Source organism: Bufo bufo, chromosome 11 (genome assembly GCF_905171765.1).
Source record: "Bufo bufo chromosome 11, aBufBuf1.1, whole genome shotgun sequence".
In the NCBI taxonomy this organism is placed as follows: domain Eukaryota; kingdom Metazoa; phylum Chordata; class Amphibia; order Anura; family Bufonidae; genus Bufo; species Bufo bufo.
Genome location: NC_053399.1, coordinates 101,418,059 through 101,490,147, shown reverse-complemented (window position 1 = coordinate 101,490,147; position 72,089 = coordinate 101,418,059). Strand labels below are relative to the sequence as shown.

Below are 72,089 nucleotides of genomic sequence, written 5' to 3'. Positions count from 1 at the left end.
TGTTAGCACCACCGTGTGGTACATTTTGGGTGTTACTTTGTAACTTCATCATTTGTTTTGCAGTTGTATTGTTTTTATATTCTTTGTTTTTATAATAAACGATTATATATTTTGCATATACAATTGTCCCTTTGTTTTACTGCTTGCACAAATCAAATTAAGATACTTGATAAAGAACTTAGAGGCATTTTTTATGTCCGCCTGAAGGAGAATATAATTGTTATATTTTTATCCTCTCTTTTATATGAAGATTCTTTCATATAGAAGATATATGACAATTACTCTGTCCTCCTCCTTCTAGACCTGTCCTCTGCCTTCTACATTACTCTGTCCTCCTCCTTCTAGACCTGTCCTCTACCTTCTACATTACTCTGTCCTCCTCCTTCTAGACATGTCCTCTACCTTCTACATTACTCTGTCCTCCTCCTTCTAGACCTGTCCTCTGCCTTCTACATTACTGTGTCCTCCTCCGTCTAGACCTGTCCTCTGCCTTCTACATTACTCTGTCCTCCTCCTTCTAGACCTGTCCTCTGCCTTCTACATTACTCTGTCCTCCTCCTTCTAGACCTGTCCTCTGCCTTCTACATTACTCTGTCCTCCTCCTTCTGGACCTGTCCTCTACCTTCTACATTACTCTGTCCTCCTCCTTCTAGACCTGTCCTCTACCTTCTACATTACTCTGTCCTCCTCCTTCTAGACCTGTCCTCTGCCTTCTACATTACTCTGTCCTCCTCCTTCTAGACCTGTCCTCTGCATTATACATTACTCTGTCCTCCTCCTTCTAGACCTGTCCTCAGCTTTCTACATTACTCTGTCCTCCTCCTTCTAGACCTGTCCTCTGCCTTCTACATTACTCTGTCCTCCTCCTTCTAGACCTGTCCTCTGCCTTCTACATTACTCTGTCCTCCTCCTTCTAGACCTGTCCTCTACCTTCTACATTACTCTGTCCTCCTCCTTCTAGACCTGTCCTCTGCCTTCTACATTACTGTGTCCTCCTCCGTCTAGACCTGTCCTCTGCCTTCTACATTACTCTGTCCTCCTCCTTCTAGACCTGTCCTCTGCCTTCTACATTACTCTGTCCTCCTCCTTCTGGACCTGTCCTCTACCTTCTACATTACTCTGTCCTCCTCCTTCTAGACCTGTCCTCTGCATTATACATTACTCTGTCCTCCTCCTTCTAGACCTGTCCTCTGCCTTCTACAATACTCTGTCCTCCTCCTTCTAGACCTGTCCTCAGCTTTCTACATTACTCTGTCCTCCTCCTTCTAGACCTGTCCTCTGCCTTCTACATTACTCTGTCCTCCTCCTTCTAGACCTGTCCTCTGCCTTCTACATTACTCTGTCCTCCTCCTTCTAGACCTGTCCTCTACCTTCTACATTACTCTGTCCTCCTCTTTCTAGACCTGTCCTCTGCCTTCTACATTACTGTGTCCTCCTCCTTCTAGACCTGTCCTCTGCCTTCTACATTACTCTGTCCTCCTCCTTCTAGACCTGTCCTCTGCCTTCTACATTACTCTGTCCTCCTCCTTCTAGACCTGTCCTCTACCTTCTACATTACTCTGTCCTCCTCCTTCTAGACCTATCCTCTGCCTTCTACATTACTGTGTCCTCCTCCGTCTAGACCTGTCCTCTGCCTTCTACATTACTCTGTCCTCCTCCTTCTAGACCTGTCCTCTGCCTTCTACATTACTCTGTCCTCCTCCTTCTGGACCTGTCCTCTACCTTCTACATTACTCTGTCCTCCTCCTTCTAGACCTGTCCTCTGCATTATACATTACTCTGTCCTCCTCCTTCTAGACCTGTCCTCAGCTTTCTACATTACTCTGTCCTCCTCCTTCTAGACCTGTCCTCTGCCTTCTACATTACTCTGTCCTCCTCCTTCTAGACCTGTCCTCTGCCTTCTACATTACTCTGTCCTCCTCCTTCTAGACCTGTCCTCTACCTTCTACATTACTCTGTCCTCCTCCTTCTAGACCTGTCCTCTGCCTTCTACATTACTGTGTCCTCCTCCTTCTAGACCTGTCCTCTGCCTTCTACATTACTCTGTCCTCCTCCTTCTAGACCTGTCCTCTACCTTCTACATTACTCTGTCCTCCTCTTTCTAGACCTGTCCTCTACCTTCTACATTACTCTGTCCTCCTCCTTCTAGACCTGTCCTCTGCCTTCTACATTACTCTGTCCTCCTCCTTCTAGACCTGTCCTCTGCCTTCTACATTACTCTGTCCTGCTCCTTCTAGACCTGTCCTCTGCCTTCTACATTACTCTGTGCGCCTCCTCTTGGACCTGTCCTCTACCTTCTACATTACTCTGTTCTCCTCGTTATTGACCTGTCCTCTGCTATCTACATTACTCTGTCCTCCTCCTTCTAGACCTGTCCTCTGCCTTCTACATTACTCTGTTCTCCTCCTTCTAGACCTGTCCTCTGCCTTCTACATTACTCTGTTCTCCTCCTTCTAGACTTGTCCTCTACCTTCTACATTACTCTGTTCTCCTCCTACTAGACCTGTCCTCAGCTTTCTACATTACTCTGTCCTCCTCCTTCTAGACTTGTCCTCTACCTTCTACATTACTCTGTTCTCCTCCTTCTAGACTTGTCCTCTACCTTCTACATTACTCTGTTCTCCTCCTTCTAGACCTGTCCTCTGCTATCTACATTACTCTGTTCTCCTTGTTATTGACCTGTCCTCTGCTATCTACATTACTCTGTTCTCCTTGTTATTGACCTGTCCTCTGCCTCTGTCTACCATTCTCTCCTTTTGCCAACCCTCTCATCCCTCAGCAGTAGAGACCTGGTCCTCTCCTGGATCTTCTTGTATCTCACCAAACGAACCTCTAGCGTTTCCCACTTAGACATGTAGACCCAGACGTCTCTGGCCCGCTGCTCCCTGACAGAACAGCCTGCTGGAGATGTCTAACAACCTGGTATCAAGAAGAGCTGATTTGAGGTTCCCCATCCATGTAGACAGGAGACCCCAGGGGCCAGCGGGACCTCTCTGGCCTCATGAAGGCAGTGTGCTCAGTGACCCGGGCAGTCTCCATGCCGGCTCCACTGCCTCTCCTTATGAGGTTTCTGCTCCTGCCTCAGATCAGTGGTCGCTGGTAATAATCCCTGTCTTCCTCCTCCTCCTCCTCTTCCTCCTCTTCCTCCTCCTCCTCCTTCTCCTCCTCCTCCTGCCTTTTCCCCTATTTTTCTCTGAACAATAAAGAATAAAACAAGCTTAACTATTTTACGCCAAGATGGAATTACGCAAGATACGTGAAAGCTTTATTCCTATACTGCCCTGTAGTATTGCAATCAAATGTTTTAAAGGGCTTCTGTCACCCCCCATTTAGTAATTTTCAGTTTCGGACTTCAGCTATTTGCTAATGTCAGTTGAGTCCATATATACCCCTCTTACCTCTCTCTCTGCTGTAATTTCTTTAAAAATCGCACTTTTATAATGCGCTTATTACTTCACTACCAGCAGCTTGGGCGGTTACTTGCTGGTAGCCGCCGCCTCCTCGGACTATAAACACGCCCCCTCCTCCACTTGATAGACAGGGCCAGCGAGCGCTCTCCTCCTCCCGTTGGCCCTGTCTGCCCATGAAAACCCGCGCCTGTGCCGTACCGGTCCTCATTCGGCGCAGGTGCTCTGAGAGAAGGACGCTCGCTTGCCCGCTCCTTCCTCAGTGCGCCTGCGCCGATGACGTCAGCCTACACCCGGAAAAGCGTCCTTCTCTCAGAGCGCCTGCGCCGAATGAGGACCGGTACGGCGCAGGCGCGGGTTTTCATGGGCAGACAGGGCCAACGGGAGGAGGAGAGCGCTCGCTGGCCCTGTCTATCAAGTGGAGGAGGGGGCGTGTTTATAGTCCGAGGAGGCGGCGGCTACCAGCAAGTAACCGCCCAAGCTGCTGGTAGTGAAGTAATAAGCGCATTATAAAAGTGCGATTTTTAAAGAAATTACAGCAGAGAGAGAGGTAAGAGGGGTATATATGGACTCATCTGACATTAGCAAATAGCTGAAGTCCGAAACTGAAAATTACTAAATGGGGGGTGACAGAAGCCCTTTAAAGAACCCATAAAGATAATATATAGGGTGTGAACAGTATATATGGGGTATACATGTACTGTATAGATGGGGTGTATAGTATATATGGGGTATACATGTACTGTATATATGGGGTGTATAGTATATATGGGGTATACATGTACTGTATAGATAGGGTGTATAGTATATATGGGGTATACATGTACTGTATAGATGGGGTGTATAGTATATATGGGGTATACATGTACTGTATATATGGGGTGTATAGTATATATGGGGTGTACATGTACTGTATATATGGGGTGTATAGTATATATGGTGTATAGTATATATGGGGTATACATGTACTGTATATATGGGGTGTATAGTATATATGGGGTATACATGTACTGTATATATGATGTATAGTATATATGGGGTATACATGTACTGTATATATGGGGTGTGAACAGTATATATGGGGTATACATGTACTGTATTTATGGGGTGCAGTATATATGGGGTATACATGTACTGTGTATATTGGGTGTATAGTATATATGGGGTATACATGTACTGTATATATGGGGTGTATAGTATATATGGTGTATACATGTACTGTATATATGGTTGACAGTATATATGGTGTATACATGTATTGTACATACAGTCAGGTGCATAAATATTGGGACATGGACACAATTCTGACATTTTTGGCTCTATACACCACCACAATGGATGTGAGATGAAACGGACAAGATGTGCTTTACCTGCAGACTGTCAGCTGTAATCTGAGGGATTTACATCCAAATCAGGTGAACGGTGCAGGAATTACAGCAGTTTACATCTGGGCCTCCCACTTGTTAAGGGACCAGAAGTAATGGGACAATCGGCTTCTCCGCTGTTCCATGGCCGGTGTGTGTTATTCCCTCATTATCCCAATTACAATCAGCAGATAAAAGGTCAGAGGTCATTTCCAGTCGGCTATTTGCATTTGGATGAGATCCAAAGAGCGGTCACAATCAGTGAAGCCATCATTAGGCTGAAAAACACCACAAACCCATCAGAGAGATGGCAAAAACATTAGGCGCGGCCAAAACAACATTCTTAGGCCTCATGCACACGACCGTTGTGTGCACCCGTGGCCGTTGTGCCGTTTTCCGTTTTTTTTCGCGGACCCATTGACTTTCAATGGGTCCGTGGAAAAATCGGAAAATGCACCGTTTTGCAGCCGCATCCGTGATCCGTGTTTCCTGGCCGTGAAAAAAATATGACCTGTACTATTTTTTTCACGGCCAACGGTTCACGGACCCATTCAAGTCAATGGGTCCGTGAAAGAACACGGATGCACACAAGATGGGCATCCGTGTCCGTGGCCGTAGGTTAGTTTTTATACAGACGGATCCGAAGATCCGTCTGCATAAAAGCTTTTTCAAAGCTGAGTTTTCACTTCGTGAAAACTCAGAACCGACAGTATATTCTAACACAGAAGCGTTCCCATGGTGATGGGGACGCTTCTAGTTAGAATACACTACAAACTGTGTACAAAACTGCCCCCTGCTGCCTGGCAGCACCCGATCTCTTACAGGGGGCTGTGATCAGCACAATTAACCCCTTCAGGTGCGGCACCTGAAGGGGTTAATTGTGCTGATCACGGCCCCCTGTAAGAGATCAGGGCTGCCAGGCAGCAGGGGGCAGACCCTCCCCCCCCCCCCTCCCCAGTTTGAATATCATTGGTGGCCAGTGCGGCCCCCCCCCCCCCCTCTATTGTAATAATAGGTTGGTGGCCAGTGCGGCCCTCCCCCCTCCCTCTATTGTAATAATTCGTTGGTGGCACAGTGTGCGCCCCCCCCCCCCCCCCCCCCCTATTGTAATAATTCGTTGGTGGCACAGTGTGCGCCCCCCCCCCTCCCTCCCTCTATTGTAATAATTCGTTGGTGGCACAGTGTGCGCCCCCCCTCCTCCCTCCCTCTATTGTAATAATTTGTTGGTGGCACAGTGTGCGCCCCCCATCGGCCCCCCCTCCCTCTATAGCATTAACAACATTGGTGGCCAGTGTGCGGCCTCCCATCCCCCCCCCCCCCCATCATTGGTGGCAGCGGAGTTCCGATCGGAGTCCCAGTTTAATCGCTGGGGCTCCGATCGGTAACCATGGCAACCAGGACTGTAGTAGCCATGGCTACTTAGCAATAGTACAATAGTAGAAGATTCATACTTACCGGCTGCTGCGATGTTCGTGTCCGGCCGGGAGCTCCACCTACTGTTAAGTGACAGGTCTATGCGGCGCATTGCTAAATGAACTGTCACTTACCAGTAGGAGGAGCTCCCGGCCGGACACAGACATCGCAGCTCCCAGGTAAGTATGAATCTTTTACTATTGTACTATTGTTAGTAACCCGCTGCCACCAATGATCGGGAGGGGGGGGGGGGTAGATGGGAGGCCGCACACTGGCCACCAATGTTGTTAATGCTATAGAGGGAGGGGGGGCCAATGGGGGGCGCACACTGTGCCACCAACGATTTATTACAATAGAGGGAGGAAGGGGGGGGGGGCGCACACTGTGCCACCAACTAATTATTACAATAGAGGGAGGAAGGGAGGGGGGCCGCACTGGCCACCAATGATATTCAAACTGGGGAGGGGGGGGGGGGGGCTGCCCCCTGCTGCCTGGCAGCCCTGATCTCTTACAGGGGGATATGATAGTACAATTAACCCCTTCAGGTGCGGCACCTGAGGGGTTAATTGTGCTGATCACGGCCCCCTGTAAGAGATCGGATGCTGCTAGGCAGCAGGGGGCAGTCATGTACACAGTTTGTAGTATATTCTAACTAGAAGCGTCCCCATCACCATGGGAACGCCTCTGTGTTAGAATATACTGTCGGAAATGAGGTTTCACGATCTAACTCATATCCGACAGTATATTCTAACATAGAGGCGTTCCCATGGTGATGGGGACGCTTCAAGTTAAAATATACCATCGGATTGGAGAAAACTCCGATCCGATGGTATAAAAGGGACTCCAGACTTTACATTGAAAGTCAATGGGGACGGATCCGTTTGAAATGGCACCATATTGTGTCAACGTCAAACGGATCCGTCCCTATTGACTTGCATTGTAATTAAGGACGGATCCGTTTGGCTCCGCACGGCCAGGCGGACACCAAAACGACTTTTTTTTCATGTCCGTGGATCCTCCAAAAATCAAGGAAGACCCACGGACGAAAAAACGGTCACGGATCACGGGAAAACGGAACCCCGTTTTGCGGACCGCAAAAAAATACGGTCGTGTGCATGAGGCCTTAAAGAGAAGGAACGCACCGGTGAGCTCAGCAACACCAAAAGACCCGGAAGACCACGGAAAACAACTGTGGTGGATGACCGAAGAATTCTTTCCCTGGTGAAGAAAACACCCTTCACAACAGTTGGCCAGATCAAGAACACTCTCCAGGAGGTAGGTCTATGTGTGTCAAAGTCAACAATCAGGAGAAGACTTCACCAGAGTGAATACAGAGGGTTCACCACAAGATGGAAACCATTGGTGAGCCTCAAAAACAGGAAGGCCAGATTAGAAATGCTAAACGACATCTAAAAAAGCCTTCACAGTTCTGGAACAACATCCTATGGACCGAGGAGACCAAGATCAACTTGTACCAGAGTGATAGGAAGAGAAGAGTATGGAGAAGGAAAGGAACTGCTCATGATCCTAAGCATACCACCTCATCAGTGAAGCATGGTGGTGGTAGTGTCATGGCGTGGGCATGTATGGCTGCCAATGGAACTGCTTCTCTTGTATTTATTGATGATGTGTCACGGCCTCGGTGCGTGCCGCAACATTTTCGCCGCGCATGCTGGTTGCCGGTGGCAACTTGTTTTTATGCATGTGTGTGCGCTTTCCCTTTTAGGATGTTTCCTTTCCCTGCTTTGGTGTGCATGGGGTTAAGGTGTGTTTGGTAGGTGTGACCTCAGGCCTCCTATATGTTGGTGTGGTGGAGCCTGAGTGTCAGCTTGGTGTGGAGCTCTGCTCCTGGGCTGAATTATACTGTCTGTGTGAGCTATCCTTATTTGTTTTTATGTCACGGCGGGGAGTGGGGAAAACCCCCCACCGTGCAAAGGCAGAGACTGCAATGCCAGATAGGAAGGAACAGGGAGCAGGTCACCACCTAGCGCAATCCTGAACTCACCTTAGACTCCTACCGCATGAGCCGCCTCAGAAGGTAAGGGGGCTCATGCTCACCAACCTTTGACCCTACTATCCCTACAAAGCCCTAGGCCTAATGACACGGCAGAGACCACCCATTCATCCAACACCACAGATGAATGGTGTCTCAAACGGCCTAGTGGCAAGCAGGATAGAAGGCCATGGGCTAAACAGTACGGCAGGTAAGTTACACAGTAACATAACTATGCAATCCTCACTTACCTGCCATGGCCATGATGGAAGGTGGCTCCAATCTGGAAAAGCCCACAGGCGAGTTTTCGCTTAAACCCCTCCGGGAAAGCCAGCCCCTTTCGGAGCCTCATACACCAATCAAACCTCCAAGCAAAATCCGCACCATAACTACATACACCAGGTGGGGGGAGGAATGACAGAAACACACCGGAGGGGACAACAGACAAAGCAAGAAATAGAAAATAACAAATAAGGATAGCTCACACAGACAGTATAATTCAGCCCAGGAGCATAGCTCCACACCAAGCTGACAAACAAACCAAACTGACACTCAGGCTCCATCACACCAAAATAGCACACCTTAACCCCGTGCACACCAAAGCAGGGAAAAGAAACATCCTAAAAGGGAAAGCGCACACAATGCATAAAAACAAGTTGCCACCGGCAACCAGCATGCGCGGCGAGGCCTTGACAAAGACCCTGCACATGTTCGGTGAGGCTCTGTAGAGGGTCCATGCTGAATTTGGGCCTGTGATTCTGTCACGGGTAGAGTAACGGGAATCAAGATAGAGCGGAGGTGCACCCCCTGAGCTTCCACCCGGTCACCTGTCCCTGCCTACTTGCACCACCCACCCGAGGTGACGGAGCGCAACTGGGCGACAGTCCCTAACCTACTAAGTGCAAGCAGAGAGAAAGAGACAGCAGGGAAGAGGACAGCCACTGAGAAGTTACAATAAGCGGACAAGAGGTATAACAAAAACGGAAGGCGAGGCGGGTCAACTAGCCGAGGTCAGTCCAGGAGATCACATCAGAACAAGGGAAGAGGCAAAGACAAATCCGTAAACAAGCCGAGGTCAAAATCCGAGCGGTAGCGTCAAGGTCCAGGGAGCAGGCAGAAGAGGTGTCAAGAGGCGGATCGAGGTTCAATTCCAGAGGTAGCTAAATAACAAAAAAGTACACAGCCTATAGGACGAAAATCACAGGCAACCTGTAGCCAGCAGGTATTTATAGTGGGGACGTAGAAAGAAAAAAGGAGTAAGAGAAAAAATACTCAAAACAGAACCAAGGGCTATGGATTAGCCCTGATTCGTGAAGAAAGATTAGGTGGAAGAGCGCCAAGGGACAAGGTGCTATAGAGAGAATAGAGGGTTCCAGGTAGAAAGTTTGATAGGTTTTTAGGCAGCTCACACCATAGAAGAAGCTAGCCTCAGAGTCGAGGCTGCCCGCGATATCAAGTGTTGAGGAAAAAGCAATCAAGGGGTAAAAACTCGTTGGAGCGCCACAAACTATCAGTGCAGAAAAGGTTCATTCGAACCGATGAAACTGAGTTCTTTAACCACGTAGATGGTGACTAAGTAGATGCATCAAAGTAGAAAGTCAGAGTTATACTCAATGGTCTTATGTGTAGTAATAAAATAGAGCAGATAAAACTGGTAAAAAGGTATCAATGAATTCATAAAATCAAAATGACAACACTGACGGCTTTAAAGCCCCCCCTCGCTGAGGTCGCCTGTAGATAGTCAATCCACCGAATGGTCCCAAATGAAGAACCGGGGGCCTTCTTAAATAAATCAGGTGGTCTTTAATGCAAAAAGAAGAGCTTGACGCGTTTCGGGGGTTAAATATAGTCCCCCTTCCTCAGGAGCAAAATATAACATACAGATGCTGTTCCAAGTATATATAATGGTTTCAAAATATGGCGGCAGGGAGGGCTGTTGACCTGACAAACAGGAAGTCCTGCCCCCCCTCTCATCCCTTCACTCCCAAAGAACATATCTACATCAAAAAATATTATTTTCCCTGTCATCATTAACAGATACAAAATCCCGGACAAGACCTACATTTAGTACCTCCGTGATCTGGATACGGCTCATGAATGGTGTAGAGTGACGCATGTCCGGTGGGTATGTGGAACGCACCAGAACATATTTCCGGTGTTAAGAACATGTAGATGTCTGTTGCACATGCACGAAAAAAAAATCTATTGCGCCTGCGCGAATACGAAAATAGTATAGGTGGATGTACGCATGCGTGTGCACAAAGCGAGAGAAAAAAAATATATAGATATATGTATAATATGGAGATAAGTGAGTGGGTGGATGTGCGCATGCGCTGTGTGATTTTGGAGCACGCATGCGCTATGCGCCCACATTAACTATGCGTCCACATTTGCGACTAGACCAGCCGCCGCGGCTCTGCAGTTGAATACATCGGCGGGCACAGGAGCTGATCGTTCTCTGCCCGCCGCCGCCGATGTTCTTCTCAGCAGCGCAGTGGAGGAGGAGTCTCTCCCTCCCCCTGTGCTGCTGCCGCCAATAAGAAGAGAGACGGGAGGAGGAGGAGGAGGGGCTGTGGCCACTGCGCCACCAATGAGGATAACTGAGCTGTTAATACAAATACAGGGGGAAGGAGCCGGAATCAAATAGCGGCACCCGACCTCCATGACCGGGAGCGGCACCTGAGGGGTTAACTGCAGCTGATTACCCCTCCCCAGTATAATAAACATTGGTGGTGCAGTGTGCCCCCCCTCCCCCCAGTATAATAAACATTGAGTGCGGCCCCCCTCCCCCCAGTATAATAAACATTGGTGGCGCAGTGTGCTCCCCCTCCCCCCAGTATAATAAACATTGAGTGCGGCCCCCCTCCCCCCAGTATAATAAACATTGAGTGCGGCCCCCCTCCCCCCAGTATAATAAACATTGAGTGCGGCCCCCCCTCCCCCCAGTATAATAAACATTGAGTGCGGCCCCCCCTCCCCCCAGTATAATAAACATTAAGTGCGGCCCCCCCTCCCCCCAGTATAATAAACATTGAGTGCGGCCCCCCCTCCCCCCAGTATAATAAACATTGAGTGCGGCCCCCCCTCCCCCCAGTATAATAAACATTAAGTGCAGCCCCCCCTCCCCCCAGTATAATAAACATTGAGTGCGGCCCCCCCTCCCCCCAGTATAAAAACATTGAGTGCGGCCCCCCCTCCCCCCAGTATAATAAACATTGAGTGCGGCCCCCCCTCCCCCCAGTATAATAAACATTAAGTGCGGCCCCCCCTCCCCCCAGTATAATAAACATTGAGTGCGGCCCCCCCTCCCCCCAGTATAATAAACATTGAGTGCGGCCCCCCCTCCCCCCAGTATAATAAACATTGAGTGCGGCCCCCCCTCCCCCCAGTATAATAAACATTGAGTGCGGCCCCCCCTCCCCCCAGTATAATAAACATTGAGTGCGGCCCCCCTCCCCCCAGTATAATAAACATTGAGTGCGGCCCCCCTCCCCCCAGTATAATAAACATTGAGTGCGGCCCCCCCTCCCCCCAGTATAATAAACATTGGTGGCGCAGTGTGCTCCCCCTCCCCCCAGTATAATAAACATTGAGTGCGGCCCCCCTCCCCCCAGTATAATAAACATTGAGTGCGGCCCCCCTCCCCCCAGTATAATAAACATTGAGTGCGGCCCCCCCTCCCCCCAGTATAATAAACATTGGTGGCGCAGTGCGAATGAGGGTTAAAAAATAAAAATAATGATCGCGTAGCTGCTGGTCTCCTGTTCTTTCTTCAGGACCTGTGGTGACGTCACTGAGCTCATCACATGGTCCATTACCATGGTGATGGATCATGTGATGTACCATGTGATGAGCACAGTGATGTCACCACAGGTCCTTTGACAGGGCCTGAAGAAAGAACAGGAGACCGGCAGCTACGCGATCAATTGGAGGAGGCGAGTTCATTTTTATTTATTTTTTAACCCTCAATTGACCTTCTACTAAGCATTTTGTATTCAGAATGCTATTATTTCCCCTTAGAACCATGTGATAAGGGAAAATAACACAGTGAATAGACTGTCATCTTAGCAACCATGCGTGAAAATCGCTCCGCATCCGCACTTGCTTGCGATTTTCACGCAGCCCCATTAACTTCTATGGGGCCTGCGTTGTGTGAAAAACGCACAATATAGAGCATGCTGCGATTTTCACGCAATGCACAAGTGATGCGTGAAAATCACTGCTCATGTGAACAGCCCCATAGAAGTGAATGGGTCCGGATTCAGTGCGGGTTCAATGCGTTCACCTCACACATTGCACCCGCGCGGAAATCTCGCCCGTGTGAAAGGGGCCTAAGGGTGAATAGGACAAGGGTTCCAGCCCCTAAGGAGCTAATAGTAAGTAAAAATTTTAAAAAACACAAACACTAAGGCTCCTTTCACACTTGCGGCAGTGTGATCCGGCGGGCAGTTCCGTCGTCAGAACTGCCCGCCGAATCCGCCGATCTGGATGTGACTGAAAGCATTTGTGAGACGCATCCGGATGCGGATCCATCGGACAAATGCATTGCACGGACGGATCCGTCTCTCCGATTGTCATGCGGACCGACGGATCCGTCTTGTATCTTTTTACACATTTTTACTGGTCTGCGCATGACGGATCCGGCACTAATATATTCCTATGGGGAAAAATCCGGTATTGAGCCCCTGTGACGGAACTCAGTGCCGGAAAAGAAAAACGCTAGTGTGAAAGTGCCCTAAAATATTAAGTTTAATTCCCCCCTTTCCCAATTTTACATATAAAATATATAAACAATAAATAAACACATTACACAGCGCTGCGTCCGAAAAGTCCAAACTATTAAATTATTAAAAAATATCTCCTATGCGGTGAGCGCCGTAACAGAAATAAATAAATAAAAACCATGCGATTCGCCATTTTTTAGTCACCCAAAAAATAGGATCGGACGGTTCTATTATGGGCCGAGCGTTTCATAAAATGCAAAATGCACGCAGCTTTTTTTTGGTGTTTTCCTTATTTTTTGCGCGGTATGGAGTATCGCAATACTTTTTTATGGTGACGAAAGCTAATCAAAATTTTGGTATCGAAACAACCCTACACTGATCTGATCGGCGTAGCGTTGTCACGATACCAAAATTTTGATTCGGTTTTCGATTTGGCGACTAAAAATTTTATTTGGCTCCTAAATTTTTCAGTTCAGGAGCCAAAAATAGTTTAAAATCAAGCAGAATTTGGTTCCCAGCAGCACAGGAGTTGAGAGGTTTTTATAACGTTAATAATGGCTATATTCATGCCGAATGGCGCCAGCGTATTCAACCCGTAGATCCAGTACGTCTCACGTCTACAGAGTGGGAATAAGATTGTGGGACCATGTCAATTGGGGTTATTCTTAGGCCCGAAAAGTTCCCTGCATGTACTTCTGAGAACTAACTGGAGCCTCCATGTTTAAGGCATTGTCTGTCCCTCGGTGTTGTGTGGTGCGTCCCCCGTATTGCACTTTACAGCGGCGTTCAATCACGTAGGAACAATGTATATGGAGTTTCTACACGACCCTTTCTCCCGTATTGTTTGCTATGATGATGTTCAGCCATCCACTATACTACAGCCACGGAGACAACGTTGTATGCCGCATCTAAAGGAACCTGCTGCTGTTGGGGGTTTGCTCTCCGATTCTCCCTCGGGGCTAGTATATTCTTTAGGGTATGGGCCCGACGATAGGTGACCTTTGGTTTATCTGGGATCATTTTACTTAGAATGGGGTCCTCGTGTAGTATTGACCAGTGTCTCTGCAGGATGGTTTTGATGGAATTGGACTGGATATTGGTTATCGGACTCGTGGTTGTAAACATTCTATTTGGCTGTTTTTTAGTGCCCTAGATTTAGAGTCGAGAATGAGTTTTTTCGGATAGGCTTTGACAAAAAATCTGTCCTATAATGTAGGTAACTGTTTAACTAGGGTGTTGTCGTTAGAACAGTTTCTACGGACTCGCCGCATTTGTCCATATGGGATGTTCTTCTTCCATTGTGTATAATGACAACTTTTTAAATCCAGATAGCTATTAGCATCAACTTGCTTAAAGCGAGTGAATTTATCATTGGAAATCTGAATATGGAGGTCAAGAAAGACAATAGATACAAAAAGGTCAAAATGTGAAGTGAATGTCAGGTTCCAGTTATTGGACGTAGTAATGATGGACCCCTCTCCGATGAATCTTTTGTAGAACGCTATATGCTCATGTCCAAGGAGGCCCACATGCTGCTCAAAAGCCCCCATAAAGAAGTTTGCGTATGATGGGGCGAACTTAGTCCCCATGGCCGTGCCTCAATTTTGAAGGTAAAAAATGTTTCTACAGTCGTGGCCAAAAGTTTTGAGAATGACACAAATATTAGTTTTCACAAAGTTTGCTGCTAAACTGCTTTTAGATCTTTGTTTCAGTTGTTTCTGTGATGTAGTGAAATATAATTACACGCACTTCATACGTTTCAAAGGCTTTTATCGACAATTACATGACATTGATGCAAAGAGTCAGTATTTGCAGTGTTGGCCCTTCCTTTTCAGGACCTCTGCAATCCGACTGCTCATGCTCTCAATCATCTTCTGGGCCAATTCCTGACTGATACAACCCATTCTTTCATCATCACTTCTTGGAGTTTGTCAGAATTAGTGGGTTTTTGTTTGTCCACCCGCCTCTTGAGGATTGACCACAAGTTCTCAATGGGATTAAGATCTGGGGAGTTTCCAGGCCATGGACCCAAAATGTCAACGTTTTGGTCCCGGAGCCACTTAGTTATCACTTTTGCCTTATGGCACGGTGCTCCATCGTGCTGGAAAATGCATTGTTCTTCACCAAACTGTTGTTGGATTGTTGGAAGAAGTTGCTGTTGGAGGGTGTTTTGGTGCCATTCTTTATACATGGCTGTGTTTTTGGGCAAAATTGTGAGTGAGCCCACTCCCTTGGATGAGAAGCAACCCCACCCATGAATGGTCTCAGGATGCTTTACTGTTGGCATGACACAGGACTGATGGTAGCGCTCACCTTTTCTTCTCCGGACAAGCCTTTTTCCAGATGCCCCAAACAATCGGAAAGAGGCTTCATCGGAGAATATGACTTTGCCCCAGTCCTCAGCAGTCCATTCACCAGACTTTCTGCAGAAGATCAATCTGTCCCTGATGTTTTTTTGGAGAGAAGTGGCTTCTTTGCTGCTCTTCTTGACACCAGGCCATCTTCCAAAAGTCTTCGCCTCACTGTGCGTGCAGATGCGCTCACACCTGCCTGCTGCCATTCCTGAGCAAGCTCTGCACTGGTGGCACTCCGATCCCGCAGCTGAATCCTCTTTAGGAGACGATCCTGGCGCTTGCTGGACTTTCTTGGACGCCCTGAAGCCTTCTTAACAAGAATTGAACCTCTTTCCTTGAAGTTCTTGATGATCCTATAAATTGTTGATTGAGGTGCAATCTTAGTAGCCACAATATCCTTGCCTGTGAAGCCATTTTTATGCAACACAATGATGGCTACACGCGTTTCTTTGCAGGTCACCATGGTTAACAATGGAAGAACAAGGATTTCAAGCATCACCCTCCTTTTAACATGTCAAGTCTGCCATTTTAACCCAATCAGCCTGACATAATGATCTCCAGCCTTGTGCTCGTCAACATTCTCACCTGAGTTAACAAGACGATTACTGACATGATCTCAGCAGGTCCTTTAATGACAGCAATGAAATGCAGTGGAAAGGTTTTTTTGGGATTAAGTTAATTTTCATGGCAAAGAAGGACTATGCCATTCATCTGATCGCTCTTCATAACATTCTGGAGTATATGCAAATTGCTATTATAAAAACTTAAGCAGCAACTTTTCCAATTTCCAATATAAATATTGGTAAATATTCATCCTCTATTAACCACTTAAGGACCACAGGTTTATACCCCCCTAATGACCAGGCCCTTTTTTACAAATCAGCACTTCACAACTTTCACGGTTTATTGCTCGGTCATGCAACTTGGCACCCAAATGAATTTTACCTCCTTTTCTTCCCACAAATACAGCTTTCTTTTGGTGGTAATTGATTGCTGCTGACATTTTTCGTTTTTATGATATTAATCAAAATAGACAGCAATTTTCTCAAAAAATTTGTATTTTTAACTTTTTTCTGGTAAAATTGTTCAAATATAATTACATTTCTATACAAGTTTGTGTCAGAATTTATTGTGCTACATGTCTTTCAAGCAGCTCTGACTTTCTGAGCACCTGTCATGTTTCTTGAGGCGCTAGAATGCCAGGATAGTATAAATACCCTCCAAATGACCCCAATTTAGAAAGAGGACACCCCAAAGTATTCGCGGAGGGGCATGGTGAGTTTATGCATGATTTAATTTTTTTTCTCAAGTTAGCGGAAAATGAAACTTTCAGAGGGAAAAAAAATAATAATAAAGTTTCCATTTCTGCTAACTTCTGGCAAAATAAATAAAAAATCTCCCACGGACTCACTATGCCCCTCAGTGAATGCCTTGGGGTGTCTACTTTCGGAAATGGGGTCATTTGTGGGGTGTGTTTACTGTTCTGGCATTTTGGGCGGGGATAAATCGTGACCACCCCTGTAAAGCCTAAAGGTGCTCGTTGGACTTTCGGCCCCTTTGCGCATCTAGGCTGCAAAAAAGTGTCACACATGTGGTATCGCCGTACTCAGGAGAAGTTGGGCAATGTGTTTTGGGGTGTATTTTTACATATACCCATGCTGGGTGAGAGAAATATCTCTGTAAATTGACAACTTTTTCCATTTTTTTTATACAAAGTTGTCAATTTACAGAGATATTTCTCTCACCCAGCATGGGTATATGTAAAAATACACCCCAAAACACATTGCCCAACTTCTCCTGAGTACGGCGATACCACGTGTGACACTTTTTTGCAGCCTAGGTGCGTAAAGGGGCCGAAAGTCCAACGAGTACCTTTAGGCTTTACTGGGGTGGTTACAATTTAGCCCCGCCCAAAAGTTTGATGTGTCACATGACCCTCTTCCTATTGAAAAAACAAAAGTTGGATTCAAAATGGCCGACTTCAAAATGGCCGCCATGGTCACCACCCCTCTTGAAAAGTTTCCCCCCTCACATATACTAATGTGCCACAAACAGGAAGTTAATATCACCAACCATTCCCATTTTATTAAGGAGTATCCATATAAATGGCCCACCCTGTAGATCTGATTGCGATCAGTCTTGATCACTTACAGATACTATATAGTACTAGTGCTGATTAGCGACAGCGATGACGCCAATCAGCGACTAATCAGCGACTGCGGTGCGGTGGGCGCTAACTACCTAACAAGTGGCTAACTAACTGGCGGTGATAAGGGACCCTTAGGCCCCATTCACACGTCCACAATTCTGTTCCGCATTTTGCGGAACGTAATTGCGGACCCATTCATTTCTATGGGGACAGACTTTGTCCCGCTCGGATCCGGAATTGCGGATCTGCACTTTCGGGTCCGCACTTCCGTTCCGCAAAAATATAGAACATGTCATATTCTTATCTGCAATTGCGGACAAGAAAAGGCATTTTCTATGTAGTTCTGGCAATGTGCGGATCCGCAAAACACATACAGACGTCTGAATGGAGCCTTACAGGGGGGTGATCAATGACAGGGGGGTGATCAGGGAGTCTATATGGGGTGATCAGGGGTTAATAAGGGGTTAATAAGTGACGGGGGGGGGGAGTTTAACTTCAGAGCTGCGCGCCGCTGTTAACGCGAAATCTCGGGTCTCACGAGATGGCGCCAATAGGCGTCGCTGAGACCTGAGAGCGCTGCCGCCCGGACGCCTGTCGGCTCTTACACCTAACTGGTATACCGCTGACACGTCCAGCGTGACCCCAAGGAAACCTGCTTCCCAATGAAAGTTATGACTTGAGTCCCTGAGATACGCGGGGAGGTGTCGGACATAGCTTTGTAGTGTAGGACCGACATAGGCGATGGAGTCGATTCCTGAGATGATGGGACGTCCTGGGGGGTTAAACATAGATTTATGGATCTTCGGTAAAATGTAAAAATATGGGATGGATGGAAAGTTGACTTTTGTTTATGACCTTCTCTTCTTTACCTTTATCTAGAAGTGAGACGAGTACTTTTTTGCAGTCATCCGTTGGGTGGTATGTAAGGGGTGTGTAGTAATTAGGGTCCGACAATATCCGTATGGCGTCCTTGTTGTAGTCCTCGGAATTCATGATCACTATCTGCATTTTTGATGACTATTTTGTTGTTAGACTAATGGGTATCTCTCCGTGTGCTTGTCTGGGATTACACGCACACACAGACCCTCATACACACAGTGCAGTTAGATATTCTTTATTTCTACCTACGTTTTCCCTCCTCCAGATTGGGACCCTTTTAGATGTAAGACGAGTCGGCCCACCGCCTTCCATGCTCCACGTGGAACGCACGCTGCCTGCATCAAACGTGGGCGAGTGTTTCCTCCAGTCCTCCCCTTCAGACTGTCTGCGGAGCGCAGGGCACAGCCCCCGTACCTGTACCGCACTTTCCAGTTAATGAGGGCGCATAGCGCATGCGGGCTCCAAAATCACACAGCGCATGCGCGCGCATCCACCCACTCACTTATCTCCATATTATACATATATCTATTATTATTTTTTCTCTCGCTTTGTGCACGCGCATGTGTACATCCACCTATACTATTTTCGTATTCGCGCAGGCCCCCGAAACGCGTTGAGCTCTTCTTTTTGCATTAAAGACCACCCAATTTATTTAAGAAGGCCCCCGGTTCATCATTTGGGACCATTCGGTGGATTGACTACCTACAGGCGACCTCGGCGAGGGGGGGCTTTAACGCCGTCAGTGCTGTCATTTTGATTTTATGAATTCATTGATACCTTTTTATTGATCCAGTTTTATCTGCTCTATTTTATTACTACACATAAGACCATTGAGTAGAACTCTGACTTTCTACTTTGATACTTAGTTACCACCCTGGTTAAAGAACTCAATTTCATCGGTTCTAATTAACCTTTTCTGCACTGATAGTTTGTGGCGCTCCAACGGGTTTTTACCCCTTGATTGCTTTTTCCTCAAAACTTTATAGTGGGGAGTGAGGGTCATGTGACGTGGCCAGCGTCACATGACCGACAGACAGACAAGTCGAGCACCGAGTGATCAGCTCGGCGCTCAAGGCAGACCTAGGAGCAGGAAGCCTCCCAGCAGCAAAGCCGCCCAGGGAACGAGGCCGAACACAGATCCTCGCTCCCGAAGCTAAGCAGCAGGTCTGCGGCTGATGGAAGACCACCGAGTGCACCCTCGGACCCCCGTTATACAATGTCCGTTCATGTTCACAATTATTTTTATATAAACTGAACTTGCCATGAACTCATCTTGGCTTCCTCAGACACATAATAGAACTTTGGTTCAGGCTGATTTTATTCTTAAAGGCAATGAGCATTCATTTTGGTTATAATGTCATTAGATAATATTGTATACGTATGAAAATGCACAACATATATATGGGGTATACATGTACTGTATATATGATGTATAGTATATATGGGGTATACATGTACTGTATATATGATGTATAGTATATATGGGGTATACATGTACTGTATATATGGAGTATAGTATATATGGGGTATACATGTACTGTATATATGATGTATAGTATATATGGGGTATACATGTACTGTATATATGATGTATAGTATATATGGGGTATACATGTACTGTATATATGGAGTATAGTATATATGGGGTATACATGTACTGTATATATGGGGTATAGTATATATGGGGTATACATGTACTGTATATATGGGGTGTATAGTATATATGGGGTATACATGTACTGTATATGGGGTATAGTATATATGGGGTATACATGTACTGTATATGGGGTATAGTATATATGGGGTATACATGTACTGTATATATGGGGTATAGTATATATGGGGTATACATGTACTGTATATGGGGTATAGTATATATGGGGTATACATGTACTGTATATATGGGGTGTATAGTATATATGGGGTATACATGTACTGTATATGGGGTATAGTATATATGGGGTATACATGTACTGTATATATGGAGTATAGTATATATGGGGTATATATGTACTGTATATATGGGGTATAGTATATATGGGGTATACATGTACTGTATATGGGGTATAGTATATATGGGGTATACATGTACTGTATATATGGGGTATAGTATATATGGTGTATACATGTACTGTATATATGGGGTGTATAGTATATATGGGGTATACATGTACTGTATATATGGGGTATAGTATATATGGGGTATACATGTACTGTATATATGGAGTATAGTATATATGGGGTATACATGTACTGTATATATGGGGTGTATAGTATATATGGGGTATACATGTACTGTATATATGGAGTATAGTATATATGGGGTATACATGTACTGTATATATGGGGTATAGTTTATATGGGGTATACATGTACTGTATATGGGGTATAGTATATATGGTGTATACATGTACTGTATATATGGGGTGTATAGTATATATGGGGTATACATGTACTGTATATGGGGTATAGTATATATGGGGTATACATGTACTGTATATATGGGGTGTATAGTATATATGGGGTATACATGTACTGTATATGGGGTATAGTATATATGGGGTATACATGTACTGTATATATGGAGTATAGTATATATGGGGTATATATGTACTGTATATATGGGGTATAGTATATATGGGGTATACATGTACTGTATATGGGGTATAGTATATATGGGGTATACATGTACTGTATATATGGGGTATAGTATATATGGTGTATACATGTACTGTATATATGGGGTGTATAGTATATATGGGGTATACATGTACTGTATATATGGGGTATAGTATATATGGGGTATACATGTACTGTATATATGGAGTATAGTATATATGGGGTATACATGTACTGTATATATGGGGTGTATAGTATATATGGGGTATACATGTACTGTATATATGGAGTATAGTATATATGGGGTATACATGTACTGTATATATGGGGTATAGTTTATATGGGGTATACATGTACTGTATATGGGGTATAGTATATATGGTGTATACATGTACTGTATATATGGGGTGTATAGTATATATGGGGTATACATGTACTGTATATGGGGTATAGTATATATGGGGTATACATGTACTGTATATATGGGGTGTATAGTATATATGGGGTATACATGTACTGTATATGGGGTATAGTATATATGGGGTATACATGTACTGTATATATGGAGTATAGTATATATGGGGTATATATGTACTGTATATATGGGGTATAGTATATATGGGGTATACATGTACTGTATATGGGGTATAGTATATATGGGGTATACATGTACTGTATATATGGGGTATAGTATATATGGTGTATACATGTACTGTATATATGGGGTGTATAGTATATATGGGGTATACATGTACTGTATATATGGGGTATAGTATATATGGGGTATACATGTACTGTATATATGGAGTATAGTATATATGGGGTATACATGTACTGTATATATGGGGTGTATAGTATATATGGGGTATACATGTACTGTATATATGGAGTATAGTATATATGGGGTATACATGTACTGTATATATGGGGTATAGTTTATATGGGGTATACATGTACTGTATATGGGGTATAGTATATATGGTGTATACATGTACTGTATATATGGGGTGTATAGTATATATGGGGTATACATGTACTGTATATATGGGGTGTATAGTATATATGGGGTATACATGTACTGTATATGGGGTATAGTATATATGGGGTATACATGTACTGTATATATGGGGTGTATAGTATATATGGGGTATACATGTACTGTATATATGGGGTGTATAGTATATATGGGGTATACATGTACTGTATATGGGGTGTATAGTATATATGGGGTATACATGTACTGTATATATGGGGTGTATAGTATATATGGGGTGTATAGTATATATGGGGTGTATAGTATATATGAGGTGTATAGTATTTCCCTTATCGTCCTCGGCAGCACAGAATGGGTTAACGTTGACCTCTTTAGTTTCATAGGACCGCCCACCTAGATTTAAACAATCAAACAATTAGTCAATCACATAATTAGTACACCTATAAGGTCTGGTGAATGCAACTGCCCCTTGTATTTTTTTTATGTCCTCATTTCTGAGGAATCTGCCCACCTCTCTGGTGTGGTGAAGATCGGCCACCTATGCCGTGGGGTGTGTCCCAGGCTCCAGGCCAAGTGTCCAGCAGTGCCACGGGTGTGTCCTTGGCGCTGGCACTACGCCGCATCCACGATGTGCGCGCCGGCAGGAGGGATCCATTGCCGTCTGATAGCCGCTGCCCTGCCGATGATTCGCGCAGTGTGCGCCCGATGCCCCCGGCATTAACATCCCCAGCATGTCTAGGATCGGAGGTCGCCGCACTTCCGGGTTCGGGCAGCGTCTGACGTCATCAGTCAGCGCGCCCTCTGGGGCCAATGGGAAGCCGCAGGAGCGGCTGACGTCACCAGGCGGCGTCCAGGGCGCCAGATTCAAATATTTAAGGTGGATGCAGGCTGGAGCAAGCTGCCATAAGTGCCTGGCAGCCGAGCTCCTGTGAAGTTAAGGTATTGTGTCAGCTGGGGCTCCTTCTGACAGAGATCCTTGCTGGGTTTGCTCATTATATGTCTGTTTTCTCTGTTCCAGATGTCTGGGCTTCCTGGTTCTGTGAGAAAGAAGTCTAAGAAGCACAGATATTGCCTGTCATGTGAGCAGCCCCTACCTGATGAACAGCGAGAGGACTACTGTGACAACTGTATGGCGGCTGATTCTGTCCATTCTCATAGATCTTCTGCTGGTTCAAAAAAGTCTAGGAAGAAGCAATCCCGCTGCATCTCTTGCATTCATCCCTTACCGGAGGATTCACACTCCAATATCTGCGCTTCCTGCACTCAGCCTGAAGACGAGTCTGACGCAGAGTCCAGAAGACTAATGAGCCTCTTTAAGTCCTTTCTGACAAAGCAGAAACAGAAAGCCAAAAAGAGAAAGCGCGATCCTATCTCCTCATCCTCTGACGAGTCTCTGACGTCTGAGAGCGAAGACTCAGGCTCGGATTGGGAAGTCTCTAATATGAAGGAGAATTTCCTTTTTGATAGGAAGAATGCGAATCGCTTAATCAAAGATGTAAAGGGAATAATGGAGACTAAGGAAGACCCTGTTGCCGCACAGGACAAGGAGAGTCTCTTCTATTTCCCAAAGAAAAAAGCTTCGGTCCTTCCAAGCCATCCAGTTCTGGACTCCATATTCCAGAAGGAATGTAAATGTCCCCTGAGGAAAATAGATCCGGGCTCAAGATTCCGTTCCGTTTATAAGATCGACTCCGCTGAGTCCTCAAGCTGGGAAGTCCCCGCCAGAGTTGATCCTGCGGTAACAAGGCTGGCTAAAAGGTCCTTCTTTCCTGCAGATGACTCCGCGCTGCTGAGGGACCCGATGGACAGAAAGGCAGATAACTTGCTAAAGAGACTGCATTCTTACTTGGCCACGTTAAGTAAGGCAGCCATGGCCGCAGTACCCGTGGCTCGAGCCCTCAGAATCTGGCTAAGTCACCTAGGAAGGGACATCGAGGACGGAGTCTCCAGAGAAGACCTGCTCCTTCAACTGCCATCCCTTAAAATGGCCGCTGAGTTTTTGTGCGACTTTCCAGTGGATTCGCTGAGATTCCTGGCTAAAGATATGGCCCTCTCAAATTCAATAAGAAGGACCTTGTGGCTCAAGCTATGGGCAGGAGATGTTGCCTCAAAGACCAACCTCTGCGCTCTACCCTTTGAGCCTGGGAGACTGTTCGGCTCTCAGCTAGACAAGCTGTTAGAAGCCAATTCGGATGAAAAATCTCTGAAGTTCCCTCAGTTTAAAACCAAGATCCGTCCAAGGAATTTTCGTCCCTTTGGTAGGCAGCCTTACCGCAGAACAGGCTATCGTGGGCGATCTAGCAGAGGCCGGTCAGACAGAAGAGTCCTTCCCAGTTCTGCTGAAAAAGCAAGAGGAAAGGAAGACATCAGTAAAAACTCCAAGGCTGATTTCTGACGTCGAAAGCCAGTCTGTAGGAGGTCGCTTATCCCACTTCTACAACAACTGGGAGAGAATCACTACAGACAAATGGGTTCTGGATCTAATAAGGGACGGATACTCGCTAGAGTTTCTTCATCAGCCAAGAAGCAGATTTCTGTTTCAAAGAGAAGACCCTCGTATAGATCACCTGGTGGACCAATTTCTAAAGAAAGGAGCTTTAGAACGGGTACCAAGAGGTCAAGAAAAAAAGGGAGTCTACTCCAGGTTGTTTCTAGTCCCAAAAGCAAGCGGGGATTGGCGTCTCGTTATAGACCTCAGATACTTAAATCATTTTCTGAAAAAAATCCATTTCAAAATGGAAACATTAAGATCGGTGGTGTCCACTCTTCAGCGAGATCAGTTCATGGCCTCCCTGGACTTGGAGGACGCCTACCTGCATGTGCCCATAAGATCGTCCTCAAGGAAATTCCTAAGAGTGGCCGTCAGAAGAGCAGGAAGGATCCTGCACTTTCAATTCAGAGCATTGCCCTTCGGGCTGACGTCCGCACCCAGGATTTTTACCAAAATATCAGTGGTAGCAGCAGTGCATCTACGCTTACAGGCCATTCAAGTCTATCCTTACCTCGACGACTGGCTAGTGGCAGCAGCAACGGAGGAACAGTTACAACTTCATCTCCGTACAGTCATCTCACTTCTCCAGTCCCTCGGTTTCATAATGAGTTGGAAGAAATCTCAGCTCTCCCCAACGACGTCGAAAAGATTTTTGGGGATGGTGGTAGACACCCGCTGCATGAAAGTGTTCCTTCCTTCAGACAAGGGTCAGAAGATCAGAGAGGAAGTGAGAACCTTGAGATCCATTCACAAGCCATCCGTACGCAGAGTGATGAAGACCTTGGGTCATCTGACTTCTACCATAGATGCGGTCCCCTGGGCGAAGATCCATATGCGAGACCTTCAATGGAATATGATACAGGCAAGACGCACCAGTCATTGCGATTTGGAAAGAAGAATCAGCCTGAGGCCTTCCGTTATTCAGAGTCTGAACTGGTGGTTACAGACGGAGAAGCTCACAGTAGGGAAATCATTTCAGTATCTGTCACCGATAATAATGACCACGGATGCCTCAGCCAGAGGCTGGGGAGCTCACGTGCAGAACAGATGGATCCAAGGGAAATGGTCTCCCCAGGATATGCGACAGTCCTCGAACTTCAAGGAAATGAAGGCTGTTCTGGAATCACTAGTCCATTTTCAAACCCTCCTGGAAGGAAAATCGGTGCTGGTTCGCTCAGACAACCTCTCCACGGTGTTCTATCTGAACAAACAAGGAGGAACGAGGAGCCCGTCCTTAATGAAATTATGCAAACGGATTTTCATCTGGGCAGAATCACATCTTTTGCAATTAAGAGCGATTCATATAAGAGGCTGTTACAATATACAAGCAGATCGTCTGAGTCGGATGACAGTCAGTCCGAGCGAGTGGGGTTTGAATCCGATTTACTTCAAGCAAATCATAGCCAGATGGGGTTGTCCAACCTGGGATCTGATGGCCTCCAGACAAAATCGGAAACTCCAGAAGTTCTGTTCCCTGAGCAAACACGACGGGCCGACAGTGGTAGACGCCTTCTCGATGTCTTGGAGTCGCCTATTTGTCTACCTATTTCCACCAGTACCCCTCATACCGAGGGTTCTACAGAAGATTGCGGTAGAAAGACCCAAAGTAATACTAATAGCACCATTTTGGCCCCGGAGGTCATGGTTTCCTCTTCTTCTCCAACTGTCCGGAGGGAACTATTGGAAGCTTCCATGTGCCCCCGACCTTCTCCTCCAGCAGGGTCTATTCCATCAGAACCTAGACAGGTTGCACCTCACGGCCTGGATGTTGAGAGAAGCAGATTAGAGGAAGAGGGCCTACCAGCTTCGGTCATTGACACATTAATGAATTCCCGCAAGCGTTCTACCAATGTGAAATATGCCAAAGTATTAGGAAAATTCCGGTCTTGGTTGTCGGGAAAGGGATATACGGAAATAAACATCTCCAGTATTCTTCAGTTCCTTCAAGAAGGATTTGATATGGGCTTGAAGCCGAATACCTTAAAATCCCAGATGACTGCCATTAATATCTTGACAGAGAATAAATATCTGTTCCATCCTCTGATAGTCAGATTCTTCAAGGCCTTGAAAAGGCTAAGACCGGTGATTCACGAACCCTTTCCTGTGTGGGACTTATCCCTAGTACTAAGGGGACTCACAAGACCACCCTTTGAACCGCTGGAACAGGTGGACATCAGATATCTCTCCTTCAAAGTTCTGTTTCTTGTAGCCATTACTTCGGCGAAAAGATTGGGGGAACTACGAGCGTTATCTTCCAGACATCCATATATACGAATCCTTCCTGATGGGATATTGATTAGAACCATACCTTCCTTTCAACCAAAGGTTCCTTCCACTATGAATATTAATAGGGAAACCTTCTTGCCTACATTCTTCCCAAATCCGGCGGATGAAGAACAGGAGCAATTACATATGCTAGATGTGAAAAGAGCAGTAGAAATTTATTTGCGAAGAACGGAAGAGTTCCGTTTAGACGAAAGTCTTTTTCTGCTTTATTCTGGACCGAGAAGAGGGCGAACGCCATACAAGGATTCACTCGCCCGGTGGATAAAGAACACCATCACAGAAACCTACTTGTTAGAGGGGGAAACTCCACCACTTTCCATCAAGGCTCATTCCACAAGATCGACAGCAGCCTCTTGGGCGGAATATGGGCAGGTGTCTATACAAGAAATCTGCAGCGCAGCCTCCTGGTCCACTCCTTCCACCTTCGCAAAGCATTATCGCCTCGACATCGAGTCCAGGAGCTCAGCCTTTGGCACAGGCATTCTAAGTTCAGCTTCAGTATAATCCCCCCCTTTGGAATCTATAAAAATCCCATTCTGTGCTGCCGAGGACGATAAGGGAAAGTAGAAAATTGGTACCTGGAATTTTACTTTCCTTGAGTCCGAAGGCAGCACAGGCTTACCCTCCCTAAATAAATTATATTTTTTGTTCTGCAACTGTGTGGATCTATTTTTTAATACAAGGGGCAGTTGCAATTCACCAGACCTTATAGGTGTACTAATTATGTGATTGACTAATTGTTTGATTGTTTAAATCTAGGTGGGCGGTCCTATGAAACTAAAAGAGGTCAACGTTAACCCCATTCTGTGCTGCCTTCGGACTCAAGGAAAGTAAAATTCCAGGTACCAATTTTCTACTGTATAGTATATATGGTGTATACATGTACTGTATATATGGGGTGTATAGTATATATGGGGTATACATGTACTGTATATATGGGGTGTATAGTATATATGGGGTATACATGTACTGTATATATGGGGTGTATAGTATATATGGGGTATACATGTACTGTATATATGGGGTGTATAGTATATATGGTGTATACATGTACTGTATATATGGGGTGTATAGTATATATGGGGTATACATGTACTGTATATAAGATGTATAGTATATATGGGGTATACATGTACTGTATATATGGGGTGTATAGTATATATGGGGTATACATGTACTGTATATATGGGGTGTATAGTATATATGGGGTATACATGTACTGTATATGGGGTATAGTATATATGGGGTGTACATGTACTGTATATATGGGGTGTAGTATATATGGGGTATACATGTAGTATATATGGGGTGTATAGTATATATGGGGTGTAGTATATATGGGGTGTATAGTATATATGGGGTGTAGTATATATGGGGTGTAGTATATATGGGGTATACATGTAGTATATATGGGGTGTGTAGTATATATGGGGTGTAGTATATATGGGGTGTAGTATATATGGGGTGTAGTATATATGGGGTATACATGTAGTATATATGGGGTGTGTAGTATATATGGGGTGTAGTATATATGGGGTGTAGTATATATGGGGTGTAGTATATATGGGGTGTAGTATATATGGGGTATACATGTAGTATATATGGGGTGTATAGTATATATGGGGTGTAGTATATATGGGGTGTAGTATATATGGGGTATACATGTAGTATATATGGGGTGTATAGTATATATGGGGTGTAGTATATATGGGGTGTAGTATATATGGGGTATACATGTAGTATATATGGGGTGTATAGTATATATGGGGTGTAGTATATATGGGGTGTAGTATATATGGGGTGTACATGTACTGTATATATGGGGTGTAGTATATATGGGGTGTAGTATATATGGGGTATACATGTAGTATATATGGGGTGTAGTATATATGGGGTGTAGTATATATGGGGTATACATGTAGTATATATGGGGTGTAGTATATATGGGGTGTAGTATATATGGGGTATACATGTAGTATATATGGGGTGTAGTATATATGGGGTGTATAGTATATATGGGGTATACATGTAGTATATATGGTGTATAGTATATATGGGGTGTAGTATATATGGGGTGTACATGTACTGTATATATGGGGTGTAGTATATATGGGGTATACATGTACTGTATATATGGGGTGTATAGTATATATGGGGTGTAGTATATATGGGGTGTAGTATATATGGGGTATACATGTAGTATATATGGGGTGTATAGTATATATGGGGTGTAGTATATATGGGGTATACATGTAGTATATATGGGGTGTAGTATATATGGGGTATACATGTAGTATATATGGGGTGTAGTATATATGGGGTGTAGTATATATGGGGTATACATGTAGTATATATGGGGTGTAGTATATATGGGGTGTAGTATATATGGGGTATACATGTACTGTATATATGGGGTGTATAGTATATATGGGGTATACATGTACTGTATATATGATGTATAGTATATATGGGGTATACATGTACTGTATATATGGGGTGTAGTATATATGGGGTGTAGTATATATGGGGTATACATGTAGTATATATGGGGTGTAGTATATATGGGGTGTAGTATATATGGGGTATACATGTAGTATATATGGGGTGTAGTATATATGGGGTGTAGTATATATGGGGTATACATGTACTGTATATATGGGGTGTATAGTATATATGGTGTATAGTATATATGGGGTATACATGTACTGTATATATGGGGTGTATAGTATATATGGGGTATACATGTACTGTATATATGATGTATAGTATATATGGGGTATACATGTAGTATATATGGGGTGTAGTATATATGGGGTGTAGTATATATGGGGTATACATGTAGTATATATGGGGTGTAGTATATATGGGGTGTAGTATATATGGGGTGTAGTATATATGGGGTGTAGTATATATGGGGTATACATGTAGTATATATGGGGTGTATAGTATATATGGGGTGTAGTATATATGGGGTATACATGTACTGTATATATGGGGTGTATAGTATATATGGGGTATACATGTACTGTATATATGATGTATAGTATATATGGGGTATACATGTACTGTATATATGGGGTGTATAGTATATATGGGGTATACATGTACTGTGTATATGGGGTGTATAGTATATATGGGGTATACATGTACTGTATATATGATGTATAGTATATATGGGGTATACATGTAGTATATATGGGGTGTAGTATATATGGGGTGTAGTATATATGGGGTATACATGTAGTATATATGGGGTGTAGTATATATGGGGTGTAGTATATATGGGGTATACATGTACTGTATATATGGGGTGTATAGTATATATGGGGTATACATGTAGTATATATGGGGTGTAGTATATATGGGGTGTAGTATATATGGGGTGTATAGTATATATGGGGTATACATGTAGTATATATGGGGTGTAGTATATATGGGGTGTAGTATATATGGGGTGTAGTATATATGGGGTATACATGTAGTATATATGGGGTGTATAGTATATATGGGGTGTAGTATATATGGGGTGTACATGTACTGTATATATGGGGTGTATAGTATATATGGGGTGTAGTATATATGGGGTGTATAGTATATATGGGGTGTAGTATATATGGGGTGTACATGTACTGTATATATGGGGTGTATAGTATATATGGGGTGTAGTATATATGGGGTGTAGTATATATGGGGTGTAGTATATATGGGGTGTAGTATATATGGGGTATACATGTACTGTATATATGGGGTGTATAGTATATATGGGGTATACATGTAGTATATATGGGGTGTAGTATATATGGGGTGTAGTATATATGGGGTGTATAGTATATATGGGGTATACATGTAGTATATATGGGGTGTAGTATATATGGGGTGTAGTATATATGGGGTGTAGTATATATGGGGTATACATGTAGTATATATGGGGTGTATAGTATATATGGGGTGTAGTATATATGGGGTGTACATGTACTGTATATATGGGGTGTATAGTATATATGGGGTGTAGTATATATGGGGTGTATAGTATATATGGGGTGTAGTATATATGGGGTGTACATGTACTGTATATATGGGGTGTATAGTATATATGGGGTGTAGTATATATGGGGTGTATAGTATATATGGGGTATACATGTAGTATATATGGGGTGTAGTATATATGGGGTGTAGTATATATGGGGTGTATAGTATATATGGGGTATACATGTAGTATATATGGGGTGTAGTATATATGGGGTGTAGTATATATGGGGTATACATGTAGTATATATGGGGTGTATAGTATATATGGGGTGTAGTATATATGGGGTATACATGTAGTATATATGGGGTGTATAGTATATATGGGGTGTAGTATATATGGGGTATACATGTACTGTATATATGGGGTGTATAGTATATATGGGGTGTAGTATATATGGGGTATACATGTAGTATATATGGGGTGTATAGTATATATGGGGTGTAGTATATATGGGGTATACATGTAGTATATATGGGGTGTATAGTATATATGGGGTGTAGTATATATGGGGTATACATGTACTGTATATATGGGGTGTATAGTATATATGGGGTGTACATGTACTGTGTATATGGGGTGTATAGTATATATGGGGTATACATGTACTGTGTATATGGGGTGTATAGTATATATGGGGTGTAGTATATATGGGGTATACATGTACTGTATATATGGGGTGTATAGTATATATGGGGTGTACATGTACTGTGTATATGGGGTGTATAGTATATATGGGGTGTACATGTACTGTGTATATGGGGTGTATAGTATATATGGGGTATACATGTACTGTATATATGGGGTGTATAGTATATATGGGGTGTAGTATATATGGGGTATACATGTACTGTATATATGGGGTGTATAGTATATATGGGGTGTACATGTACTGTATATATGGGGTGTATAGTATATATGGGGTATACATGTACTGTATATATGGGGTGTATAGTATATATGGGGTGTAGTATATATGGGGTATACATGTACTGTATATATGGGGTGTATAGTATATATGGGGTGTACATGTACTGTATATATGGGGTGTATAGTATATATGGGGTATACATGTACTGTATATATGGGGTGTAGTATATATGGGGTATACATGTACTGTATATATGGGGTGTATAGTATATATGGGGTGTAGTATATATGGGGTATACATGTACTGTATATATGGGGTGTATAGTATATATGGGGTGTACATGTACTGTATATATGGGGTGTATAGTATATATGGGGTATACATGTACTGTATATATGGGGTGTATAGTATATATGGGGTGTAGTATATATGGGGTATACATGTACTGTATATATGGGGTGTATAGTATATATGGGGTGTACATGTACTGTATATATGGGGTGTATAGTATATATGGGGTATACATGTACTGTATATATGGGGTGTAGTATATATGGGGTATACATGTACTGTATATATGGGGTGTATAGTATATATGGGGTGTAGTATATATGGGGTGTACATGTACATTATATGTCGCGTACACATACTTTTACACGCAGTTCCCACACCGCAGCAGGTGAGGAGTACAACTCTCCACAAGCAGTACTATGCGGAAGGTGATACATGAGTGAGCGGAGGCCGCCCCTCTCCTCAGCACTGTACCTACCAGCCGCCTCCATCTTCCGGTTGGCGCCATCGCCGGCTCCGCCCCTAGTGCCAGCCCTTACATGGCGGCCGGGCGGAAGTCCTCTCAGTCACGTGGTTTCCGGCAGAGGCGCAGTGTCATTGTTGAGCAGGCATGATGATGATGAGCGGCGGGATGCGGCTGTTCCCCGGAGGACCGGCACCGGGAGAACTGCACTCCTTCCCGGGCGTGGGTCCCGTCAGACACACGGTGTAAGTAGTGGGGAGCAGTCCTATGTCTGGAGGAGTAGAGACCCCCCCTTCCCGACTACTACCGACCCCCTGGTATTGGGGGGAAGAGGTACAGCTGTGATAGCCGAGTCCTGTTACTGGGGCCCCTGTGTCCCTATAGTTATCAGCAGTGCTCCGCAGCCGCTACTTTCACTTTCGTTTTCTGATACTGCCAACAAAATGTATGTGTGTAATATATATATCTGTGTGTGTGTATACCCCTGTATGTGTATACCCTGTATGTATGTATGTGTATACCCTGTATGTATGTATGTGTATACCCTGTATGTGTGTATGTGTATACCCTGTATGTGTGTATGTGTATACCCTGTATGTGTGTGTGTATACCCCTGTATGTGTGTGTGTGTGTGTGTGTATACCCCTGTATGTGTATACCCCTGTATGTGTATACCCTGTATGTATGTATGTGTATACCCTGTATGTATGTATGTGTATACCCTGTATGTATGTATGTGTATACCCTGTATGTATGTATGTGTATACCCTGTATGTGTGTATGTGTATACCCTGTATGTGTGTATGTGTATACCCTGTATGTGTGTATGTGTATACCCTGTATGTGTGTATGTGTATACCCTGTATGTGTGTATGTGTATACCCTGTATGTGTGTGTGTATACCCCTGTATGTGTGTGTGTGTGTGTGTATACCCCTGTATGTGTATACCCCTGTATGTGTATACCCCTGTATGTGTATACCCCTGTATGTGTATACCCTGTATGTATGTATGTGTATACCCTGTATGTATGTATGTGTATACCCTGTATGTGTGTATGTGTATACCCTGTATGTGTGTGTGTATACCCCTGTATGTGTGTGTGTGTGTATACCCCTGTATGTGTATACCCCTGTATGTGTATACCCCTGTATGTGTATACCCCTGTATGTGTATACCCTGTATGTATGTATGTGTATACCCTGTATGTATGTATGTGTATACCCTGTATGTATGTATGTATGTATGTGTATACCCTGTATGTATGTATGTATGTATGTGTATACCCTGTATGTATGTATGTATGTGTATACCCTGTATGTGTATACCCCTGTATGTGTATACCCCTGTATGTGTATACCCTGTATGTGTATACCCTGTATGTATGTATGTATGTATGTGTATACCCTGTATGTATGTATGTATGTGTATACCCTGTATGTATGTATGTATGTATGTGTATACCCTGTATGTATGTATGTATGTGTATACCCTGTATGTATGTATGTATGTGTATACCCTGTATGTATGTATGTATGTGTATACCCTGTATGTATGTATGTATGTGTATACCCTGTATGTATGTATGTATGTGTATACCCTGTATGTATGTATGTATGTATGTGTATACCCTGTATGTATGTATGTATGTGTATACCCTGTATGTATGTATGTATGTGTATACCCTGTATGTATGTATGTATGTATGTATGTGTATACCCTGTATGTATGTATGTATGTATGTATGTGTATACCCTGTATGTATGTATGTATGTATGTGTATACCCTGTATGTATGTATGTATGTATGTGTATACCCTGTATGTATGTATGTATGTGTATACCCTGTATGTATGTATGTATGTATGTGTATACCCTGTATGTATGTATGTATGTGTATACCCTGTATGTATGTATGTATGTATGTGTATACCCTGTATGTATGTATGTATGTATGTGTATACCCTGTATGTATGTATGTATGTGTATACCCTGTATGTATGTATGTATGTATGTGTATACCCTGTATGTATGTATGTATGTATGTGTATACCCTGTATGTATGTATGTGTATACCCTGTATGTATGTATGTGTATACCCTGTATGTATGTATGTGTATACCCTGTATGTATGTATGTATGTGTATACCCTGTATGTGTGTATGTATGTATGTGTATACCCTGTATGTATGTATGTATGTATGTGTATACCCTGTATGTATGTATGTATGTATGTATGTGTATACCCTGTATGTATGTATGTATGTATGTATGTGTATACCCTGTATGTATGTATGTGTATACCCTGTATGTATGTATGTATGTATGTGTATACCCTGTATGTATGTATGTATGTATGTGTATACCCTGTATGTATGTATGTATGTATGTATGTATGTGTATACCCTGTATGTATGTATGTATGTATGTATGTGTATACCCTGTATGTATGTATGTATGTATGTATGTGTATACCCTGTATGTATGTATGTATGTGTATACCCTGTATGTATGTGTGTACCCTGTGTGTATGTATGTATGTGTATACCCTGTGTGTGTATACCCTGTATGTATGTGTGTAAGAGATATATATATACACACACACACACACACACACACACACACACACACACACACACACACACACACACACACACACGTGTGCGTGTACTAGGGCTTCAGTAAACAATTATTTCAGTACTCGAGTATTATATTGCTTATTTTTTACGATTAATCGAGTAATCTAATAGAAAATAAATGAATACAGTTTTCCTGTATAGATACTTGTGCACTCCCATATGTGCCCCTTATGCATACAATGTAATATATATTTTCATATGACAGGGTTGTAGTTATTTCGGGCTGACATAGTACTACCTGTGCCATGTCTGACCGCTACCCGTCACCGTCCTGTATGCTCTGTGAGGCGGTGGCGGTCCTGCCCATGTATCACACGGAAGCTCGTCTCTCTGCAGGAATCCCATGGTGACCGGGACGTCGGTGCTGGGTGTGAAGTTTGATGGCGGGGTGATGATCGCTGCAGACATGTTGGGTTCGTACGGCTCCCTGGCCAGATTCCGCAACATCTCCAGGATAATGAAGGTTAATTCCTGCACCATGCTGGGGGCATCCGGAGACTACGCCGACTACCAGTATCTGAAGCAGGTGCTCGACCAGATGGTGTAAGTGTGCCAGGGTCCCTACCGCTGTAATGAAGGCTGTATGTCTCCCAATATCCCACCGTATATGTGTGTGCTTAACTCAGCCCTGTCCTCCTGCCCATCACCCGCTCGGTGCCTATACTGAGTACTGGCCCTGTATTGTCATCCTGCCCATCACCCGCTCGGTGCCTATACTGAGTACTGGCCCTGTACTGTCATCCTGCCCATCACCCGCTCGGTGCCTATACTGAGTACTGGCCCTGTACTGTCATCCTGCCCATCACCCGCTCGGTGCCTATACTGAGTACTGGCCCTGTACTGTCATCCTGCCCATCACCCGCTCGGTGCCTATACTGAGTACCGAACCCAGCCCTGTCATCCTGCCCATCACCCGCTCGGTGCCTATACTGAGTACCAAACCCGGCCCCGTTCTGTCATCCTGCCCATCACCTGCTTAGTGCCTATACTGAGTACCGACCCCGTACTGTCATCCTGCCAATCACCCGCTTAGTGCCTATACTGAGTACTGGCACCGTCCTGCCCATCACCCGCTCATTGCCTATACTGAGTACTGGTCCGGTCCCACCCTGCCCATCACATAATGGCTACTGCTGATTGGTTCACTGTTATTGGGGTCTCTGCTAGCACTTGCCCCTTCAGGTCTTTACTGTACGGGCCTAATCTGAGGCGAGTACCTGTAACCTCCGGTAATGTAAGGACTTTGGGTGACCGCCTTGTTTGTGTCACAGGATTGACGAGGAGCTGGTGGGAGACGGACACGGCTACAGTCCGAAGGCTGTCCACTCATGGCTCACCCGTGTCATGTACAACCGCAGGAGCAAGATGAACCCGCTCTGGAACACGGTGGTGCTGGCGGGGTTCTACAAAGGAGAGAGGTGCGCCCGCAGTCCTCGTCTGCCCATCCTCAGGGATCTACTCCTTCGTCAAGTTCTGACCAGTTTGTATTTGCATTTCCAGTTTCCTGGGTTATGTGGACAAGTTGGGTGTGGCCTATGAAGCCCCGACCATAGCCACTGGCTTTGGTGCTTACCTAGCTCAGGTATGTAGCCGCTGGGGGGGTGTTGGGGCAGGATGGCGGTGCTTACAGGTGTAGTTACCACATCTTTCCTTGTGCAGCCGCTGATGCGGGACCAGGTGGAGAACAAGGCCCAGCTGACCCGGGAGGAGGCGCGCCAGCTGATAGAGCGCTGCATGAAGGTGCTGTACTACCGGGACGCCCGGTCCTACAACAGAGTAAGTCAGCCGTACTAAAGGCTCGGACCCGTGTGCGCTGGGCAGGGGTAACCGTCCTCTTACCTTTCAGTATGAAATCGCCACCGTCACAGAGAGCGGAGTGGAGATCGAGGGGCCGCTGTCTTCTGACACCAACTGGGAGATTGCACATCTGATCAGGTTGGTGGAGTTGCCCCTCCCCCAGTACCAATGACGAGCCACGTATAACCATAATCATGGCTGCTCTTTCTCTTGCAGTGGGTTTGAATGAGGACCGTGGCCTCCTGAGATGACATCTTTCTGCTTTATTATTTGTCTTTTGTATATGAGAAATAAATCTGAATGTCAGACTGTATTCGTGGTATCCGTGTCATCTGAGCCTCTCGACCTGTGCACACAATGCGGTCCTATACCTCCACACTGCAGTAGCATCTGATATTCAATACTTATTAAAAGGGGTCCTGTAAAAGCCGGAATTAGTACTTACTGGTAATTCATTTTCCATGAGATCACCACGATGGCCATACAAGGAGATTGACCCCTGACCTCTGTAGGGGCAGGAAGCAGAGAAAGGTTTAAATACCCCCTCCCACCACCAGTGCTTCCAACATACCAGAGTAAAGGGTGGTGGATACACACGTGAAAAAAATTTAAATAAACAGGAGACGATATTTCATCATATCAACCCCCAAGTAATTAACAGGGTGAGAAATACGGGCCGTCGTGGTGATCTCATGGAAAATGAATTACCGGTAAGTACTAATTCCGGCTTTCCATATCATCACCACGACGGCCATACAAGGAGGTATATCAAATATGAATCTACGGGGGGGACACAGACTGAAAGACTTTTTGTCGGAAAGACATATGTCTTTTTGAAAAGGTCCAATCTATAATGTTTGGCAAAAGTATGGATACTGGACCAAGTGGCTGCCTTACAAATCTCCTCAAGGGAGACACCTGCTCTTTCTGCTTGAGAAGATGACATTGCCCTAGTAGAGTGGGCTCTGATATCAGGGCAGGAAAGATTCTGTAAGGAATAAAGAGTGATGGTAGCTTTGATCCATCTGGCAATGGAGGACTTGGAAGCTTTCTGACCCTTGTTTCTTCCTCCAAACTGGATAAAGAGGCAGTCTGACTTCCTAAAGTCCTTAATGGTCTCTAATCCAGTACTGCCCGTCTGACATCAAGTGAATGAAGGGTAGATTCCCGATCATTAGATGGGTTGTTAAACAAGGAAGGAAGAGTGATCTCCTGGTCCTTATGAGATTTCGAGACTACTTTCGGTAGAAAACACGGGTCTAGTTTTAGAACTATCCTGTCGTCCAGGACCTCTAGGTAAGGCTCTCTAATTGAAAGTGCCTGTAGTTCACTTATTCTTCTCGCTGAGGTGATGGCAACCAGGAATGCAGTCTTGTAGGATTTTAGCTTCAGAGAGCAGTCACTCAGAGGTTCAAATGGAGGATGTGATAGTCCCCTAAGGACGATGTCTAAATCCCAGGTAGGTACCTGAGACCTTAGAGTCGGACGTAACCTCGTTATTGCCTTCATGAATCGCTTTATCCACCTATGGTTCGGTGTCGTAAAAGCAACTGAGGGCTGATACCTGTACCCTGAGTGTGGATGGTCTTAATCCCATGTCAAAGCCTTTTTGTAAAAAGTCCAGAATCATTTGGATGTTTGGAGCTGAGGTATTTGGTGAGGGCAAACCTGACCACGAGCAGAACCGTTTCCAAATCTTCAGGTAAATTGACTTTCTTTTTGGAAGCCTTTAGGGTTGAAATTACCGCATCCGATAGTCCCTGATGCTTTAGGATCTGGGTTTCAGGATCCAGGCTGCTAGGTTGAGGAAGTCCGAGTCCGGGTGTAGAATCGGACCTTGGTGAAGGATGTCTCGTCTCTTTGGTAGAATCCAAGGATCCTCGCTGGCAAGGTTCCACAAGATTGGGAACCAGCTCCTCTTTGGCCAGTAGGGTGTCACTAGTATGACTGAAGTACTGTCCTGTATGATCTTCTGTACCACCCTCGGTATTAACGGAAGAGGAGGGAAAGCGTAATAGAGACCTCGGTTCCATCTGAAAGAGAAAGCGTCCAGACATCTCGGGTTGTCTCTGGGATGTAGGGAACAAAAGACTGGCAATTTTGAGTTTACTCGAGTGGCAAAGAGATCTATTGTTGGTCTCCCCCACTTGTCCGATATCATCAGGAAGACTTCCTCATTTAAGGACCATTCTGAGTGGTCTATTTTTGCCCGGCTTAGGTAATCTGCTTCCACATTTAGGGACCCTTTCAGGTGGACTGCAGACACTGACTGGACATTTGCTTCGGCCCAGGTGAATATCTTTGCCGACAAATCCAGCAGGCTGCTCGAACCCGTGCCTCCCTGATGATTTAAATACCTTATCACTGTTGTATTGTCTGACAGGACTCTTACGTGATGGCCCTGAAGATGAATCTTTGCTTTCTTTAGAGTTTCCCAGACTGCCCTCAATTCTCGAAGATTTGATGACTGGAGACTGAAAGATTTTGGCCAGAATCCCTGGTAATAAACGTCTCCGACCTTCGCTCCCCAACCGTACTGGCTTGCATCCGTGGTGATCTGGGCATAGGGATTCTTTGACCACTTCACCCCTCTGGAGATATTGAGCCTGTTTTTCCACCAAAGAAGGGAGGTTTTTATCCTCTGAGGGATGATCACCTTTTGGTCTAGGGAAGATTCCCTTCTGTCCCAGACCCTGAGGATCCATATCTACAGGGTTCGGAAATGGATCTGACACCACTGAACGGACGGTATGCAGGATGTGAGGATCCCCAGGAGACTCATTGAGTCTCTGATGGAGCAGAAACTCCTTGAGTTGAAGATGGAGATTTTCTTTTGGATGTCCTGTATCTTGCTCTGAGGTAAACAGGTTATCTGTTTCTGGGAATCCAGAATAACCCCCAGGAACTGGATCTTTGTTGTCGGATCTAACTGTGATTTTCTTATGTTGATCAACCAACCCAGTCCCTCTAGGGCAGTGATGGCGAACCTATGGCACGGGTGCCAGAGGCGGCACTCAGAGCCCTCTCTGTGGGCACCCGCACTGTGAAAAAAAGTCTATGGTGTACCAATATGCTTTAGACTTTTCCTGCCATTCATCAGCGCAGGGCGCACTATGAACAGCGCAGGCAGCGCACTGAAAGTAGGCAGGCTTTAATAGCTAAATGATAAAGTACATGGAATATATACTATATTGAACTATAGTATTCAGTTTAAATTGCCATGTTGGCACTTTACGATAAATAAGTTGGTTTTGGGTTGCAGTTTGGGTACTCGGCCTCTAAAAGGTTCGACATCACTGCTCTAGGGTTTAACGGAAAAGAATTAGATCTCTCTGCAGAAGAAGAGCGGAACTGTTTGAGATCAGAAAATCATCTAAGTATGGAAAAACTGTCAGACCTTCCTTCCTTAGATAAGCCACTACCTCAATCATTAGTTTTGTAAAAACTCGAGGGGCTGATGATATGCCGAAGGGGAGAGAGGTGAATTGGTAATGGAAAATTCTGCCCAGATGGTCTCTGACCGCGAACCTTAAGAACCGTTGAGAGCTGGGATGTATCGGTACATGATAGTAGGCGTCGGTCAGATCGAACGAGCACATTACTGAATTGTTCTGGAGAAGAGGAACTATAGATCTTAGGGTCTCCATCCTGAATTTTTGATAGGTAATGTACCTGTTCAGGCGCTTTAAGTTTATAATTGTGCGATAGGATCCCTCCTTCTTCACTAGGAAGAGGTTTGAATAGAACCCCTTTCCTTGTTCGGATCGTGGTACTTCCACCACTACCCCTTTTGCGAGTAGTTCCCGAATGCCCATGTGAATAGGATGATTGAAGTCTGGGATCGCAACCTTGGTGACTAGAAATCTCTTTGGGGGAGAAACCGAGAATTGTATTCTGTAACCTGACTCTACAATCCTCAGAGCCCAGGAGTTTGAGGATATCTCCTCCCAATGGGGAAAAAACATCCTCAATCTCCCCCCTACCCTGATGTCACTGGTTTCCATTTCCTTTTTGGGGGGCAGAGGCAGGAGCCCTACCCCTCCCCCCTTTGGGGTAACTGAAACGGCCTGACTTGCCCTTACCACTGTACTGACTACTTTGGTTGGAAGGTGCACGAAAGGGATACTTCCTTTTATAGACCTTTTCCTCCGGAAAACACTTCTTTTTATCCGAGGCCTTTTCTAGGATCTTTTCTAATTCTGGTCCGAATACATGCTCTCCAGAAAAGGGGATGCCGCAAAGTCTAGATTTTGACACTTTGTCCCCCGACCAGCATTTCACCCACAAGGCACGGCGAGCTGCATTGGACAGACCCGCATCCTTTGCTGCAAAAAAGGTACCGACTCCGCGGAGGCGTCCGCTAAAAAAGCTGTAGCAGATTTTAACAAGGGAATAGCACTCAAAATCTCATTTGTTGAGGAATCGCTGGAGGCCCTATTCTCTAACTCTGAGAGACAGATGAACATAGATCTGGCAAATTGATGTGGCTGCTATGTTCGATTTAAGCATGAACATGGCAGCCTCCCAGGACCTTCTCAATAGGCCGTCAGCCTTTCTATCCAGTGGATCTTTGAGCTGAGAGGCATCCTGGTCTTCTTATTGACCCTAGCTACCTGGGCATCAATTTTAGGGATGGTATCAAAGGTCCTAGCTTCTTCTTTATCAAAGAGAAGCCGGTTTTGGAAGGATCTGGCAACTCCCAGCCGTTTCTCCGGATCTGCCCATTCATCCAAAAGCATCCCCTTGATATTATCATTAATAGGGAAGACTCTGGATTTCTTTACCCTGAGATCTCCAAACATCTCATCTTGTACTGATGGAGTAGAAGGGACCTCCTCTACTCCCATAGTAGCTCTGACGGCTTTTAAAAGCTCAGGCATATCCTCAGAAGAAAAATAAAATTTCCTTCTGTTCTCTGAAAATTCTCGTTCAGAGAGCTTATCTTCATCCTCCATATGTCTAGAGGAGGAAGCCGAACCCCCATAAACTTCAGAATCGGATGAAAAATAAGTCAGATTTTTGGCGGGGGGCTCCGAAACAACGGGTTTCTCTGTTTGAAGAGAAGAAAAAGCCGCAAAGGAGGATTTAATCTCTTCCTGAATCATAGACTTAATCTCGTCCATGAGGGACGGCTGTTCATCACGGACAATTTTAGAAATGCAATCCCTGCACAACTTTTTAGAGTGGTCATCAGGTAGTCGATCAAGACATGAAGTACACTTTGATGACTTCTTGGGTTTTTTCTTGGCTTTTCCAGACTGCTAAGGATTCTCTGAGAAAACCCATCAATAATGTGCCCAGGTGAGAGAGGAAGAAAAACTCTCCCCTATGGGGAACTTACGGACGGCAGAGTAGAGGCCTCGGTATGCTCAGACGCAGACATCCTGAAGTATAGCCAGAGGGTAAACACTCACCGCAGGACGCTGCAGCAGGAGGATCCATTTGAATTCTCCCGCTTCCCGAAGCCGGCCCTCCGTGTCACTTCCGGAAACGTCACAGCTACCCGGAAGTGATGAATTTGTATAGCGCCGCTGGGCGCACAAACCGGCATGGTTTCAATGAACCAGCGGGCATTCAGTGCTCCGGGAGCAGGCCCCAGATCAACCGGAGGCGAGTCTCTCCCTATCCCCCGTCTGGCGTTAGTACGAGACCGCGGGCTGACAGGGGGGTCCCGCTGAAGCAGGTACGTGACTCCATCCACTTCGGGACCTGCAGCTGCCTGCGGAGACCTTTCTCCGCCCCTGTAGGGACAGGAAACACTGGTGTTTGGTGGTGGGAGGGGGTATTTAAACCTACAGAGGTCAGGGGTCAATCTCCTTGTATGGCCGTCGTGGTGATATGGAAAGATAGGATCACCTGCAATCCACAAGCTGCAGGCTTTAGATTTAAAGGGGATGTCCATGATTAGAAGAACGTGGCTGTTTTCTGTGTGGTTCTGCTGATCTATGATGCCCTTTATAGAAGCAGCCAAGTTCTTCTAATCCGGACCACCCCTTTAACAAGGCATGCACGGCTGGAAACTCATGTAAGAGATCAGTAAACTTAGAGTTGCAAGAAAGTGGTTGGGACGTGACCCTCCAAGAGGACATTCTCTGGGGGTGTGCTGTAATTCCAACCACAACCTGTGGACAGGTGTGGCGCTGTTTTTGAACGATCCTAAACAAGGACATCTAGGAGACGGAGCGACTGCTTCTCCACGGCAGCAGAAGGTCTGTCTGGGGCTACACTTCCAATGGGGGATGGGTGGAGCTGGCCGTCCATGTTTTCAGGAAATTAGCCATGAGGATGGGGGATGAGGGGTGTCACACAGGTTCCCGCTCCCCCCCACTGGGACATGAGTGCTAAGGATCAGAAATGATAGGATACAACATGGACTCACCATCCTAAAAGGGAGTGACTGCACCCAGTCTCACTGGAAAGTACCCGGTGGGCAGATGACACCAGCATCGGGTCCCTTTCCTCCCCTCTGCAGTAACACCCATTATGCTTGAAGACTTGCCACGTGTGTAGGTTCCACAGCTGCCTTACATGAAGGCGATCTCCTCCATCCGGGACATTATATCGGAGCAGAGGTTAGAACGGAGGTTTACATTTCACAAGCGGCTGCAGCGCCCCCGATTGTATACAGGATGATGAGCCCTTTAATAGGGTCGCTCTATGAGCGCCAGGATCCCCCGACGGCACAGCGACCCTCGCACCCGTTTCAGTCTCCCTCAATCAAGTCACCACATACACTAGATTCAGTTTATACTGTTTTATTAGAAATAAAAAATAAAAAAAAAGGGTTAAAACTCTAGGTGTCCCATGCTGGTCTGTGCTCTCTACCTCTATAAACCACTAGTGTCTCTCTTTCGCCCCAGGGACCCCCCCGACCCCCCCGGGGTGGGACAGCAACTCAGGAATCAACAATACAAAAAATAAGGGAGGAAGGACCTGTACAGGGCACGGTCACGTAAAAAGGGTTGATTCAGCTTAGTACCAGACTCGGAAGAAGTGGACACTGCAGGGTGTCAGAACCAGAACACTTTATATATATATATATTATATAAAAAAAATTCACATCTTCACCTAATAAAACCACAGAATCGCCTCGAGCCGCCTTTATTCTGCGTTTCATATATACAAGCGAGAGCTTTAGTACTGTACACGGGTCCTACCGCCTGCTGGTTACTAGGCCGGGACATGGAGGAGGAGAGGTTAAAAGAAAAACTAAACCAAATAAAAGCTTACTAGACGCACGAGCGAGCGGCCGGGGTAACCTGCTCCCATCTCGGCAGTCCTTACAGAATCAATATACATAATTCAAGGTGGAGGGGCGGCCCCGGGGTCTTCATCTACAGGAGAGGTAGCATCCCTGGAAGGGGTGGACCAGGCCAGCTACAGCCCCTTCTAGGAAAGTGATCAATAACTGAGGGGGTTACAGTTCAGTCTCATCAAAGCCATAGAACGATTCTGGGTCACTGTCCTCAAAAAGTCGCTGCAGAACCTCCGGGTCAGGGTACACGTGGCAGGGGCTGTCCGTGCTCTGGTCGGAGTCTTCTTCGTGGGTCAGCTGGAGCTCTCCTTCTAGCAGGTCTATGAGCTCTTCCTGCATTTCTGCATTACGTTTGCTTGTATTGGCCGTGCCGTCGGGCCCCGGCAGGACGCTGGCCACCAGGAATGATTGCTGCACCAGTTCTGGGTGATCACTTATCACGTCTAGGACCTCTGTTAGCCAGCGGAGCACAAGCTGAAGCAACCGTTCCAAGCTGCAGCTTTCCTCCGCCATCTCTTCGGCCTGGTCTCTCCACTTCTTGCGCAGGAAGTTGGTGATCGCTCTCCTAATGCAGACATTCAACGGTTGTATCTTGGAGCTACAGCCGGCAGGAACAACAGCAGGCAACGTGCAGGTGGAGCTGAGGAGGGAGAGGACCTCATCGGACAGGTGTGATCGGTGACAGTCCAATACTGCCATACCTTTGTTATTTGGAGCATCCACGTGTTTCCGCCAGACAACGGACGACCACAGCTCCATGACTTCATCGTCATTAAACCCTTCTTCCCTGGTTTCTAGTCTGATGGACTCCGAGACATGCTCCGGCCTTATGGGGCCACCTCGACAACACACCAGTGTGGGTAACAGGCTTCCGTCAGCTAAAATGGTCAGCACGATGTCGCACCACGGCTCCCCTGTCCCCACAGTCTGCAACGCGCTCTCCTTCTGCTCACCACTCAGATGTTCCAGGTCGAGGAAGAGAGAAATTTCATCCACTGCAGCGATCATGGACAATGGGAGGTCCTGGCTGGGTATCTGTCGCTGCACAAAACTGATAAACGTTTGTGCGTTGTCCTCCATTTCACTGGGCAGCCGGTTGGCCACGGCCACTTTATCATGGGAGCTTAGACAGTGCCGTAGCATGAACTTTACCGCCCATTCATAGGAGATCTTGAAGCCTCCTTCCAGAGAGCGGCCAATCTTGGTGGCCTTTTGGAAGAGGCTCTCTTCATTGACCGGCTGCTGCTGCTCTCTCTGGGTCAGCACCCACTCGGCCAGTTTCTCCTCCACCTCTGAGCTGAGGTATTTGCCCTCGGACAGGTTGTCTTGGTTCTCGTCCTGGAACCTCTGGACCCATCGTCTGATGTCACTTGGAGAGTGGTGGAAGTGCTCAACTGCCTGCTGGATGCCGCAGCACAAGGCAAACAATACGACACGAAGCCTCTTCACACTCAGCTGCTGCTCGGTCTCCTCGTCTTCTTCAGTGTCACCATCCTCTGCCTCGTCAAGCTCGTTCACGTCGATTCTCACGTCTTTCTGCTCTGGGCTGGAGGGATCGGATACAGGTGATATTTTCCCTTTTTCACCATCCTTGACCTCACTTTCCCCTATAAGCTCTGGACTGGTCCTGACATTAGTTTCCTCTACAGGCCCCAAGACCCTGCAATTTGGGTGAAAACAAAAAGTATTAAGAAGAAGAAAATGGACGTTACCTTCAACATAATGGACATAGCGCACAGTGCCCCCATCTGTCGGGCAGGACGAGCACTGTAAGCACACTTATATACTGGTTATATGGACCCTTATTTTGGCTTTGGTGAAGATTTTTACCCTGCCGGATAATTACCAGGAAAGGTCAGGCGAGGTAGAACCTGTGGGGAGAAAAACAATAGGGTTACCATCCTGTATGACGTTATATAGTCTGCGCATTACAGTAGTGGGAACGCCCGTTTTGCAGCAGTGTGGGCGATACTTACTTGTGCCCATGACAGAAGCACCGCTGTGCGAGGTGTTGAAAACCAGATGTTTAGCCATGGCATCGCCAATTCGTGTGACAAAAGGGCAGGAGGAGCAGGTCAGCACCATGTCGTCACTGCAGAGGAAAGATCAGGGTCAGCCACCTGCAGCTCAGACTCGGAGGCACTGCTCCTGGCACAGCACTCACCTGGGCAGACAGCTCTTAAACAGCGACTGGTACTTTGGACTCTTCCGTGGCACGTGGTTGCTGAATGATGAGAGATCAGAGGGGTCAGGTTAGCAGCCACACAGACAGCGCAGTATACAGGCAGCACGGTGCACTCACTTGATCATGTGATTAGCATAAGCTCGGGAGCAGCAGGTACCATAGCGGCAGAGGGAGCAGTGCACGTAAGTGGGGAAATGATTGTGGAAATCCGGGATGTCGAAGCTGCACTCCAGGCATGACTGCTTTCCTATGGTGACCCTGAAAAGAGCAATGGGGAACAGAGGGTTAATGGTGTTGGTGGGGAACATCCAGACCAGATAAAGCATACACCATCACTGTGTGTCCTGCGCCCCAGCTCTCCACCGCCCATAAAAGAAAACCTATGGCCGTCCCTGTACTAGATTCCCAAGTGCCTCATGACTGACCGGTTGGAGTAGTCTTCAATTTCCATGGACTCTGTAGGTGGGATAGGAGGGATGGGGATCATGTCTGGCAGGGGCAACAAGGGGGTATCCGAGGAGAGAGGAAGGGCCCGTGCAGGCGCCCGAGAGGCTCTGATGGTTACCTGTGGGTACACAATACAGACACCATTCACATGCTGCGGACTGGGAGCGCTCAGGCTGCGTCACACACTAGGAGCATTCGGAAGGCTCACCTTGGTGCCAGGCTTCAGACCCTCCAGCTGGCGAGGTTTGCGGAAGGTTTTGTGGTGCTGTAACTTGTGTTCGATCTTGTCTTTCGCAAACAGAAACTGAAGACGGCATTTGTTGCAATGGTAGACGCTCTTCTGCTTGTCCAAAGGTGAAGTGAAGAGGCCGTCACCGAAAAAAAGAATTCATGTTGTAAAACCCAGGTGGTCATGGCGACACGTGCATGACAGACGGGCCATACACACCAGGCCACGCGGGAGTGTCTGGCAGCGGCTAGGCATGCATGTATACGGAGAAACAAGTCAATGTGTGGCCTGCTCAAGTCTGGCATGTGCTCGCATGGCACTTCCTGTTCTAATTTCTGCCATGGCATACAAGTCCATCTGGCGCAATGCTTGGCATGACAGCAGAAAGCAGAAGGGAAGGCGGTGCAGCCGATGAGACTGATGCACTGTACCTGGTGCCGCATGAAGTGCTGCTGGAAGGCGTTGCCATTCTTAAACACCTTCAGACAATAAACGCACAGCAGGTGCCGCGTGTCCTCGTGGTTCAGTCGGAAATGGGTGTCCACCTCCGAATAGAGGGAGGAGCGGTAAGAACACACCTGGAAGAGAAGCGGACATGGAGAAGATGTGCTGCATCGGAGGCAGGCGATCAGACCGGCATGGCACTTACCTGGCACACGTATGGCATTTCCCCAGGTTTGTGGGTGTCTTTCATGTGCTGCAGGAAGAGCGGTTCACTGTCAAACGCCCATTCACAAATCTTACATTTAGCTGCAAATAAAATAAATGAATAAATATCTCCAGTGGTAATCAGGGAAGTCGCCAGTCCATCTACACAACCTGTACGTCTGCGCATTTACATACTGCTCCCCTCGTCTGAAGGTTCACACCAATCATCATCATTATTAGCTACTCTGAGCACGTCGTGGTTTTTTACTCACTGGTGGACTCGTAGGAGCTGTGCACGTTCTCCAGGTGGCACTGTAGCTGGAATGGAGTGGAGAACTGCCGATAGCAGTGCTGGCATGTAGTGTGCCCGTCCACCTCGCCATTCTGTTGGTCCAACTCCACGTGGTGCCTCATGTGATTCATGAACCTTGAGGAGACCAGAGACATTCCGAGTTATGAGAACGGCAGATGAATGCCAGGGTGTCATGACCAAAGTCAACCAGCGCCCACCTGATATTATTCTTCAGCCGCTTGGAGCAGTGCATACAGCGGAAAGTCGTGGCCACTTTAGGAACTCCTTGCATCTGGTATGTCTGACCAACATCACGGCCATAATAGAAGTCATCTACAAGCATGATGAGCTTGCCCTGTGAGGCATCATCTGCAGTGCTATCCTGGGCCTTGCCAGCTGGGGGCGCTGCACCACTCAGTGTACTGGCCGCTTTATCCGGGCTTGGCTGGCTGGCTAGCTCAGAATCAGATTTCCCTTTCTTGGAGAAGTCCACCAGGTCGGGGCAGCAGTACTAGAAAGAGAGACATCAAGTGACCTCCATTAACATGGTAACTGGTCCAGTATGAGATGGACGGCTGCTTCCGCCATTTGTAATGCCTTTCACACTGAGGGTCACAGACGGCTGATAATTTATAGGTTACGTATCACGTATGCATAGTCCTCATCACTACTTCTATGATCACTATGTCAGGCACCCATGAGTATGGTTAGGTGTGATGGGGCTTCACTCCTGTTTGTGACGGACACGACCATTACCAGAACTTCTCACTTACACACATATGACCTCGAAGAGCTTCTGTAACCCGGAATGGCGTCTGACACCTTGGGCAGTACTTCCTAGAGGAGTCCGGATTCTCCATCTGAGCTCCAGAGGGCGCAGCTGCTGGAGGAGCAGAGAGCAAACATCAATGAGGACACACCCGGTATCAGCACCTACTGTACGTGATGCTACAGGGCGCCATCTAAAGTCATACCTTTCAGGCCAATAGACTCTAACTGGATGCTCCTTTGCAGGGTGCCCACGTTTGTGCCATTGTTGCCAACTGTGCTGGAAAAGATGAGCTGTGTGGAATTCTGGGTGGTGGTCTGGCAGCCACTGACCGCATTCACAAATTTTACCACATCATTGGTTTCACCAGGTCTCTTCACCGTGACCAAGCTGGAAATATTTACTGCATGGCATAAAGACAGAGGAAAGTGTTACCCAGCGGGGGACGGACGACTCACAGAACACTGGACGAGACGGGGAAACACACGGGCAAGACGAGTAGACACAGATAATATGGGGGACGAAACGGGGGAACACACGGGCAAGACGGGGGAACACACGGGCAAGACGAGGGAACACAGATAATATGGGGGGCAAGACGGGGGAAACACACGGGCAAGACGGGGGAACACATAATATGGGGGACGAGACGGGGGAACACACAGATAATATGGGGGGCAAGACGGGGGAAACACACAGATAATATGGGGGCAAGACGGGGGAAACACACAGATAATATGGGGGGCGAGACGGGGGAACACACAGATAATATGGGGGGCGAGACGGGGGAACACACAGATAATATGGGGGGCGAGACGGGGGAACACACAGATAATATGGGGGGCAAGACGGGGGAACACACAGATAATATGGGGGGCAAGACGGGGGAACACACAGATAATATGGGGGGCAAGACGGGGGAACACACAGATAATATGGGGGGCAAGACGGGGGAACACAGATAATATGGGGGGCAAGACGGGGGAACAGATAATATGGGGGGCAAGACGGGGGAACACACAGATAATATGGGGGGCAAGACGGGGGAACACACAGATAATATGGGGGGCAAGACGGGGGAACACACAGATAATATGGGGGGCAAGACGGGGGAACACACAGATAATATGGGGGGCAAGACGGGGGAACACACAGATAATATGGGGGGCAAGACGGGGGAACACAGATAATATGGGGGGCAAGACGGGGGAACACAGATAATATGGGGGGCAAGACGGGGGAACACAGATAATATGGGGGGCAAGACGGGGGAACACAGATAATATGGGGGGCAAGACGGGGGAACACAGATAATATGGGGGGCAAGACGGGGGAACACAGATAATATGGGGGGCAAGACGGAGGAACACACAGATAATATGGGGGGCAAGACGGAGGAACACACGGGCAAGACGGGGGAACACAGATAATATGGGGGGCAAGACGGGGGAACACAGATAATATGGGGGGCAAGACGGAGGAACACACGGGCAAGACGGGGGAACACACAGATAATATGGGGGACGAGACGGGGGAACACAGAATATGGGGGAACACACGGGCAAGACGAGGGAACACACACAGATAATATGGGGGGCAAGACGAGGGAACACACACAGATAATATGGGGGACGAGACGGGGGAACACACACAGATAATATGGGGGAACACACGGGCAAGATGAGGGAACACACACATAATATGGGGGAACACACGGGCAAGATGAGGGAACACACAGATAATATGGGGGAACACACAGGCAAGGCGAGGGAACACACAGATAATATGGGGGACGAGACGGGGGACGAGACGGGGGAACACACGGGCAAGACGAGGGAACATACAGATAATATGGGGGACGAGACGGGGGAACACACAGATAATATGGGGGAACACACGGGCAAGACGGGGGAACACACAGATAATATGGGGGACGAGACGGGGGAACACACGGGCAAGACGAGGGAACATACAGATAATATGGGGGACGAGACGGGGGAACACACGGGCAAGACGGGGGAACACACAGATAATATGGGGGAACACACGGGCGAGGGAACACACAGATAATATGGGGGAACACACGGGCAAGACGAGGGAACACACACAGATAATATGGGGGGCAAGACGAGGGAACACACACAGATAATATGGGGGACGAGACGGGGGAACACACAGATAATATGGGGGACGAGACGGGGGAACACACAGATAATATGGGGGACGAGACGGGGGAACACACAGATAATATGGGGGACGAGACGGGGGAACACACAGATAATATGGGGGACGAGACGGGGGAACACACAGATAATATGTGGGACGAGACGGGGGAACACACAGATAATATGGGGGACGAGACGAGGGAACACACAGATAATATGGGGGATGAGACGGGGGAACACACGGGCAAGACGAGGGACAAGACGAGGGAACACACAGGTAAGACGGGGAGAAGGTGGGGTACAAGACAAGGAGCAGGAATAGAGTGAGATAACGGGGGCAGACACGATGGATGTGTCCCAGTGATATACTCACCCAGCTTGGGGCTGCTGTTGGGATTATTCTGGTTCTGAGTGATGGCCAGCGCCTGGGTTGGCTGCTGCACAGTGATTTGCCGGAGAGGTTGTTGGCTAGGTGCGGATGTGGTCAAAGTGCTGCAGATGGATTTGTTGAGCTGGTTCTGGGATTGTGGCATCGTGCTGCGTATTGTCAGGGTGGCAGGGATGACCGTGGTGAAGGTGTTTGTGGCTGGGCGCACGGCGACAGTGGTTGCTGGTCGCACCTGAGTCATTTGAGAAAACACTTGAGGAACGCCAACGCCTGGTTTCATGAACTGTGTGCCTGCTGCTGGAAAGAGTGAGGGAAGAGTTAGGAGAAGCTGGGCCACCGATAACGGAAGGGTAAACCAGCGATTTAAATGTTCCAACCTACCTGGTACAATGGTGATGGGCCTAACAGTCTGGCCCTGCTGGACGTTCAGAACGATGCCTACTTGATTCATGGCGTTCACTGTATTTTGGACCGGTCTGATGTTTCGGACAGGAAAGCCCTGCGACAAGAACAAAGTATTTACGAGTGCCCCCTGACACGATCCTCACGGACCGCCGTCCTACAGAAGTACTGCAGGGAATAGGTCATGAACGAGGACAGGTTGCGGTAGGCTCCTACCTGCGCTGTTATGAAGATAGGCTGCGCTGCGATGGAGTTGTTGGCAGAATGGTTGGCATTCTGCATCACCTGCATGGGGCGCAGTACAGGCTGAGAAACCATTGTGCCCAGGCCCGACGCTGTGTTCTGCGTCAGAATGAGGGGCTGAGGACCCTGCTGCATGATAGGCGTTGGACCTGAAGCAGAAAGACACAAGTGTCTGTAGACATCTGCAGAACAGTCTACAGAGTGCGAGGCGTATGCCCACTTACCGCTATTATTTGCGATCAGAGTGACTACGGTTTTCTTTGTGTTGTCCGTATTCTGGGTGAGGGTGTTGGCTATGGTGGTTGCTGTGGTAAACTGACTGCCCAGGGTGGGCTGCATTACAGGCAGGGAAGCTGTGACTGGCTGGAGGCTGATGGAAACTGCAATAGGACAAGAAGAATGTGCTCATCAGACTACAACCCCCAGCGGATGCATGTAGACAGGATCACCATGTCAGATGCCCCCTGGATTCTGCAGTGGTTACCGGTGTTGGTCTTGTCCAGGTAGCTGTAGTCCTCCACCACAGAGTCCTCAATCACATCGCTGATCTTCTGCCATGGCTCCAGCTCCTCCTCCTCACACTCCATGAATAGATCGGTGTCCATGGCTCCTGCAAACAGGAAGAGACAGCAGTGAGGACTACAAGTCCCAGAATACACGACAAGTCCACAGTTGTCGGGCCAACAGGAGATCAGCAGGGGGCATTCTGGCTTTTTAGAAATGAGGGTTGGTAAAGAGGTTCTGCAGGCCCCAGTCCTTAGGTCTAGTGAGGGGTCCTGGCTCTGTAGACTCGGCGGCGGCTGCTCTGTCCCGCGGCAGGAGGGCGGTGATGTCACAGGAAGCAGATTCAGCCCTGATGCTATTTTGCAGAATGTATTGTTTGATTACCAAATGATATATGAAGAATCAGCTGAACATTCGGGCTGCCTGCAGCGGCCACTAGGGGGAGCTGCCTGCAGACACCGACCTTTACCCGAGCCCAATCAGCTCCCTCTAGTGGCGGCTGAAGGACTAAACCCCTGACCTACCAGGGAGGTGGAGTCTGGAAGCCATCGTTCTGACCACATTCTGTCGGCCAGTAATTTTCTGGGGTGAAACGGGGGCCGTTGTCATCTCTTATAGAAACCATGGACTAGAACTGCATAGTTTGTCACTGCTTCTGTACGTTTTTTTTTTGTTTTGTTTTTTTGCAGGACTGAATAACGCGCCGCACCGTGCTTTTCTGCGTGCTGGAAATGCTGTGCCGGTCTGAACGGGAATATGAGAGACCTGTAAGACGGACACACAGCGCACAAACCGATTGTTTGTATAGCAGAGGCTGCGGGCTCCTGGGAGAAGTTACTTATTACCAGACTATCCGAGTTATTTTTTTATTCTACGTTTCTAACTAGGCAAATGTACCAGCTTTCACTGAGGTCACATGACCTGTGATGTCAGCTCCTCTCCCTGCTCTGATGATGTTGGTGCACAAGCCTGAGAGATCTGTACACAAGACTGTGCTGGCCACGCCCCCCTGCACTGCCGGCTGCTGCTTATTGCTCTCTCCCAGGATTCTTAACCCCTTCAGCTGCACAGACTCAGGGCTGAAGTGTTTACTGTGTAGCTGCAGGCATTGAGGAGACAAATGCTGGGCACAGGAGCTGACAGAGAAGTTCTGCAGAGCATTGCAGGTAGGGGGAAAATCCTGTGTGTATTAGCAGTGTCATTGTACAGCTAGGACTTGTAGTTCTACACATACAACATGCTGCTGCTAAGATGCTATATAGTGTCACCCGCAGATCCCTCCTCCCCATATCAGCGTCACCCACAGATCCCTCCTCCCCATATCAGCGTCACCCACAGATCCCTCCTCCCCATATCAGCGCCATCCACCGATCCCCCCTCCCCATATCAGCGCCATTCACCGATCCCCTCCCCATAACAGCGCCATCCACAGATCCCCCATAACAGCGCCATCCACAATTTGTTTTAATATGGCCTTCGAACATAATTTTTCAAGTAAAATCATATAAAGTCCTTTTTTTGTCATTTTGGTGTTTTTTCCTGATTAAATCGATGAAATTATCGACAACTAATCAATTATTCAAATAATAGTTGTTAGCTGCAGCCCTAGCCTTGGAGCACCATGAAGATACTGAGTATAAGGGACAGAACACAGAAGAGGTGAGAACTGATTATCCATCACCACTAGAACACCCTGCTCATCACTGCTTATAGTATAAGGACAGGAGAGGTGAGAACTGATTATTTAGCATCACTAGAACACCCTGCTCATCACTGCTTATAGTATAAGGACAGGAGAGGTGAGAACTGATTATCTAGCATCACTAGAACACCCTGCTCATCACTGCTTATAGTATAAGGACAGGAGAGGTGAGAACTGATTATCCATCACTACTAGAACACCCTGCTCATCACTGCTTATAGTATAAGGACAGGAGAGGTGAGAACTGATTATTTAGCATCACTAGAACACCCTGCTCATCACTGCTTATAGTATAAGGACAGGAGAGGTGAGAACTGATTATTTAGCATCACTAGAACACCCTGCTCATCACTGCTTATAGTATAAGGACAGGAGAGGTGAGAACTGATTATTTAGCATCACTAGAACACCCTGCTCATCACTGCTTATAGTATAAGGACAGGAGAGGTGAGAACTGATTATCCATCACTACTAGAACACCCTGCTCATCACTGCTTATAGTATAAGGACAGGAGAGGTGAGAACTGATTATCCATCACTACTAGAACACCCTGCTCATCACTGCTTATAGTATAAGGACAGGAGAGGTGAGAACTGATTATCCATCACTACTAGAACACCCTGCTCATCACTGCTTATAGTATAAGGACAGGAGAGGTGAGAACTGATTATCCATCACTACTAGAACACCCTGCTCATCACTGCTTATAGTATAAGGACAGGAGAGGTGAGAACTGATTATCCATCACTACTAGAACACCCTGATTATCACTGTATAGAGTATAAGGACAGGAGAGAACTGATCATTACTAGAACACCCCGTGTATCACGGTGTATAGTATAAGGACAGGAGAGAACACAGGAGAGGTGAGAACCGATCATCATCACTAGAACACCCATCACTGTGTATAGTATAAGGACAGGAGAGGTGAGAACCGATCATCATCACTAGAACACCCATCACTGTGTATAGTATAAGGACAGGAGAGGCGAGAACCGATCATCATCACTAGAACACCCATCACTGTGTATAGTATAAGGACAGGAGAGGCGAGAACCGATCATCATCACTAGAACACCCATCACTGTGTATAGTATAAGGACAGGAGAGGTGAGAACCGATCATCACTAGAACACCCATCACTGTGTATAGTATAAGGACAGGAGAGGTGAGAACCGATCATCATCACTAGAACACCCATCACTGTGTATAGTATAAGGACAGGAGAGGCGAGAACCGATCATCATCACTAGAACACCCATCACTGTGTATAGTATAAGGACAGGAGAGGCGAGAACCGATCATCATCACTAGAACACCCATCACTGTGTATAGTATAAGGACAGGAGAGGTGAGAACCGATCATCATCACTAGAACACCCATCACTGTGTATAGTATAAGGACAGGAGAGGTGAGAACCGATCATCATCACTAGAACACCCATCACTGTGTATAGTATAAGGACAGGATAGGTGAGAACCGATCATCATCACTAGAACACCCATCACTGTGTATAGTATAAGGACAGGAGAGGTGAGAACCGATCATCACTAGAACACCCATCACTGTGTATAGTATAAGGACAGGAGAGGTGAGAACCGATCATCACTAGAACACCCATCACTGTGTATAGTATAAGGACAGGATAGGCGAGAACCGATCATCATCACTAGAACACCCATCACTGTGTATAGTATAAGGACAGGAGAGGTGAGAACCGATCATCATCACTAGAACACCCATCACTGTGTATAGTATAAGGACAGGATAGGTGAGAACCGATCATCATCACTAGAACACCCATCACTGTGTATAGTATAAGGACAGGAGAGGTGAGAACCGATCATCACTAGAACACCCATCACTGTGTATAGTATAAGGACAGGAGAGGTGAGAACCGATCATCATCACTAGAACACCCATCACTGTGTATAGTATAAGGACAGGATAGGCGAGAACCGATCATCATCACTAGAACACCCATCACTGTGTATAGTATAAGGACAGGATAGGCGAGAACTGTTCATCACTAGAACACCTGTGTATAGTAGGGTTGTTTCGGGTATCGAACTTTTAATACCCAATCGATACTTATAGGCCAGTATCGATTAGTTATCAGGATGTTCATTTTTTTATACTAGACCCTCTTATGGCGCTCAGCGCGCGAGCGCAGACAGTTGAGAAGGAGGGAGTCCCTCCCTCCTATGACGCAGCCACCCTGAGCCCAATTAAGTGAGCGGGCTCTGAAGCTGCCCGCACCATTGCCACCAATTAATGTGCTATTAATTAAAGCAGGAGGCGGGACGGGGGAGGGAATACACTGCAGCGCAGTCTGAGCTAGTGAGCTTGGCGAATGTCAGCGGCCTCCTCCTCCTGAGTGTCCTCCCCAAAATCAAGCAGCCAGCATGGCAGGTGCCTGGCCACTGCGCCACCAATGATAATTAACCTTTAATACAAATAAAGGAGGTGGGTGCCGGCAGTACCTGTCTCCTGTATCTGTATTAAAGGTTAACTATCAATGGTGGCGCAGTGCCCCCCCCAGTGTTAAAGTCATTGGTGGCACAGTGCGCCCCCACCAACCCCCTCAGTATTAAAATCATTAGTGGCAGTGGCCACAGGGTCCCCTCTTCATTGGTGGGAGTGGCAGCTTGTGATCGGTGCCCCAGCAGTGTAATCCTGGGGCTCCGATCGGTTACCATGGCAGCCAGGATGCTACTGAAGCCGTCCATAGTAATCTCCCTGCTGCTGTGAGTAATATGCACAAGGCAGCAGGGAGAGTGTCAAGTCCTAGTCACCCTGATAGAGATTTATTAGGGTGAATAGGACAAGGGATTAAAAAGATCTAGCCCCTAAGAGCAAGTTATTAAATAAATAAAAAAGTTTAAAAAAACAAATTAAATATAAATCGCCCCCTTTCCCAATTTTACATATAAAATATATAAATCAATAAACAAACATTACATAACGCCACGTCTAAAAAGAAAAAGTCCCTCTCAGGCTATGAGCTGAGCGCTGCGATTGGTCAGCACTCCAGCCTGGGAGAAGGAGACGCCCAGGAGAACAAGAGCAGGCTCCTCCCAGTTGAGCCAAAAATCTGAAGATACCCGAGCCTATCCCGGGAGAACGGAGCGGCGCCCGGGGATAATAGTAAGTGCAGGGGGATCCCCGGGCGCCGCTCTCCATGTCTGTATGCTTAGTTTAGATTTTTTATTGTAATGAAAGGTCCTCTTTAACTTTTAAAAATGTTTTTTAAATTCCTATAAAAGTCAGAGTCAGTACTTCTCTTCCAACTCTACCCAAAACTAGTTTAAACTCCGACTTAACAGCCTTTTTTATTAGTTTTAGTTCTCCCTGCATTCCAAAAGGTAACTTAACTATAACTTTTTTATACTTTTCCATTCACACAGCCAGATACAGGATTGATTTTTGTAGGAGAAGTTCCAGCTCCATTTATTTTTCTATATGGAAATTTAGTTTTTCATTTTTTCCTCCCCGTCTTCCAGGAGCCATAATATATATTTTTTATTGCACATAGATGTATGAGGGCTTGTTTTTGTGAAACAAGTTGCACTTTCTAATGGCAATTTACTATTGCATACTACGTAGTGGAAAGCTGGAAAAGATTCCCAATGGATGTATACACAGTACTATATAAAAGGACACGTTTGGATGTTTTTCTCAATATCGGACGTTAAATCAGAATAAAACTTTCCTGTTTTTGGTCAATTAGGATTACCGCAATTATTATTATTTGCCAAATGCCAGAATAACCCTAACGAGAGAGAGAAAAAAGAGAAGAGAGAAGCCGGCTGTGATGCCGCACAAGGAATGGGCATCGCAGTGCGCATGCGCCGGCCGACAAACTGAGTGCGCAGGCGCGGGATATCGGCGAAACAACAAGTTAGTAGATAGGCGGTCACAGGGAAGCAAAGAAAAGGCTGAGCTAGCTGGGCACCTACGAGGGCAACGCCGCCCCTGGGCACATGCGAGCCCACATTTGCATATGAGTCCAGGATTGATGCTAAAGGTAACGGTTTTTATTAACTGTAAGGATGCTAGAAACCTATGGGAAGGGTTACAAAGGTGAAATATTGGTGACAGACTCCCTTTAAGGCATTTTTATTACTTTCTGCAATGTCAAAAGTTTCCATAGACTGAGATTACTATGCCTATAAACCATTCTGGACCGCCCCTCTGATGACGTCATGTGTTTGGACGCTTCTGTTCGGTGATGAGAGACGCCTGTGGATGTATTTAGATGCAGACCTGAAACACACGGCTTCTTTGTGTAGCATCGTGGGAAAGTCTAAAGAAATCAGCCAAGAGATCAGGAGAATTGTGGACCTGCACAAGTCTGGCTCAACCTTGGGTGCAATTCCAAGATACCTGAAGGCGCCTCGTTCATCTGTACAAACAAGATGGGAATGTCCAGCCATCACACCGCTCAGGAAGGAGACGGGTTCCGTGTCCCGGAGAAGAACGTGCTTTGGTCCGACGTGCATATCAACCCAAGAACAAAAGCAAAAGACCTTGGAGATGATGGTGGAAGCTGGTGAGATTGTGTCACTATCCTCAGTGAAACGAGGACTGTATCAACATGGGCTGAAAGGCCCCTCTGCCCGGAAGAAGCCATTACTCCAAAAGAAGCAGAAAACAGCCAGATTGATGTCTGCAAATGACCACAGGAACAAAGACATGTCCTGTGGTCTGACGAAACTAAAATGGAACTTTTTGGCCATAGTGACCATTGTTACGTCTGGAGGAAGTGAGAAGCTTGGAAGCCTAAGAACACCATCCCGACTGTGAGACACGGGGGCGGCAGCATCATGTTGTGGGAGGGACGGGGGCACAACATAGAAGGCATTGTGAGGAAAGAAGATATTGTGGAAATACTGAAGCAACATCTCAAGACGTCAGCCCGGAAGTTAAAGCTTGGGCGGAAATGGGTCTTCCAAATGGACAATGACCCGAAGCGTACTGCCAGACTGGTTACAGAGTGGCTTAAGGATAACAAAGTCCGTGTTATGGAGCGGCCATCACAAAGCCCTGATCTCAATCCTATTGGAAACGCAGACATGGCTCTGTTACACCAGTTCTGTCAGGAGGAACGGGCCCAAATACCGACCAACTACTGTGAGAAGCTGGTGGAAGGATGTCCCAAATGTTTGACCCAAATCATACAGTCTAAGGTCAATGGTACCAGATATTAATGAAATGTATGTAAACCTTGGAGTTTGCAGAAAGTAATAAAAATGCCTTAAAACATTCCCGGTCTCATTATTCTGGTAAAATCCTAACCGACCAAAACCGGGAAAAGTTTATTCTGATTTCATGCCAGATATTGAGAAAAACATGGATCTGTCTCTCTTTATATAGTGTATGTGAACTTCTGGTTTCAACTGTGTAGGTGTGTTTATAAAGATATATTATTTTATTATTACAGTTAAAATAAAAATATATATTATAATTCCCATTGCAAAGCAATGAACAAGTGGCCAATTGGCGATTTAGATTTTCTGTTACTGCATTCACTGTACGGGATAAACAGGTTTATAGTTTAATAGTGCAGCTGTTTTGGGACGCGGCGGGGAAAATCTTTATTCAGGGTGGATAAAAATCTATTATTTTAAAAAATAAATAAATTTAAAAAAAATTGATTTTTTTTTTAAAATTTCAATCAGATTTTTTTGATTTCAATCTGATTTTTTTAAATATAAAATGCTTTTTGAGGAAAATACATTACCATCCAAAGGTTATTCCATCATGAAATAAAGATTAGTTTTTTAATTATGTAGAATGAGGCCGTACGTGGACTCCCATATTGTGGAATGGATTAGGCAGTGGCTGAGGGACAGACAGCAGAGGGTTGTAGTCCATGGAGAACATATAGACCATGGTCTTGTTACCAGTGGGGCACCTCAGGGATCTGTACTGGGACCCATATTGTTTAATATACATTGCAGAAGGCCTCGATGGTAAGGTTTGTCTTTTTGCTGATGACACAAAGATCTGTAACAGGGTTGATGTTCCTGGAGGGACACACCAAATGGAAAAGGATTTAGGAAAACTAGAAGAATGGTCAAAAATCTGGCAACTAAAATTTAATGTTGATAAGTGCAAGATAATGCACCTGGGGCGTAAAAACCCAAGAGCAGAATATACAATCAGTGACACAGTCCTAACCTCAGTATCTGAGGAAAGGGGTTTAGGGGTCATTATTTCAGAAGACTTAAAGGTAGGCAGACCATGTCATAGAGCAGCAGGAGATGCTAGCAGAATGCTGGGGTGTATAGGGAGAGGCATTACCAGTAGACAGAGGGGGGCACTCATGCCGCTCTACAGAGCACTAGTGAGACCTCATCTGGAGTATTGTGCGCAGTACTGGAGACCATATCTCCAGAAGGATACTGATACTTTGGAGAGAGTTCAGAGAAGAGCTACTAAACTGGTCCATGGATTGCAGGATAAAACTTACCAGGAAAGATTAAAGGACCTTAACATGTAGAGCTTGGAAGAAAGACGAGACAGAGGGGAGATGAGAGAAACTGCTAAATACATAAAGGGAATCAACAAGGGAAAAGAGGAGAGAAGATTTACAAGAAGAAAAACTACTACAAGAGGACATAGTGTTAGATTAGAGGGGCAAAGGGTTAACAGTAATATCAGGAAGTATTACTTTACTGAGAGAGTAGTGGATGCATGGAATAGCCTTCCTGCAGAAGTGGTAGCTGCAAATACAGTGAAGGAGGTTAAGCATGCCTGGGATAGGCATAAGGCCATCCTCCATATAAGATAGGGCCGGGGGCTATCCATAGTACTCAGTATATTGGGCAGACTAGATGGGCCAAATGGTTCTTATCTGCCGACACATTCTAGGCTTCTATGTGTGTAATTTCTTTGGTAAATAAATTCCATTAATCCATTCACAATGTCCGGCTCTTCCAGAGCTTTTTGTAAGATTATTGGGCAGTTTCTCTGCCTACAAGATATTATCACAGATGCTTGGTTTACTTTTGCAGTTCTCAAAACTGAATTTGACTCAGCAGAGATCACAGGCCTCTTCACAGCAAAAATGTTATAACATGAACAGAGTTGAGAAAAATACCTTAATCCGAACGTCTACAAACCTATGAATGCAGAATCCACCGAATCAAACTGATAGGAAAAGCTGTTATTCTAAAAATCTTCATCTACTTGCATATTCTAAGTTATACCAGCGAGAATTAGTCTTTATGTAGAAAACTAGGAGAGTTTGCTGAAAGTGCCCAAGTTCCCCCGCATCACTCGCGCCTAACTCCGCCCCTCAGTAAGCTCCGGCCAGCCCTGTGACATCATATTTCCCTATAGGCCGTTCGTGCATTGCAGAGGCACAGAGATATGCAGTGCGCATGCCCGATTTTACGCCAGTAACTGGCGCATGCGCACTGCATATCTCTGTGCCTCTTCCCACTGTGGGCAGAACACTGCGCATGCCTGGGCCCGGCAGCGATGCGCGAACAGCCTCTAGGGATATATGATGTCACAGGGCCCAGGGCTGGCCGGAGCTTACTGAGGGGCGGAGTGAGGCGGGGGAACTTTCAGCAAACTCTCCGCCCCTGGGCACTTGCGACGGCTCATTAGCATATCATAAAAACTACCTTTTAGGCGATTTGGATGATCTGAGAAACTAAGTAAAGGTAACATCCGTGTCATGTCTTTGTGTCCCAGGTTGGTGACAGACTCCCTTAATCCACCCTGTCTATTACTTACTGTTTATTTTTATTATAGGTAAATGAGGGTGAATTGATATATTTTTAAAAACTGTTTTTTTCCTCACCCCCCCCCCCCCCCCAACTTATATTAATGGGGTACTCTGGTAACATTAGGCTATCCCCCACCCATGGCTGAGGGTCCTAGTGCTGGGCCCCCATTCTGGTCATCGGTGTGGGGGGCGCCAGCAGTAGGACTCCCACAATCTAATAGTCATCCCCTATCCTGTGCATAGGGGATAACATATTGCAAACAGAACACCCCTTTGAGTTTCCTTAGGGGACCGGAACAAGCGATTGGTAGATTCCTTGTCCCATAGACTGCAATGAACACTGCAGCCTATGGGACATACAATATGTTCCTATGGAGCCATGTCTGAACTATTGCGGTGGTAGGCCACCACAAAAAACAAATGGCGCAGGGAAGCATCGGCGGGGTTAGATGTCTACGATTGGCCTCATCGCAGATCAGACATTAACCCCAGGTGCTTTCTGGTTAAAATCAGAAGGAACCTGCTGCTGTGCCCTGGAGAAGGCGCCATTTTTAATCTCTTGCTTACCGCTGCACGACTATATACGTAGTAGTAAGCTCTTATCTGTTATCTGACACAGGTTACATTACATCCTGCCGGCGCTCCGTGTCGCAGCAGATCTCTGCGCAGTCATTAGACAGCTGCGCTCACAGAGAGCAGTCTATACGGTCTCCCTGCGTCGTATGCCAATGATCGGGTGCGAGTGTGATCCGCCGCCATGTAAAGCGAGAAGCCTGGCAAGGGTGCGTGCTTATTCATGTGAGAGCGCCACCTGCTGGCTGTAGGTGCCTGCAGTCGGTATATTCTACCCTTACTGCCCAGACTGTGGCCGAAGGGGAGAATTCTCTATTTTCATAAAAATAATGAATTAAAAGCAAAAATAAAACAAAGTAAAACAAAGAAAATAAAGTTTTAGAATAGTATAGCAGACTACATACAGTTTTTCCCTTTTTTGTTCATAAAAACAAAAAAAACATTAGTTTTAGCAATAATAAAGCACTTCTCTTTTTTCTTTCATAAAAAATTAAAAATATAGATAATCATTCTAGCAATATTTATTATTCCCAGGTTTTTGTTTTGTTTTTTTACGTAAAAATATACAAACGCAAAAAAGCTTAACCCTTTCGCTACCAGGGCCGTACATGTACGACTCTGGAGCGATGTGTAAACATGGCGCCCACTCACATGTGCCACGGGCGACATGGCCGGCTGATCTCTGCGGCTAATTACCGTGAACAGCAATTATTATTAAATGGCGCTGTACATATGATAAGCGCTGCACATACATTATACAGACCATTGCACTAAGCACGAAGACGACGAATTACAGACTGGTACAGAAGAGGGCCCTGCCCGCGAGGCTTACAATCTACATGGTATGGGAGAAGGACACAGTAGGTGCGGGTGAAGTTGGTCGTGGCGGTATAGAGGCAGCAGGGTCACAGGTTGGAGGCTTGTCTGAAGAGGTGTTTTTTTGGGGTTTTTTAAAAAAAAATATAGGAATCTCCAATCTTCCAATTCAATATCAAAAACAGTATGATACGACATAATCTCATCTTGTGCCAAGTCTCCCTCTTATTCTTTACCCTCCCGTCCCTCCCTCCAACCCCTTCTTCCACGGAGCTACTGTCATTGCAACTAGTGTTATCATTTCCAATTAGCCCATATCCGCAACCCGGCTGCTTTTTTCCCCGCTGTTTGGGCAAGACTGTGTTCGTACTGCTTTACCCTGTTCATAGACTCCATCCATTCCTGGAAATTAGGATATTTCGTGGAGCCCCAATATTTAACTATTGTTGTTTTTAGAGGTGGGTTTTCAGGTTTCTTCCCCTGTCGGTAAGAGTCTGATATGTTGGGGCAGCGAGTCCCAGAGTATGGGGGATGGACGGGAGACATCCTGGAGTTGATTGTGGGAAGAGGTGATAAGAGGAGAGAAGGAGGTCTTGTGAGGATCGGAGAGTGCGTGTGGGGATGTATCGGGAGGTCAGAGATGTCGGGAGCGGACAGGTGATGGATGGTCTTGTATGTATTTGTTAGTACTTTGAAGTGAATTCCCTGGGCAATGGGAGCAAGTGAAGGGATTGGCAGAGGAGTAACAGGGTGAAAGGTGGATCAGTCGGGCAGCAGAGTGGAGGATAGATCGGAGGGGTGCGAGAGTGCTAGATGGAAGGCCACAGAGGAGTAACAGGGTGAGAGGTGGATCAGTCGGGCAGCAGAGTGGAGATTAGATCGGAGGGGTGCGAGAGTGCTAGATGGAAGGCCACAGAGGAGTAACAGGGTGAGAGGTCGATCAGTCGGGCAGCAGAGTGGAGATTAGATCGGAGGGGTGCGAGAGTGCTAGATGGAAGGCCACAGAGGAGTAACAGGGTGAGAGGTGGATTAGTCGGGCAGCAGAGTGTAGGGTAGATTGGAGGGGTGCGAGAGTGCTAGATGGAAGGCCACAGAGGAGTAACCGGGTGAGAGGTGAATCAGTCGGGCAGCAGAGTGGAGGATAGATCGGAGGGGTGCGAGAGTGCTAGATGGAAGGCCACAGAGGAGTAACAGGGTGAGAGGTGGATCAGTCGGGCAGCAGAGTGGAGATTAGATCGGAGGGGTGCGAGAGTGCTAGATGGAAGGCCACAGAGGAGTAACAGGGTGAGAGGTCGATCAGTCGGGCAGCAGAGTGGAGATTAGATCGGAGGGGTGCGAGAGTGCTAGATGGAAGGCCACAGAGGAGTAACAGGGTGAGAGGTCGATCAGTCGGGCAGCAGAGTGGAGGATAGATTGGAGGGGTGTGAGAGTGCTAGATGGAAGGCCACAGAGGAGTAACAGGGTGAGAGGTGGATCAGTCGGGCAGCAGAGTGGAGGATAGATTGGAGGGGTGCGAGAGTGCTAGATGGAAGGCCACAGAGGAGTAACAGGGTGAGAGGTGGATCAGTCAGGCAGCAGAGTGGAGGATAGATCGGAGGGGTGCGAGAGTGCTAGATGGAAGGCCACAGAGGAGTAACCGGGTGAGAGGTGGATCAGTCGGGCAGCAGAGTGGAGGATAGATCGGAGGGGTGCGAGAGTGCTAGATGGAAGGCCACAGAGGAGTAACAGGGTGAGAGGTGGATTAGTCGGGCAGCAGAGTGGAGGATAGATTGGAGGGGTGCGAGAGTGCTAGATGGAAGGCCACAGAGGAGTAACCGGGTGAGAGGTGGATCAGTCGGGCAGCAGAGTGGAGGATAGATTGGAGGGGTGCGAGAGTGCTAGATGGAAGGCCACAGAGGAGTAACCGGGTGAGAGGTGGATCAGTCGGGCAGCAGAGTGGAGGATAGATTGGAGGGGTGCGAGAGTGCTAGATGGAAGGCCACAGAGGAGTAACCGGGTGAGAGGTGGATCAGTCGGGCAGCAGAGTGGAGGATAGATTGGAGGGGTGCGAGAGTGCTAGATGGAAGGCCACAGAGGAGTAACAGGGTGAGAGGTGGATCAGTCGGGCAGCAGAGTGGAGGATAGATTGGAGGGGTGCGAGAGTGCTAGATGGAAGGCAACAGAGGAGTAAGGCCTCTTTCACACGGCCGTTTTTTTTCCCCCGTTTACTGGCCGTTTTTTGCGGTCCGTATACGGAGCCATTGATTTCAATGGGTCCGCAAAAAAAACGGAATGTACTCCGTATGCATTCCGTTTCCGTTTTTCCGTTCCGTTTTAACATAGAACATGTCCTATATTTGGCCGCAAATCACGTTCCGTGGCTCCATTAAAGTTTATGGGTCCGCAAAAAAACGGAATGCATACGGAAGTGCATCCGTATGTCTTCCGTATCCGTTCCGTTTTTTGCGGATCCATCTATTGAAAATGTTATGCCCAGCCCAATTTTTTCTATGAAATAACTGTATACTGTATTTGTCATACGGAAAAACGGAACGGAAAAACGGAACGGAAACACAACGGAAACAAAAAACGGAACAACGGATCCGTTTAAAACGGATCGCAAAACACTGAAAAAGCCATACGGTCGTGTGCAATAGGCCTAACAGGGTGAGAGGTCGATCAGTCGGGCAGCAGAGTGGAGGATAGATTGGAGGGGTGCGAGAGTGCTAGATGGAAGGCCACAGAGGAGTAACAGGGTGAGAGGTGGATCAGTCGGGCAGCAGAGTGGAGGATAGATCGGAGGGGTGCGAGAGTGCTAGATGGAAGGCCACAGAGGAGTAACAGGGTGAGAGGTGGATCAGTCGGGCAGCAGAGTGGAGGATAGATCGGAGGGGTGCGAGAGTGCTAGATGGAAGGCCACAGAGGAGTAACCGGGTGAGAGGTGGATCAGTCGGGCAGCAGAGTGGAGGATAGATCGGAGGGGTGCGAGAGTGCTAGATGGAAGGCCACAGAGGAGTAACCGGGTGAGAGGTGGATCAGTCGGGCAGCAGAGTGGAGGATAGATCGGAGGGGTGCGAGAGTGCTAGATGGAAGGCCACAGAGGAGTAACCGGGTGAGAGGTGAATCAGTCGGGCAGCAGAGTGGAGGATAGATCGGAGGGGTGCGAGAGTGCTAGATGGAAGGCCACAGAGGAGTAACAGGGTGAGAGGTGGATCAGTCAGGCAGCAGAGTGGAGGATAGATCGGAGGGGTGCGAGAGTGCTAGATGGAAGGCCACAGAGGAGTAACAGGGTGAGAGGTGGATCAGTCGGGCAGCAGAGTGGAGGATAGATCGGAGGGGTGCGAGAGTGCTAGATGGAAGGCCACAGAGGAGTAACAGGGTGAGAGGTGGATCAGTCGGGCAGCAGAGTGGAGGATAGATCGGAGGGGTGCGAGAGTGCTAGATGGAAGGCCACAGAGGAGAGTGCGGTAATTAAAGGCTTTAGACTGGGTTCACACGGGCATTGCAGGAAAATGCGCAATTTTTCGCACGAGTGCAAAGCGTTTCAATTCTTTTTGCACGTGCGTGAGAAAAATCGGCATGTTTGGTACCCAGACCCGAACCCAGACTTCTTCACAGAAGTTCGGGTTAGTTGTTGTAAAGATGTTATTATTTTCCCTTATAACATGATTATAAAGGGGAAATAATGTCTTTCTTAATACAGAATGCTAAGTAAAATAGGGCTGGAGGGGTTAAAAATATTTAAATAAAATTAAACTCCCCTCATCCACTTGTTTGCGCAGCCCGACTCTTCTTTGAGGACTTGGGAGGAAAAGGACCTGCAGTGACGTCACCAAAGGTCCTTTTCCTCCCAGGTCCTCAAAGAAGAAGAAAGAAGAGTCGGGCTGCACAAACAAGTGGATGAGGGGAGTTTAATTTTATTTAAACTTTTTTAACCCCTCCAGCCATAATTTACTTAGCAATCTGTATTAAGAAAACCATGTTATAAGGGAAAATAAAGATCGGGCCCCCATCTCGATCGTCACCTAGCAACCGTGCGTGAAAATCGCACCGCATCCGCACTTGCTTGTGATTTTCATGCAGCCCCATTCACTTCTATGGGGCCTGCATTGCGCGAAAAACGCACAATAAAAAACATGTTGCGATTTTCACGCAACGCACAAGTGATGCGTGAAACAAAAAAAGCACCGCTCATCTGCACAGCCTCATTGAAATGAACGGGTCCGGATTAAGTGTGGGTGCAATGCGTTCACCTCACACGCGCAGAAAACACGGCGTGTGAAACAGGCCTTAGATCCCGTGATCAAGTGAGATCACGGCATCTAAATGTGCAAAAACCTGGCTTCCTACCCCATGCAGCCAATGTGGGCATCGGCAGTTACACTGAACACTTTAAGCCCCGATGCATGGCCTAGAGCAGGCGCGCTCAACCTGCGGCCCTCCAGCTGTTGTAAAACTACAACTCCCACAATGCCCCGCTGTAGGCTGATAGCTGTAGGCTGATAGAGCATGCTGGGAGTTGTAGTTTTGCAACAGCTGGAGGGCCGCAGGTTGAGCACGCCTGGCCTATAGTGTTCATGCTGCAATTCTTAGTTTGGCCACCAGATGGAAGATTTGCGGTCTAAAACTCATTTTAAAAATCCCTGATAGCACAAAATAAAAAAATCTGAATTTATAGGTTCATATAGGAGCTTTAAAATAAAATTAAAAAAAATAAAGTTTAAATCACCCCCTTTCGTATAATAAAATAAAAAATCCTAAATAACAAAAAATATAAAACATCATAGGTATCAGAGACCGGAGACGCCTGTACTATTAAAATATATATATAAAAATAAAAAAATACAAGATGGCGAATGGTCTAATGGAAAAAGGGTCAAAATGCCCAATTTGCAATTTTTTCATTGCTTCTCTTACCAGAAAAATAAAGTAATAAAATTTGATCAAAAAGTCCCACACACTCCAAAATGGCATCCTGCAAAACATGAGCCCCACACCGCTCAGTAGATCAAGCTGTGGGGGTCAGACTATGGCGATTCCACTACATTTTATACCATAATTAATGGCGGCATTAGAAAGTACAACTCGTCCCGCAAATAATAAGCCCTCATACAGCTATGTGACCGGAAATATAAAAGGTTATGGCTCAAGGAAAATAGGGAAGAAAAATGAAAACGAAAAAAAAAAACTCCAGTAGTGAAAGGGTTAAAAGATCTAAACCTTAGGGCTGTGGTGGCGGCCCTCCGGCTGTGGTAAAACTACGACTCCCAAGATGCTCCCTTGCTCGGCTGATCACGCTGGGAGTGGTAGTTTCAGCAGAGCCGGAGGTTAGAGGGTGAACATACGGTCACTTGGAAGGAGTTTCTAATGTTCTGGCCCCCGGAGTGGTGTATGGGGCGCTGGGGCCGGAGGACCCCTTTATCCCTAACATCACGTGTGATGGAGTATTGCGCGCTCTCCTGGGGGGGACATGACAAGGCCGACAGGTCTCTAATAACATCTCTGTGCTCCTCTACTAATCCTAATAGCAATGTAGTAAGACACTCAGGGGCGGGTCCTTAACTACCGGCCAATCAGAGCTGCGCGCTCTCCTGGGAGGACATGACAAGGCCGACAGGTCTCTAATAACATCTCTGTGCTCCTCTACTAATCCTAATAGCAATGTAGTAAGACACTCAGGGGCGGTTCCTTAACTACCGGCCAATCAGAGCTGCGCGCTCTCCTGGGGGGGACATGACAAGGCCGACAGGTCTCTAATAACATCTCTGTGCTCCTCTACTAATCCTAATAGCAATGTAGTAAGACACTCAGGGGCGGGTCCTTAACTACCGGCCAATCAGAGCTGCTCATAGAAGGACACCCCCATCTCGGCCATTTCCAGGAGGAATATCGGAGGACGGGTCATTACCTCTCTGGATCTCCTGAAGATTTCAGATTCTCTCCTCCAAGATCTAGAAAAAAATATAAGAAAAAGTATAAAAACCCAGTGGCGGGTAGCATTACATACACCGCGTGTTACATACGCTCCACCCCCAGGGATGTCAGGTAACGGGGCCCCTGGGCCCCACAAGCTGCAGCTCCATTGTTCTGCCAGCTTCTCCCCCACCTGGGGGCACTGTCTACACCTCGGGTGCTGCACCTCAGAGCTCCATGCAGGAGTAGGCGCTGCCTATTGGGGCCCTCACTAGGCTCCTCTAAGGGCCCCCCAAATCATGCTCCTCCTCGCAAAATAGTCCCCACGGGCAACATGGCGGCGGAGAGTTACGTCTCGGCCTAGCCTGCCGTGGTCCCACAACGATTACCCCCAGATTGTGCTCGCCCGGCCCCGCCACTCACCTCTTCCTCGCCCCGGATTCTCCTCCTCGGTCGTAGGCCCGGTCACGCCCCGGGATTCCTCCGCCGCCTCACACCCGCCACTACCAAGCCAAGCGCACTGCGTACAAAGAGAGGCTAGCGGAGGAACACGGCTCAGTCACGGCGGAGGTATATCATGGCGTCATTTCCTCAGCACACGCTGAATGGCCGAGACACTGGAGCGGGCGCTGACGTAACGGCTAGTATCCCCGCCCACCCGTCAATATGGCTACTGCGCCTGCGCACGGTGTGTCCCGCCCCTAAAGAGGGAGGGGCCTGCACCATGATACCCCGCTCTGCTGAACCGCCAAATCACACGCCACACCCCAAATGTGTGCACCTGACAGGAGAGTGGCCCCCTGCACCCCAAAATGACAGGGGCCACCAAATAATGATGGAGAGGGGCCTACTGCACCCCAAAATGACAGGAGCCATCAAAAAAATAATGGAGTGGCCCCCTGCACCCCAAAATGTTAGGAGCCACCAAAAAAATTATGGAGTGTGGCAGCTGCCCCCAAAAAATGATAGAAGCTGCAACTAGGAATGGAGAGTGGCCTACTACCCCCAAAATGACAGGAGCGACCAAATAAGAATGAAGAGTGGCCCACTGCCCCCTAAAATGACAGGGGCCAACAAGTAAAAATGGAGAGTGGCCCCTGCACCCCAAAATGTCAGGGGCCACCAAATAATGATGGAGAGGGGCCTACTGCACCCCAAAATGACAGGGGCCACCAAATAAGAATGAAGAGTGGCCCACTGCCCCCTAAAATGACAGGGGCCAACAAGTAAAAATGGAGAGTGGCCTACTGCACCCCAAAAATGACAGGGGCCACCAAATAATAATGAAGAGTGGCCCGCTGCCCCCAAAAAATGACAGGGGCCACCAAATAAGAATAGAGAGTGGCCTACTGCACCCCAAAATGACAGTATCACGATCAGTGTGGGGGGGGGGGGACTCCACACTAAACACAGGAGGGAAGGGAAACTGGGGAAGGAACAGGTCACCTCCTGGACAACCCTAATCCGGGCCCTGACCACCTACCAATATGAATAGACCTTGGAGGTAGGAATATTCATATGCAGGATACCTAGGCCCTGATATCCCTATAAGGCCCTGGAATAAGTATAGGACCAGAGACAACCCCTTCCTCCCCAGATGGATGAATGGAAGTCTCTGTCTCAGGCCCAGATACAAATAACAGGGAATATAACAAACAAACGTGAAGGTCTGGACGGGACGGGTAACAGAAGAAGAGATCCGGAAGGCCCATTGGCGCCATTTACTAGGAGGTGAAGGACCTTACGACAAAACTGCTCCCACCCCCACCTCGGATGCGTCTACCTCTACAATGATTGGCTGAGACACGTCCGGTTGCACCAGAATAGGGGCTGAAGCAAAACATTCCTTCACAGCAGAAAAGGCCTGTAATGTCGCCTCAGACCAGACAGAGAAATCTGCCCCCTTCCTAGTCATGTCTGGTAAAGGTTTAACCTCAGGTGAATAGTTGAAGAAGAATTTACGGTAGTAGTTGGTGAATCCCAAAAAACGCATAAGCGCTTTCAGATTTTCGGGTCGATCCCAGTCCAACACCGCACTGACTTTCTCGGGATCCATACGAAAACCTGAGGGTGAGAGCAGGTAACCCAGGAATTGCACTTCCTGAAAAGCAAAAACCCATTTTTCCATCTTCGCATACAATTTATCCTCTCTTATGATCCGTAACGCCTGTCTCACATGATCCATGTCTAGAGAATAAATTAGGATGTCATCAAGGTATACAACAACAAACCTCCCCACCACATGATGAAAGATGTCATTGATAAAGTGTTGAAAAACCGCTGGAGCGCTGTTTAACCCAAAGGGCATGACCAGGTTTTTAAAATGACCCTCAGGAGTAGTGATGGACGAACATCGGCCGAGACGGTTCGCGAACGCACAATCAAATGTTTGCGAACCGCAAGTTCACGGCGGGCCCCATTCACTTTAATGGCAGGCAAACCTGAAAAACCTTCAGCTCATATTTGCAGCCACCAAATACTTAGTAGAAGTGCACAAATAGTCCCACAACATGGACAGTGACATACTAGAGGGGGAGCAATGACAAAAAATAAAAAATATGTATCTTAATCAGGGGACATTTTTATGCGTCTTAAAGGGAAATTCTCTGAAATGTGCCCTGCTGGAGCCTAGAAAGTGTTTATTTTAGACCACAGGAGTACGGGCCTTAAAAATTAGGCATTCACCTGACATAAAAGAAATACTGATTATGTGGCTCGAGGTACATTATGCAGTAAATGGATAAAAATTCTACTGTAGGCCACTGGAGTACAGGCCCCAAACATGAGGCATCCACCGGACAGAAAAGATCAAGTGATTATGTGGCCGGAGGTATGTTAGACGGTCAATGGATAACAGTTTTACTGCAGGCCAGTACAAATACAGGTCAAATACATATGTTTAAAAGAAGTAAAAATATAAAATTGGAATAAAAACGTAGCTAACGAAATCCCCCTTCTTGAAAAAAAAACTAATGATAATAGTTGAAATTCGATAACACATGGTCGTCACTGGTGTTGAATTCCTCCGAGGCCGCAACAATTATTCATTCACCATACAGAAAAGAACAAGTAAGTAT

General features: G+C 46.5%; 2 protein-coding genes across 4 annotated transcripts; one reads left to right on the top strand and one right to left on the bottom strand.

Annotated features, from left to right (window-relative positions):
* The first annotated feature begins 32,413 nt into the window (after positions 1-32,413).
* PSMB4 (proteasome 20S subunit beta 4) lies at positions 32,414-37,072 on the top strand. The gene is made up of 7 exons (XM_040411902.1): positions 32,414-32,570; positions 35,299-35,505; positions 36,234-36,380; positions 36,463-36,544; positions 36,622-36,738; positions 36,809-36,897; positions 36,976-37,072. The coding sequence occupies exons 1-7, from the start codon at positions 32,473-32,475 to the stop codon at positions 36,986-36,988; spliced, it is 753 nt and encodes a 250-aa protein (XP_040267836.1). The 5' UTR covers positions 32,414-32,472; the 3' UTR covers positions 36,989-37,072.
* Positions 37,073-43,498: 6,426 nt separating this feature from the next.
* POGZ (pogo transposable element derived with ZNF domain) lies at positions 43,499-69,621 on the bottom strand. 3 transcript variants are annotated; one of them, XM_040411866.1, is made up of 20 exons: positions 69,436-69,621; positions 69,008-69,050; positions 52,267-52,392; positions 52,007-52,162; positions 51,756-51,931; positions 51,519-51,636; positions 51,123-51,434; positions 48,790-48,987; positions 48,589-48,698; positions 48,034-48,326; positions 47,796-47,950; positions 47,525-47,625; positions 47,307-47,453; positions 46,855-46,986; positions 46,625-46,764; positions 46,317-46,457; positions 46,179-46,238; positions 45,991-46,106; positions 45,861-45,885; positions 43,499-45,674 (listed from the first exon to the last, which is right to left on the bottom strand). In XM_040411866.1, exons 3-20 carry the CDS (start codon positions 52,385-52,387, stop codon positions 44,177-44,179), a joined length of 3,999 nt encoding a protein of 1,332 aa, XP_040267800.1. In that variant the 5' UTR covers positions 52,388-52,392; positions 69,008-69,050; positions 69,436-69,621; the 3' UTR covers positions 43,499-44,176. The 3 variants fall into 3 exon arrangements, with proteins under 3 accessions (XP_040267800.1, XP_040267801.1, XP_040267802.1); XM_040411867.1 differs by having other exon boundaries at positions 48,589-48,695; XM_040411868.1 differs by having other exon boundaries at positions 51,123-51,431.
* Between the last annotated feature and the right edge of the window lie 2,468 nt (positions 69,622-72,089).

Coding starts and splice junctions, on each gene's coding strand:
- PSMB4 (XM_040411902.1), top strand. CDS start 32,473: ATGATGATGATGAGCGGCGGGATGCGGCTGTTCCCCGGAGGACCGGCA. Junction 32,571..35,298: donor GGTCCCGTCAGACACACGGT/GTAAGTAGTGGG, acceptor GTCTCTCTGCAG/GAATCCCATGGTGACCGGGA. Junction 35,506..36,233: donor CAGGTGCTCGACCAGATGGT/GTAAGTGTGCCA, acceptor TTTGTGTCACAG/GATTGACGAGGAGCTGGTGG.
- POGZ (XM_040411866.1), bottom strand. CDS start 52,387: ATGGACACCGATCTATTCATGGAGTGTGAGGAGGAGGAGCTGGAGCCA. Junction 48,699..48,789: donor AGAGTCTATTGGCCTGAAAG/GTATGACTTTAG, acceptor CTGCTCCTCCAG/CAGCTGCGCCCTCTGGAGCT. Junction 46,765..46,854: donor GTCTGAAGCCTGGCACCAAG/GTGAGCCTTCCG, acceptor GTGTACCCACAG/GTAACCATCAGAGCCTCTCG.